General features: G+C 28.4%; 6 protein-coding genes across 23 annotated transcripts in view; 1 reads left to right on the forward strand and 5 right to left on the reverse strand.

Moving 5' to 3' along the window:
* Positions 1-9119, reverse strand: part of LOC149890560 (uncharacterized) — a 19314-nt gene extending 10195 nt beyond the window's left edge. For 6 of the 8 annotated variants that reach the window (XR_016451022.1, XM_090082721.1, XM_090082719.1 and 3 more), the window contains exons 1-2: positions 9042-9119; positions 8908-8968 (exon numbers count right to left, since the gene is read on the reverse strand). Coding sequence is in view for 7 of the 8 variants with exons in the window: in XM_090082721.1 (XP_089938847.1) it covers positions 8908-8959 (52 nt within the window). In the remaining variant the exon portion in view is untranslated. Of the gene's footprint in view, positions 1-2876; positions 3007-3317; positions 4100-4274; positions 4303-8907; positions 8969-9041 lie in introns of those variants that run through there. The other 2 variants (XM_090082724.1, XM_090082722.1) reach the window with 2 other exon arrangements.
* A 6982-nt stretch (positions 9120-16101) lies between these two features.
* Positions 16102-25504, reverse strand: LOC149890561 (polycystin-1-like protein 2). 6 transcript variants are annotated; one of them, XM_090082726.1, is made up of 10 exons: positions 25002-25504; positions 24414-24629; positions 23834-23954; positions 23499-23661; positions 21691-22057; positions 21326-21398; positions 20805-21029; positions 20640-20718; positions 20457-20506; positions 18916-19111 (listed from the first exon to the last, which is right to left on the reverse strand). In XM_090082726.1, the coding sequence occupies exons 1-8, from the start codon at positions 25146-25148 to the stop codon at positions 20663-20665; spliced, it is 1368 nt and encodes a 455-aa protein (XP_089938852.1). In that variant the 5' UTR covers positions 25149-25504; the 3' UTR covers positions 18916-19111; positions 20457-20506; positions 20640-20662. The 6 variants fall into 6 exon arrangements, with proteins under 6 accessions (XP_089938854.1, XP_089938853.1, XP_089938852.1 ...); XM_090082725.1 differs by lacking the exon at positions 18916-19111 and adding an exon at positions 20281-20374; XM_090082728.1 differs by lacking the exons at positions 21326-21398; positions 21691-22057; positions 23499-23661; ... (1 more) ...; positions 24414-24629; positions 25002-25504 and adding exons at positions 16102-16592; positions 16732-16869; positions 17496-17765; positions 18021-18289; positions 19664-19850 and having other exon boundaries at positions 18473-19111; positions 20805-20940.
* Positions 25503-33220, reverse strand: LOC149890562 (uncharacterized). The gene is made up of 7 exons (XM_090082742.1): positions 33098-33220; positions 27342-27575; positions 27128-27253; positions 26757-26922; positions 26202-26251; positions 25820-26083; positions 25503-25692 (listed from the first exon to the last, which is right to left on the reverse strand). Exons 2-7 carry the CDS (start codon positions 27540-27542, stop codon positions 25630-25632), a joined length of 870 nt encoding a protein of 289 aa, XP_089938868.1. The 5' UTR covers positions 27543-27575; positions 33098-33220; the 3' UTR covers positions 25503-25629.
* Positions 33221-33289: 69 nt separating this feature from the next.
* LOC149890563 (uncharacterized) lies at positions 33290-35581 on the reverse strand (the record flags this gene model as incomplete). The annotated part of the gene is made up of 3 exons (XM_090081934.1): positions 33290-33358; positions 35073-35156; positions 35358-35581. Coding segments are annotated over 2 exons (288 nt in total), but the record flags the coding sequence as incomplete, so codon positions are not given.
* On the reverse strand, positions 35447-44525 carry LOC149890564 (uncharacterized). 6 transcript variants are annotated; one of them, XM_090082713.1, is made up of 10 exons: positions 44430-44525; positions 43270-43567; positions 41790-41956; positions 40285-40407; positions 39781-39834; positions 38523-38645; positions 37986-38108; positions 37189-37218; positions 36732-36978; positions 35447-36512 (listed from the first exon to the last, which is right to left on the reverse strand). In XM_090082713.1, exons 3-10 carry the CDS (start codon positions 41851-41853, stop codon positions 35582-35584), a joined length of 1695 nt encoding a protein of 564 aa, XP_089938839.1. In that variant the 5' UTR covers positions 41854-41956; positions 43270-43567; positions 44430-44525; the 3' UTR covers positions 35447-35581. The 6 variants fall into 6 exon arrangements, with proteins under 6 accessions (XP_089938839.1, XP_089938838.1, XP_089938843.1 ...); XM_090082712.1 differs by having other exon boundaries at positions 39781-39882; XM_090082717.1 differs by lacking the exon at positions 39781-39834 and adding an exon at positions 40666-41472.
* A 1591-nt stretch (positions 44526-46116) lies between these two features.
* LOC149890565 (uncharacterized) lies at positions 46117-47292 on the forward strand. Its single transcript, XM_090082738.1, has one exon. It carries the CDS (start codon positions 46176-46178, stop codon positions 47160-47162), a length of 987 nt encoding a protein of 328 aa, XP_089938864.1. The 5' UTR covers positions 46117-46175; the 3' UTR covers positions 47163-47292.
* The last annotated feature ends 11361 nt before the right edge of the window (positions 47293-58653 follow it).

Below are 58653 nucleotides of genomic sequence, written 5' to 3' on the forward strand. Positions count from 1 at the left end.
AACAAGGTTTTTATTACGCAAAAAAAATTTTCGAAAACAGCAATCTTATAAACAAAATTATGCTGAATTTTTGAGTAAATTATGCACAATATCTCACGTAAAAAAATCTAAATTTGGCGTAATTACACAAATTTCAACCAAAAATGATTATGTAGTAGTGCAAAGTTTCGTGCTTTTTTTTTTCAAACCACAGATGTGAACGTTAGTAAACAAAAAGGTTTGTCCTCCAAAATTTTAAGTTACGTAATATTTAAAAATTTCCTTTTATATTAGGTGTTTGAAAAATATTTTTGACATTTTTCTAAATGTAAAAAATGAATTAGAAGTATTGTTTAACTTTATTTAAAATAGTTAAAAAATTCATCAAAACTTGCAGTAGAAACTTTTATCAAAATGGTAAGTTTACATTTGAGCAAACTCACGATTGCATCGGACCCCCATTCAAGCACTGTGAGTACGCGATTTTTATCTATATGTAAACCATATAAAAGGAGCAAATAAGCAAAAGAAAAGTATTATGATATTTCCTACATTAATGGAGAAGAATTCGTTTAAAAATGCTAATAAGAATTAGTCATCAACCGAAGTTCGTTTGTCATCTTCATAAATGAAGGTCAGTTTTAATCAATAAATATTGAATATTATATATTACTGATAATACAAATTTTTCCACCTCTAAATTTAAGAAATGCAGACCATTTTTTTGGCACACAAAGTAACAATATAATATGTTATAATGTAATATAATGTAATATAATGTAACATAATGTAATATAATGTAATATAATGTAATATAATGTAATATAATATAATGTAATGTAATGTAATGCAATGTAATGCAATGCAATGCAATGCAATGCAATGCAATGCAATGCAATGCAATGCAATGCAATGCAATTCAATGCAATGCAATGCAATGCAATGCAATGCAATGCAATGCAATGCAATGCAATGCAATGCAATGCAATGCAATGCAATGCAATGCAATGCAATGCAATGCAATGCAATGCAATGCAATGCAATGCAATGCAATGCAATGCAATGCAATGCAATGCAATGCAATGCAATGCAATGCAATGCAATGCAATGCAATGCAATGCAATGCAATGCAATGCAATGCAATGCAATGCAATGCAATGCAATGCAATGCAATGCAATGCAATGCAATTCAATGCAATGCAATGCAATGCAATGTAATGTAATATGTAACATAATATAATATAAATATAAAACCTTTATTTTCGTACGCAAATCTCTTAAATGATGAAAATTCCGTAATTATGTAAAATTCTAATTCACGCAAAAATTTTCCGTGTTAACGCATAAATAATAATATATTTTTGATTATATAATACAATATAATATAATTTCTGTAATAACCAACTTTACGTCGTGGGCCAAATCCTTTATAGGATTGGGAACAGGGGCCAATCCTATAAAGCTTGTTACGCAAAACGCAAAAAAATAAGCAAATAAGGACAATTTTTGCGAATTAAAATTTTTCGTAATTACGCATTTTTCAAAACAGCAATCCTAAATAAGAAATGCGTACTTACGGATTTTTCTAATTTGCAGTGAAATGGGTAATTTTTGTGTAAAAAGAGAAATTTTAGATTTTTCGGGACACAAGAGCTATACAAGGAATGTACCTTGGAGAAAAGTATTTTTTTTGTCTGTGTTTTGCAAACAAATTTCATACCATTGTTTCAGAGATTTGCGTACGAAAATAAAGGTTTTATATTTACATTATATATAAAATATATTCCTTGCTTACGTTGTGTACCAAAAAATGGTATGCATTTCTTGCATTTAGAGGTAGAAAGGTCGTGTACTCAGTGATTTATAATGCTCAATTTTTATTGAATAAAGCTAAATTTTATTTATGAAGATGACAAACAAGTTTTGGTCAATGACTAATTTGCTCATTAGCTTATTTTATCGTAATGAGATAAAATAAAATTTTACTTTTGAACAGAAGTAAAATGGCATTTACCTTTTCTGACCATTTTTTTTTATATGAACGCATCTTATTTTAACATCCGAAACAAACATTCTTAATTGTTTAAGGGTTCTTAGCAAACTTGATCATTGACAAATTTTTGCCTCAAGGATGCAATTAGCATTGGCATTTTTCACTGACCATACATAGTAAAAATTACATTCAGTAATGGTTGTTATAAAGTGAAACTTAATACTAGTGTTTACTTACAAGTCTTTCAACATTTAAATGTAGCACCTATTTGAATTATTCATTTAATACTAATTTAAATAATTACAAAATAGTTTGAAGGATTTGCTGACGACTGTTCTCATTCTGAGCATTGGAACTGGAGCCTCTTGAACAACATTGGCCTGAACAATTTGATCTTCCTGAAAACCAGCACCATCATCTCCTACAGCAATACACATGTTGTGAAGAACAAATGCACAATGGATAAATTTTGCAGCTAAGTACATATTTTTTAACACAAAGTCCAGTGCTCAATGCATAGAAACGTTGCTTAACAACCCCAAATGCTCGGATTAAAAGGGATTAAAAGCTGAAGTATTTTCAAAGACGAATAAAAATAGTCATTACACTCTAGTTTTCAATCCCATATTTTGTAGAAAAATTGATGCCTATTGGGGCTGAACTATTTCAACGTTGTAAGTAAAATTATTTCCTTTAAAAATGTTTTAATATTTTCAACTCTTAATTAAAAAAATTGAAGTCAACAAAAACTTACATTTTCTATTTTTTACATTTTGTTTACTTCCTTTAAGTGAAGTGGAACAAAATAAATGAAACTGAATAAATGAAATACAGATTATAAATTTTTGTCTAATTGTCAAATCAAAAAAGTTGCTAACTGTATTGTCAACTTCAAAGCTCATACCTTTGCGAATTTTGCAGCTACAGAGGACCAACATACCATTTTGGAAAACTTAAACCCTGCTGATTTCAAATATGTCCGACATTGTACACACTGGGCCCATATTTTGGAGACACATTTGACGCCATAACTCCTAAAGGAAAGCACAACCTATATCATGCTAGGCATATTTGGAATCAGCAAACTTTAAACTTTCCAAAATGGTAAGTTGAACTTCTGTAGCTGCAAAATTGTCAGAGATACGAGCATTCAAAATTATTGTAATTTATAAAAACATACTTTGTTTCAAGGTAAAAAGAGATTATGTTTTATGTGTAATTTTTTGCCAAAACAAATTTATTCTGATTTAACAAATTAAAGCAATTTTTGGACTTTAAAAATGCAGGACATAACAACTTAAGCAAGTAGGCAACACCACATTCATGTAAATAGACCCATACTTACTCTTGAATCATGCCAACGTCCTGGTGCTTTGGATGAAACATAAAAGAGCCGAAGTTTTGGTCCACAAACTGCCATGACATTTAGGCTGTGTGTATGGTGCCTGTTCAAAAAGAGGCTTCATCAGCACTTGTAGGATTTACCAGAACATGAGTGCCATCAACACAACCAAACACGATTGGCATCCTTGCAATCTCAAAACATTTCTGTGCAAGTCCACAATTCTTGTGGACTTGCACAGAAAAATACACATTCACTGTCAGGACAATGAATGTGTATTTTTTTATCAAGTAAATACTGGCTTGTTAATAAGTTATTATCTAATCAAGCCATCATGATGGCTGGGAGTTTTAGCAATAATTTTTAAGTCTTACCCCTCTATTATAAAGGTTATTCAAATCAAACCAAAATGTCTTTTTAAAGATTGAATTTTTAAACAAATTTATTACATAAAATTTAGTATATACTAATAACTAACAAAGACATTTCACCTAAATACAGTGTCAGTACTAATCTTGTGACAGTCTCGGACAACATGATAGAATGCATTGGTCCAAAAAAATGTTGAAAAACTTTGATTTGATCTCTGGCTGACAGGCTCTTGTTTTGACCAGTTTTAGGCTTTAAATGATCATTCAGTTCCTCCTCCAGTAAATTTACAACTTGTTGAGGAACTCAGTAACGTTCACGAAAAGTCTTGTCACCAATATTTTCATCAAATTTTCTTTCATTGAACTGACAAGGCTGTCATTCTTGTAATTCTAGTTCCTCAAACATTCCTATTTCTAAAACTTCATATGGTGAATAAGCTGCCATTTTTAGAATACTAGGTATTTATCGAACTTTATAGAAAATTTCAGATCTGTTACAATAATGAAGATTTAATCAAGTAAGTGCATATAAACATAGACAAAATTTAGTGTATTTGCATTAAAATTTGCCAGTTAATGAAATATTCACCATTTGTGGAGAGGAGACTGTTCTTTTGCTAAATGACAAACTTTACAAATTAGATATTTTTTATGCCAGGTTGAAACATGGTGTATTCTATACTTATGATACTATTAACTTTATTTTTGCTGTTTTTCTCTAATTTGGAAGTAATGCAATTTATTTTTCAACTTTAAAGATTGTAACAAATATTTGTAAGATTATTAAATTGCATAAGTTATCAAAAATGAAGCAATAAAACAATTTTTCCAGTAAATGTTATTTCTTTACGTATTACACCACAATTTAAATTTCCATGCAGTAAACAAAAAAAGTTTGTTATTTAATGAATATTTAACTTCTTCCCACTCATGTTTGAAAAATCATAACACTTTTATTTAGCTCATTTGCTTCTTTTATATAAGTTTACACATAGTTAAAAACCACAAGATCCGAACGTGATTACAAATAATACCGATTGCATGTTATAAATTATACTTTGAAGATCAACACGGTTTACATTTGCTTCTTTTAAATCAATATGTTACTAATAATACTTTTATTCTATTTATACAAGTTAAAGCTATTAAAAATAGAAAAATTAGTTTTTCATAGTCTCCATAAATGTACTGTGTATGGCACATTCACATGTGCTGTATATCGCACACAACCACGCATAATTATAGGATCGGCATGTCCCTTTATATCCAAAATTACAACAAAATAATTTTGAAGTAAATTTTTTTTCGATCACCACATAATCACAAGGTTTGAGTATGGGTTTGTCACTCTACAAAACAAGAAGTTGAATGCTAAAGTGTTTCGTAACAGAAGTTTTTTTATTCGTTTTGTATATAAAACAGCTTTCAACCCTTTGTTTTGTAGAGTAACGGGCGCCTGTTGTTAGGTCTTTCATATCTTATATTGCAATCAATCGTGAGTTTGCTCTACTATAAACTTACCATTCTAATAAAAGTTTCCACTTCAAGTTGATGGACTTTTAAATATTTTAAATTTAAATAATTCTTCTCACCCAATGCTTACTTTTAGAAAAATGTCAAAAATATAGTTGAAACACTTAATATTCAGTGATATTGTGTAACTACATTTTTCGAGGACAACCTTTTTTTTTCAAAAGTAGACATTTGTGGTTTGTAGAAAAAATCACCCACCTTTGCTTACATCTTTGAAGAAAAAATCACGAACCTTTGCACACGTTAGAAATTTTGTGTAACTTACTCAAAAATTCTGCGTAATTTTGTTTATAGGATTGGAGTTTAAGGAAACTTTTTTTGCGTAAGAAAAAAGATGCTTTTTTGCGTAAATAACGCATTTTTCAGCTTTATGGGATATGCTCAGGACGCAAAATTGGTTCGGTTAACATAAAATTTTTTTTACAAAGCAAAATAAACTTAAAAAAAAATTCAGCATATACAAAGACAAATTTAATCACTTAGAACTGATAAAAAGCATTATCAATTCTAATAATGGAAATTTTAGGAACGAATGAACCTGAATTATTCCGACGAAGGAGTACTTATTGCTTCTTACTGATGTGTAAGGTAAAAACTGCTATTTAAACATAAATACTCGTTTCCTAGAAAAATATTCATAAAAATGAAAGAGGTTTTTTGCTTAAAACGCGTAAAAAATTTTGTTTTTAGACTTTTTACAAAAAACTGACCTAATTAATTACGTTTTATAGTGGATTTACGCGGTTTCATAAATTTTTGAAAATTTGATAGAGATTCTTTCCTTAAAATTAGTTAACCTATATTTTTACGGAAGAGAGTGAACGAGAGTAAAAGACCATGAAATTAATTACTTCACAAGCATCAAAGAGAACAACTGTAAAAGAGCTAATGCTGGTAGCACTCTAACAAAACGCTCCAGAAAAATCAAATAGTAAAATCTGTCCTTGGCTTGATACAACTACAATAGAAATGTCATGTGGATTCTTTGGTTATCTCTTCTGACCTTAAGGTTTTAAATATTATTTGTGGTATTCAGTCGCATAACAGCAAGCATCCTACTGTTGGTGTGATGCTGTATCATCTACGTACAAAAGCAAACATAAGGAGGCTGTTCTTAGGGTTGATAAATTCAGGTACAGATATCAGAAAATTGAAGGACTTTAACAACACCATATACTTGTCTAAGTAATGTCTGGGTCTCGATAGGAACCCAACAAGATCTTACCCGAACAGGTATCAGGCACCATAAAAAGCCAAATATAATTTTATCGGACTCCGATTACCTGAACGGGTATTACCCAATAACGCTGATAAAATCGGATATTTGAAATTTTTCATACCTGACCCAACGTTAAAAAATAATTCCCAAACGGTTTTGTCGGGTATTCTGTGAAAAAGGTCCATTTTGTTCAAAAATAATTGATGTTTCTAAAAAAATTACCAAAGCGAAATATAACCTTAATAAACGTAATAATTACACTTTCACTTGGCGTTTTGGAAGCTAAACAAAATTTAATATATTTCCTCATGCTATTTACGCAATCCGGATGGAAAAATTGCTATAACTCACCCTTTGATTGAGATAATCTACTCTGATTCATTGTTACGAAAAATTCAAAGCAAAAACCAGCAAAAGCGATTGTAAAGCATAATTGCGTGTTGTCAAAAATGTTTCCTTTTCCGTTTCTTGAAATGATGTAAGAAAGGTTGTAACTTTAAAATTTTGAAATCAAAATCGGACGTGCGTAAAAGAGAAAAATATTTCAAAAATGTTTGCTAGCCAGTCAAGTGCTTAGTGTGCTTAGTCATCACAAGATCTAGGCGATATTGATACTGAAAACGAAGAATGAAGTGAACGTGAAAAAGAAAATCCAACACTATCTTCAGATCAAGATGACCTGCCCCCTGACGAGAGCGATGACAAAAACCCAGACAATGAATTGTCAATTAGTTTAATTTTTTTTTTTTAGTGACTGTAAATTTTATACAGGATGCTAATTGCCTTAAAACATTGTTTAAAATTGCAAAGAACTCCACACAAGTTGTCTACCTGGTTGCCAACTACTTCAATCTTAATTAAAAATGTGAGTGAAAAGTCATTTAAAAATATTGTTAGTCAAAAGTTGCAATGTAACAGGCTGCAGTCTACTTTTGTGCAAGTTCCCAAACCACCATAAGACGTGCCAATTATCTAAAATTGCTAATATAAATATCGAAATGTGAATAATTAAAAGAAATGTGAGTTATTGAGAATTGGTGTGAATAGTTCCAAAAATGCAAATAGCAATAAATATCAGGACACAAACTCGGTAAAAATTGGTCTGACATCTGCCTTAAAGTCAATTTTTTCGCCCAAAAAACTCAGAATTTTTTATAATTCTCTTTTTTTATTTTTCAGACCAATACACCAAGTTCATGAAAGTCAAGTTCAAAGAAACTATATTTAGTCTCCAGAACTTGGCCAAGGATCCTGAAGAATCAATCAAAGAGTTCTTTTCATGTTTGTTCAGCAAAAGTGGCCGACAAGACTCTGATTCTCTATCAACGACAGCCTTCAGCATTCACAATTTGGAAGCTTCTCTTTAAGCTTTATTCACCCAAATAAAAAGTGCGCGATTGGATTAAAAGGAGAACTTTTTGCCTAGGAAAATGATGTTTGGGCAATTTCTGGATGGCCATTGCAGCTCTAGGTGACAAAATCGAATGTCTATCTAATTCCTTTCAAGGCTGCCTTTGCTATCCTAAGCATTCCTGCAATTTCAGCATCCTAAAAGCGCTTTTCAGTCTGACAGTTACGAAGGGAAGAAATTGCATGGATCCTCCGAAAGGTAAAAAACTTCTCTTTTTCAAACGCAACTACAACTCAGTTGTTGCGTTTGAAAAAGCAGTTTTTTCTTTGGTTTCTAAGCAGAATTTGAACGGCATTTTTCAAATGCCGTTCAAATTCTACTTAGAAACCAAAAGCTCTTCATGAATTCTAAATGAGGAGCCGGATGATGACATTTAGAAAGCCCCTGTTAATGCAATTAACGTTTTGGACATATATAACATTGAAGAAAAAAAAGAATTTTTCAAAATGATTATTTAAACCTTGGTTCAGAATTCTTTCAAACTATTTCATGCTAAAAATATCATAAAAACAAACTGTACATGTCCAAATTTTAAAGGTTTATTTTTATAATCAATATAAAGTAAAAATTCAAAGGAGAAAACGCTATATATGCTGTAAATTTGCCAGTGTTTTATTTCTGTGATGACTAATATGGTTAGAAAGTTAAGCTTCGGTACCATAGCTGCATTTATTTTCACATCTTTTAAGCTGTTTCATTTACTCATGTTTAATTAAATCAGTTTGTTTAATTCAATCTGCTTAATTAAATATTTCTTTAATTTACTTTCAGCTTAAATAAGTTTAATTTGGCACCTTTTTTAAATTTTAATATATACAATTGAAAGACTCCTCCAAAGATAGTAAAATACTGTAAGCAATAACTCGTAGTGAATTTCAGTGACTTTTAGCAATTTTCGCAATTTTTAAAAACTTTTTACTAAGGTTTACCTTTAAACAAAAGATATAATTTTCTGCGTTAAAGAATCAGTTTTGGTGAAGTACATTCGAGGTACTTCATCAGGAATTTAACTACTTAATACTTATGAAATTTGAATTAATTTTTTTAGTTTGAGCATACCACATGTGCCAGAAATATATAGAAGTAGTAATAGTAACATCTTTGCTACCATAGTATGAACCTAAAAATGTATAAAAACTATAGAATAAAAATATTACATTCAAAATGTTTACTCAATAAAACTAACAACAAACCTTGTTCTAAAATCGTTTAAATACGTTCAACCATATTTTCTTCTCTACTTCGAAATTCAATTTGTTGTTACAATTACTTCAAGAGCGTTGATAACTAAATTTATTATTTATGTCGTTTGATACGCATGTCGACTACATCAATGCTTAATTTAGGATCTGTTTTCTGTGATAAAAGATTGCAGAATTTGAAGTTTTATCTAGACGATTGGCTGTTTACAGTTTTTAGCTTAACTAAAACTAATATTTTTTAATAGATTTTGTAAAAGTATCTTGATTACTATTTTACTTCAAAAGTACTTCGAAAAACTTTAAGAGGCCTTTAAAAGAAATGTGATAACGGAATTCAAACATAAAACAAATACCTTAAAAACTCATGAAATAAATACTTTCTTTGTGAAGTATGCTATTTTATTTGTAGTAACTTATCGATAATAAGTGAAATTTATTTTTTCTAATATTAAGTAAGATAAAAAAATCTCATGGAAAATTCATGATTTTATCTCTCACTAGTGAGCTTGCGAGTGCTTCTTTATTTTTATTATAGTTAGATTTTAGGTCGTCATATATAGGTCAATAGGCTTTGAAAATATCTGCCAGGCAAAACTATAATAATTTAGATTTTTTATTATATCTTGTTCAATTCAGAAAAGAGCAAGATTGACTTTTTAATCTTTTGTTCGTTTTTACTTCATGTCTATCAATTTTTAGTGTTTCAAAGAACATGATAATCTTATCCTTCAAGTACGCTTTTAAATTACAATGATAGTATTGCACGAAGTAATCTTCTTTTTCGCAAAAATATTTCATGTCTGACATGCTATTGACTTCTGTCAAGAAACAGAATCTATCTGAAAATATTTACTATTATTTACTTTTTGTCATCACAAGTAAAAGCCTATTAACAATAGCAAGAAAATTTGATAATCAAATTGTTCACTGGTTTACAAAAATGCATTTGTACCACTGACTTAACTTTTATCAAAGAACTTTTTGCTTTTTATCACTTTAGTTTTCCTTTAATCGCTCGAAACAATTTGTTTTTCTAGTTCTACAAGAATCAAGTAGCTGTGAATAATTTCAAGATTAATTGCTAATTAAAGTAAAAGTTTCAAAACCGTACTTACAATATTAATTATTTTTATTTGAAAAAGATTGTCTAGACTATTCAATAAATATATTTTTAAATACTTTTCTGAGCAGCGATACATAAAATGAGTATGATAGAAAGCTTCAGTACAAATTAAGAAGATTATTCTTTTTTGCTTGAAAACATAGATAATGAAATTGAAATAGTTGTGGAGGATTTTATTGAGCTAGATCTTAAAGTGATAGAGGACTTGTTATCAGAGGATTTCGAATTACAGCTCATACCATCAGCAATTTCTACTAAGAATAATTTTATCTTTTCAAGGATTGTGTACAAGGTTTGTGATGCAATCTTTGACTTGAGAAAAATACACATCAAGGATGCCTAGTGTGTGTGGTTGTGTTGATGGCACTCATGTACCGGTAAATCCTACAAGTGCTGATGAACCTCTTTTGTGAACAGGCACCATACACACAGCCTAAACGTCATGGAAGTTTGTGGACCAGAACTTCAGCTCTTTTATGTTTCATCCAAAGCACCAGGACGTTGGCATGATTCAAGAGTATGTATGGGTCTATTTACATGAATGCAAGTACGTATTTCTTATTTTGAAAATTGCGTAATTATGCAAAATTTTAATTTACGCAAAAATTGTCCGCATTTACTTATTTTTTTGCGTTTTGCGTAACAAGCTTTATAGGATAGTCCTCTGGATTCCATTACACGCAAGTTAGTACGGTTAATGGTACTAAAATCACAACAAACTTCTGAACATATTAATGAACAATCTTTATGTCTAATAACTTTAAAGTTTTCAACTGTATTGACTTCTTTCATTTTAATTATTCCAACATCCTCATTTGGTGTCCTTCGGAAATTTTTAAAATCATAAAATTTATTTCTGATAAGAAAAAAAGGTAGTGGAAGTCATTATTACCATTAAATATGTTTATGCATGAAATGTTGGAGAATATAATATTAGCAGATTGAAGATTTAGTTGATCTGGAAGAGATTTGTCATTATTAATGAATAATTAAATTTAAAACAATTAGTCTCCACATGTCATTTGATTGGCGATAGCTATTGATTTTAACTATTACAAAATAATTTTTGTTATTTTTATTGTAACAGTCAAAACCATGTTTTGATGCAAATACTTTTAACTGTTGATGAATACTTATCACATGTACTTTTTTTTTCTTCTAACTCTTGTGAGTGTGTTACATACATAACAGGTTTCTGTGTGTTCAGAAAAAGTGAAGAATTTATCACTCCTTTCAACTTCAAAGCCTTTTTTTTTTTGTTTTTAAATCTAACCTGTATAAGATCATATAAAATGATTTGTAAGTATACCAATTCATCAATTTAACAAGCAGTTTGATTATGTCGTGAAGTATCACATATAAGATCCATCAAAGGTCAAACAGAAGTTTAAAGATAAAAAGTTATAATATATTTATTATAATATTATAATAGTTATAAGTTATAAATAAAAAGTTAAGAGATAAAAAGTTAAAAAAATAATAAAAAAATTTATATAGACCAAATAAATATTTAAGAAAAAAGTTGTGGAAATTTGAAACAACATCACTATTTTTACCAAATTTGGTCCATATCTGGCGAATAAGATTTCACCAACAAATAATTGCAACCGCTATAATGGACTAAAGTTTGACTCATCTTTTGAAGAATTTGCGATTGATTTCAAATCTTTTTCCGAAAAATAAAAGCAATTGGAAAAGATGAAATAAATTGTTTGCTTTGGTTACCTAATAGATAATCTTTTTAAAAACTTTAAAGTATCATTTCATCAGAAATCTTTGCCGCTTGAATAAAATTTGGTAAAACTACTCCGATTTTTAAACAAGGTGACCAAATTAATACAAATAATTATCGCCCTACAGGTGTTTTGTATATATATATATATATATATATATATATATATATATATATATATATATATATATATATATATATATATATATATATATATATATATATATACAGTGTTTTTCATAAATTTAGACGCTATGATTTTTTTTTATATATATGTAAGAAAATACTTAAAATAAAGATAAGATAAAAGTGCTACCACTAGGTTTGATAAATAATTTAATAGAGAAAATGAAACTCTTTTATAGATTACCTTAATTTTTTTTTACAGGATGTTTATTACTCATTCTTTACCAATTAAGACAAAAAATTGATTGATAAGCTTGATTTTATTTTATTTATAAATTTAGACGCACAATTAAAAAAGCCTTATATCTTGTTAATTGATAGTAAATTAGTAGTTTTTTTCCCATATTTCTTATTAATAGACCTAAATTAATTGGTTTTGTCAAAGAACCTTATATAAATATGACTTACCTGGAATTATTTAATCTTTATTTAATAAATAAACAAAAGTTAACTTAGTTTTACTCTAAAAAGACGCGAAAAATGGGCAAAAGGCCTATCACTCAAGGTGAAAGATGGCAAACTATTGCTCACATCAAAGAAGGAACCAAAAGTAATAGAGAAATCGCCACGTTAATTGGAGTTTCTGAGAAATGCTTTCAGACAACGATGCAAAACTTTCTTCACTCTGGTGGTGCCAGCGAGAAAACGAGGCCAGTTAGACCCTTGTCAACCACCAGAAAGGACGATAGTGCGCTCTTTTAGAGCTGTTAATACAACGCGAAATGCATCTACTTCTCAAAGCACAGTCCGCCGAATTTCAACAAGATGGCGCTACTGCACATACTGCATACTATACAAAGGAGTGGTTCAACGATAATAATATCAAGACAATACCGTGACCTCCATACTCACCTGATTTGAACCCTATTGAAAACATTTGGGCTTGGATTGACCGTGAATTGGCAAAGGTTCAAATTTCTACACTTGGCTAGCTGAAGAACGTCCTAAAGGAGACCTGGTATAGGGACCCAGAAGCGATGTGCAATAATCTTGTTTAGTCTATGCCTAGATGAGTTCTTAGTTGTATTAAAGCAAAAGGCGGATACACAAAATATTGATTCGTTCATAAATTACGCCTCCTAATGTATCGTGTGTCTAAATTTATGAATAATTTTTTTATCTTATTTTTTTAATACCTTCTAGTTGTACCTAATTATTACTTAGAATTTGTATTTTTTTGTAAATTTTTTTAAATTTTGTATTCTGTATGTATTTATCTAATATTTTTTATCTAATAAATTTTAAATAAATTTTTTTTATCTAATAAATAGAAAAAAAACTAAACCGAAACCTTTTTTTGTTATCGTTAAAAAACTAAAAATTTCTATTCTCAAATATGAGTGCGTCTAAATTTATGAAAACCACTGTATAAATATATATATAGGTTAGTCTTTAATGTTTTGAATTTCATGTATAGATGGAAAATTGGTTTATCTTTACTATCTTTAAAGAAATCTATATTTTGAAACCAATAGATAAGTATACATTTTAAAATAATATTGTTTTATTTGAATCTTTTCCTGATCAGTTTAACCAATACTTTATGAGCTATTACGCACCATTTATTTGGAACAAAGCTGTTTTGCATACTTTTGGTCAATATAACAGTTTTCAGGCTTTTTAAAAAAATAAAATATTTCATTCTCTCTATGCGTAATATCATCAAAGTATATTAAACAGAGCAACAAAAAATTAAAATCTTTTGTTTTTCATAACGTTTTGACTTATTTTTGTTAGTTCTAGTGAGCTAATTCCAAAAATACTTATGAATTTTCGAGTTATTCTTATATTTCTGATTTAAACAACAATGGCAGGCACCGTATTAAAGAAGACAAAACCATAAATTAAAAAAAACAATCTACATCAACCAAAGGATCAAAGGCTGTAAATAAAGCGTGCCTAAACTTTATGTATGTTGCTTAATATGTGATTAAAATAATACAATTATATGGTTATTAATTTATATGGTTAAAAATCAATCATTTTATTCTTAAACATATAAATTAATAATAAAAACTTATTTAAGACCATGTACGTAATCACAAAGATCCAACCTTCAAAAAAGGTTGTAGCAAAGCTAATTGAAAGCCACAAGAATGTGGGTTGTCACATGTTTTTCAAGCAGCATCTTTTGCATTTCCACCATTGTTTTTTTCGAGATAACTTTGGGTAACGTCAGTTAAGAGCACGGTGAAACGTTTTGTTAGTAAAGACAAAAGTAATCGTAAAAGAAAAGTGCTATTTTCTTTCACTTTTTATTCTTCAAATACTTTTTCAAATGTCTGATTTTCTGATTTTAATTATCATGTTTATTTCAAAAATTTTGATGCATTTACCTCAGATTTTTGGTTTAGGCTTTTATCTCGTTCTGGCGATAAGATCAATAGATCTTTTTTCAGAAACTGTTTGTATTTGTAAAGTCGTCATAATGTATGTATGAATTAAGTAAAAATAGCGAAAATAAGTCTTTATTTATTTAATTGTACTTTTCGTTCCCGACTTTTTTTTATATTTTTAACTAAAATTATATCTTTATTTTGGTATTTTATTTTGAGTTATAAGATTATCTGAAATCTTGTTTGATGCTTCATAACTGAAAGTATGTTAGAAAAACACTTTAACAGAGTTCACTTTTCGCGTAAAGTAGCAAAACCTTAACTAAACCACTTGACTGAATGGATGTTATATGGACTTTGATTGACATTTTGGGATGACTTTAAAACATTTGACTTGAGGCTTCTTTTGTTCATTCCGATTTAACGCTGTGACGTTTCCTTTCACTTACTAGGAATGGAAAAAAAATAGAAAGTGATATAACCAATGAGGAAAATAGTGAACGAAAAACAAATAATAATAAAATTAAAAAAATAAAAAGTTAAACAAAATTGTATCATTTTTCTCATTAAACTAAGATAATAAATGTGGTCATGATTACTAAATTCATAATGATATTCTTTTGATGAATTTTATTGTAAAAAAATTGATTTAGAGTAAAAAAATGATTTACTGTAAAAAAAAAAAAAAGATTACTATAAAAAAAAAATAGAAAAAACAGTCGGTCAGTTTATTTTTCCTTTTTGATTTAAGATAAAATAAGATAAAATAATATAAATAAGATAAAATAATATAAATAAGATAAAATAATAAAAATAAATAAAATAAGATAAATAAGATAAATAAGATAAAATAATTAAATAAGATTAATAAGATAAATAAAATAAAATAATTTTTTTCCTCATGTGAGTACATGTTGACTTGCAGAGCTCAGTTTTTGTTAAGTCAACATGTACTCACAACATAACACTCACAATTCATCAAGAGTTTAACCTTATAACAAAATAGAGAAAGGTAAGAAAAATAATAATTATAATGGTGCATTTTTGGCTCACGGATAGAAAGTTTCGAACGATGCTTTTTTATAAAAACGCATCCACACATTCATGGAGTTATTTAACTCATTTAATTGGTCAGTTTATTGATGTGGAAGTTCTTTAAAAAGCTGCGAAGTTTGTGAAATAATTATGGATTGATTTTAAACTGATTTTGAAATATGAGGATAATTGAAGATGAAATAAAGTTGAAAATTAAATAAATTAGTACATTGCAGTTGGTATTTACAATTTAAAAAAGTAATACTGCTTTTAGCATACATACATACAAACATACACACATAAATACATACATACATGCACACAAACATGCACACATTCCCGGATAAATACATGCAAACATGCATGTGCAGCAATATTTTATTTATAACTTCTTCTTTACCAAAATACTGTTCAGGTTTTAAAAAAAAAAGATACAAAAAAGAAATCTGAACAGTATTTTGGGACAGAGAGAATATATGATAATTCATTTCATTACATAACATTCCGATAAACATTTTATTAAAAGGATTTCTTTCAGAAATATTCCCCTGTAAGTTTCTTTTGATATGCATGAAATTTTTGTTTCCAAATGAAACCCGGTTAATTCAGCGAATACCTTTATCTTGCATATAAAACTCATTTTCATTAAAACTAAACATTTTTATAACTAATTTCATATTTTATAGTGTTTAACATTATTTTATTTTTAAAATTTAAAAATAAAATGATAACACAGAACAACATCTGCGAGTAAGCGTAACGACCCAACGTAACTGGCAACGTAAGCGTAAAAAACACCTTTGCAAATGATTATTTAAGAAACCGTGAAAGCTTATTTTAAAATTTAAGACAATGGCATCTAATTAAGATGCCAAAATATTAATCAAACTCTTTAAAGTTCGAAAAGTATCTCATATTGCAAATCAAATTGTCATTTTATAAATAGCTATTGAGTAATTTTTCAACTTGACATTCGTCCACATCTTTAGAAAGACTTAAATCATGAGAGTGAAGAACATTAATGCAATAGATAACTTTATAGAGCGCTTCGTTTAAAATGTTTTCATCATCTTCTTTTAACAAGCTCTCATTGTTAGAAAACCTCTCAGCGATTTCTTTATTTAAAGGTTCTAAAAGTATATAAAAGTATATAAAAGAATAAAAATATAAAAGTATTTTACATTTTAAGCTCACTTCAGAAACAAGAAGCCATATAATAATTTACTGATAAATTGTAAAAACAGTAAGGTTACTTTAGATAAAACTCGCCTTTTAAAGATTCATTCAATGGACATGTGTTGAAAGGAGCATCAACATCAGAGGATGAAGAGCTCTCTGCATTTAACATTAAGCTTAGATTGGATAACTTTCCTGCTACTTCTTTTTTACTCTCACATTTAAACCAATCTAATAAAAAATGTTAACTAAAATTAATTAAAACGCAAGGTTAAATGTTATGTTATTAACATTTACAAGCGAAATTCGTGTTATTCATCTTGACATAAATGTAAAATACTTTTATTTTTTTCATCGACATAACAGAACTAACATTTAGATAATTATCAACATGATATAATATAGCATTTTTAGCCGTTTAATAAATTATGAGCATTCTTTTTTTTCAAGATAATTTATGCACATATATTGTGTATGTTTAAGTATACATTGGTTGCAAGACTATGCACCCATTTACATCTAGCTTTTTTTCTCTGAACTTAACGTGTATTTAATTAGCTTTAGTCTATAGAAATAAAGATATCTTATGAAGACATTATTTGAGCATTTTTTAAACTTTTTAACGGTTCATTTGGTTAAATATTTAATCCAAATTAAAACAGACAACATCATTTTGGGTAAAATTGTTAATTTATCTTTTTAAAGCTTAACTTATAGATTCGCTGAAACACTAAATTCAAAACCCATGCAGAAAGGAAACGGTTTTTTGTTTTTAACAATTTAAAATAGATTGACCCTAAAAGCAATCTATTTTAAAACGCAGACAAAAAAAATTTTCTGAATAATAAAATGTTTACCTTTCAAATGATTCAAAAAAGAATCAAGGACTTTCAGCTGATTTTCTTGGAGCTCATTGTTAAAACGAACAACTTTAAATGCATCATTTAGGATAGATATAAACATGTTCATAATTATCCAATTCATGAAAATGGTGAATCCAAAGAAAAAAATAGGACCCAGCACACCATTGGCATTTTTAAACTGATAAAAGCTAAACTTTCCTAATAATAAACTAATAACCGATGCAGCTGACTTAAAGAGACTTTGGTAGCCGTCAAGTAATTCGCCTAAAAAGAATTATAGTTATTTTAAAGACAATAAATTAAGCCTCAAATATATCAGAAAAGAAAACAGAGATAAAATTATTAGGCTAAATACAAATATATATATATATATATATATATATATATATATATATATATATATATATATATATATATATATATATATATATATATATATATATATATCGCAAAATATTAAAACATTCGTTTTCAAAAACATACGTACGGTGACGATAAAATCAGTAACAAAGCACTCACCAAATATCATATTTGAACATATAATGATTGGAAGCATAATGAGAATAAATATTATCCCTAACATCGATAAAGGGTGCCACGAAATATTTAGAGCAATTGATAGCATTGAAATATGGCGGTTAAATCGCAGAACTTTATAGTTACAAAGAAAGTAGTTAATGCAATAATATGGGTGTAGATCAAGCTCCAATAAACTGCAAACTGAAAATTTATAAACTTTTGAGGTTCTTTATCAGGAACACGTCTCAAAAGATCATCAACAAGTTTGGCTTTTAAATGAAAAAAGCAGAAAAGCTTCAACAGCAATACATCATCATAAAAAGCACTGCCATGAAAAAAGCATACAAAGTTTTACAAGAGCTTTTTTTTCAATCAAATTATATCCTGTTTTAAAAAAACTGTAGGAATAACAAAATTTTTTAATGATAAAAGGGTCTCAAAACAACAAAAACCTTTGTAAAAGTAGAAAGCCACTTCCAGCAAAGAAAAGAAAATCAATGCACATTCAACAAGATTCCAAAACTCTCTGAAGTAATTGCACCCTCTCTTATATAATACTCTGCATTCACGAACAGTGAAAATAAACATCATGAAAATATATAATATCTGCAATACAATTTGAGCAATCTTGTTATTTGATGTTGAAGTGTATAAATCAAAAGTAGCTGCATCGAAATAAGGTATCATTCCACCAGAAGGTGGGAACTCAAACACAATGGTTACCATGTTAAAATAACTTGTAGCAGCATTAAATAAAGCAAACTCAATGATCACAGCTCTTGTTTGACGATCAATCCATTTTTGATGTTTTAACTGGTCAATAATTTTCTGGTTTTTAAACTTTGGGAAAATTTCAACAACATATCCTCCACCTAAGTATGTTTCTAACTTAGTACTAAAAGGATACCCATCAAGCTCCTTAGAAGATTGGTACCTCCAAGGCTTTGAGAAAAAACTAATCTCTGAATTGAATGTTTTAGGTATAGACCAGTTTAGGGCAAAATCTCTTGTTTCTTCCACAGATGGCTTGTATGCAGAAATACAATCAAGAACTGATAAGTTTGCCACTGATGCAGCTTTTGAACAGGAATCTACAAAGAAAAGTTTAAATGTAGTAACTTTACAAAACAAAATAGAGAAAAAGTATAACAAGGTTAATTTTAGAGTATATGATGTTATTTAATAAGCTGAGCTTATATATGAAGACCTGTAATTCAACAAAGTACTTTAAAAAAATTAGCCACAAATGGAAGATTTATGCTGTCTTCTCATGAGACATACAAAAAGTAAAAACTTTTGAGGCAACTTAAATTAAACTTTAAACTTAAATAAAAATTTAAACTTGTCTTGCAAAACAACATCAAAACCAGAGGCACAAATCACTTGGCTAGATAAAGATGACAATGTTCTTTAAAATAGCAGCAGATATTACATCAGAGGACCAACATAAGTTTATGCTGGTTTTGAAATACAAGTTCAGAGCATTTTTGTGATAATCAACATTCAAATAAATCAAACCAGACTGTTAAAATGTTGAGTGGAAAATTTGCTTGGCTTTGAAACAAAAAACTTTTGAGGCAAAAAAAAAATGAAAACAAAAAATTTAAAACACATGAAATTAATTCATATTCACTACCACTCACATGTTTTCATACGAACTTGTCTTATTCTTATCCCAGTGACAATTTTTGAGCTAAGGTCATTTAAGAAAAGTTGACCAGGAAAATCCTTTTCATAAGCTCTATTTTCATTTTTAAACCAGGGATTAGGATACACTTGAGGAAGAAACTGATCATTAAGCCAAAGCCAAAAGTCCTTTTGTGATAGAAGCTAAAGGAGACATAAAAAATAGTTACACCAAGAGAAACTGAGTAATGAATTTAGAAGTTGAAAAAAGTACAACGTATTTAATTAGATAGTGTGACACAAAATGACTCTAGTCATCTACATGTTGTATTTCAAAAGAACCATCAAGGTATTTTAGGTTGTGTGTAATCAAACTTGTATAATGATGATTTTTGTGTTTTAATAATGATTAAGAAGCATGAATACCTGGATATTGTTCCCACTATCTGATCTAAACTGTGGGTTAAAAAGTCCTTCAATATCAAGAGTTTGAAAGTATTTTGAATTGTCTTGTGACAAGAAAGCAAGACAAAACACCGTTAGAGTAAAGCAACAGTAGAAAAAAATATCATGAATAGTCGCCTGGATCTTTAATTCTTCTAATTTTGTATCTCTCATCTTTTTTAATAGAGTTGCATCAGGTGGCTTCAAAACAGAACCTGTTTTGTCCAAGGCAACTGGTTCATTAGTGGTGTGAAATATTTTGCCATCAGGTGTTACAACTTTACCTGTTGTAAAACAAACTTATTCATTCTATTTTACATGGAACTCAAAGCATCTAAATTGACTAAACCCAAATAAGCAACTTACTTGATAGCTTTGCATATACACTTTGGATAACATAATCCTTTCATCGTCAACTATTGTTTTGTCATAAAAGTAAATAAAAATTATTAGTCCATAATTCCTCTGAGTTTTAATGATAAAGAACTAAATCTCTAAATTTAGTTCTTTATCATTAAAAGTTTAGTTTAGATTGATAATCTTTTTTACCAATTTTTTTAATGGCAAAAGCACTACAAAAAGCCATGAAGAAGATTTTGATTGGTTGAAGTAGAAAAACATCTTGTACCTAAATGAAATTGCAAGCTAATAAATTTAATATTCAGAAATTAATACAGATAATAAAAGCTTTCACTAAACAAACAAAGTCCCCACCAGAGACAGTTATGCTTGCCAACCAATCTAAAGACCTTTTGTTTCCAAAAGAAATTCCATACAAAGAAATCACAAAACTGCAACAAATGATTGTTGCAACACAAATGAACCAAACAATAGACAAAAGCAAATGAGAAAGATTCAGACTCTTAGGGTTTTTTTTTATAGTGAAGATTGCACTAGCTTCTTCTTTAATGTCTGTGAAACTTTGTTGTTGTGTGCTATCTTTAGAATGAAGCAAAAAAAATTTATTTACAAACCAGTGGATAAAAATGAAGCTATAAAATCTAATTAAAATAAAACAATAGAAAACAATATTACATCAAAGTATAACTTTGATATGATACTATGGCTGTACAAAAAAAATTTGCTGAGAAAGTCAAAATAAATGCGCTTAAAAAATGCTCTAAAAACAAGTAAATACTTGATTCTGATTAAAGCAAACTTGACTAAAGCAAACATTTAGCAATTATGAAAAAATAATTAACAAATACAAGCTAAATGTAGAATTTAGTTATTACCTCCATTACGAATAAATAATCTAATACACTTTTTTTCTTGCCTAATCCTAATATCAGCAACCAAGCGAAAGAGCTGAATAAGCAGTAGATTAACTGGAAATTTAATCAACGCACAAACAACTCCAACATAGATTTTAAATACAAATAAACTTTAAATCAACTTATTTACACAAAAAAAAAAAAAATCCTGCTTAATGAAAAAAGTATCAAGCCTTATTCTGAGACCATAAACTGCACCAAATAAAATGACAGTCAGTGAAATACCCAACAGTAAATAAGTTACTAAAAGGTTTTAACATGTGAAGTTAGTGTGATGCAATAAAACAAAGATGATATGGATTTCCATTGCTTAAAAAGCTTCTCACCTGCATCCAAGTAAAAGAAAACATTGCAACTTTGTTTTCTGTTGCAGGATTCCCTGGAGGAACCTTTCCAAAAAACATTGCACTTGCTGTCATTGAAGTCATTGCAAGACAAATAGCAACAGAAAACCGCTGACTTCTGGTAAAGTTACTTAAATGAGAGCAAGTGAATATTGAAAACCATATGTGATCTTCAGTAAGTCCATGGCGTATTTTTGTGGTAAAAAGATAATCAAAGTTTGACAAATCATCAGATCCTGAAGCAGGTATCGCAAAATCTAATGAAAAATCATCCTTGTCAACAGCTACCCAACGATTGGCAATAAATTGAAATTGTTTTTTTGATTGCATATCAGCGATCACAACATTCCTAAATGGATTTTTATCAAAATAATGAATTCAAATAAAAAAATGTAAAAAAAAACAAATGTAGATTTAATAAAAATTTATTTAAAAACTATTGTAATATAATTGTTGTGTCAATATTTTACACAATAAAGTCCTTTTATTTGATTGACATTTGATTTTTGATTGACATTTACTGAAAGTATTTAATTAGTCATTATTGTTTTGATTGGTTATAATTATAGTTAACCTGGTTTTAATTTTCATTTTAACTTAAAATCATTTTTAAACAGCAGAGCTGGAAATATTAAATTACCATGTCATTATTCATGAGAGTAAGTTAATGTGAAACTATTACCAAGGGAAGTGAAGAAGACAAAACTAATGATAGAAATTCGAAATGTTAAATTTAGCACTTTGTACTTCTTTAACAGTTTTCATCAACATCAAAAGTTTTTTTAGGGCAATCTTTCATACTTTAAAGCACAAAATCAGCTATACTTCAGTAACTTTTTGTTACAAAGTGTCAATAGATTTAATCAGTTTTTCTTATGCTGTTGAGCCAATTGTGCTTTTATCACCTTTTTTCTGTTCTGTATTTTCAAGTTAAATAAAATAATTTACAATAGTAACCTTAAATTATTTTGTCAATGATGAATACTGTAGCATTAAAAGTAAAACAAATTTTAGGCTTGTAAAGGGAAAAAAAAACAAACTAACTTTTCAATTAAATAAATTAGTCAATTTTAAGGCACTAAATCCAATTCGATATAAGCATAAAGCAATTGAGTTTATAATTACCTCCAATTAAATGCACCAGTCTCAACATTTTGATGCATTCTATACTTTCCCGTAATTTGGCTTTGAATGAATATAGATGTAATTTGGCTTTGAATGAATATAGATGCTTATTTTGAACTCAACATAGTATTTAATACATGCATGCATGTTTGTCATTAAACAGCAGAAACCCCATAAAGACAAAAAACAAAACAAACTTTACTATCAAAAGCAGTAAGAAAGTCTAATAAAATAGAAGTTTTTATATATATGTTTAAGTTTTATATTTTCCTGGAAAATTGAATTAATTTGTCCAGTGGTATTTTTTCTTACAGTTTTCATACAGAAGGAAAATTCCTCTTTTTTTTTTTGGTATAAAAAACTTCACAGATTCAATGTATATAGGAAAATTACTTTTATATAAAAACTTATGTTTAAGTGGTCAATAATTGTAAAGAACATGTAAAACATCTTAACACATCTACTACTTTGTTTAAAAAAAAGGCATCTAGCTTAAGCCATTATTAAAAATTACAAACCTGGAATAGATTGGTAGCATTCTGATTTCTGAAAAAAGGACCCAATCATTGTGATTTTAAGTGAGCAATAAAAATGTTACATAGGAAAAAAAAATTAAACTCTTAAAAAACCTAAAACTGAAAAGAAAATTAAATACTATTAAATACCTTAAATACCATCCACCTCCAGTATTGTCATGCCATAAGCGAATATAATTCAAATCTCCTAAGCAGCAGGATGTCTTCATAATAAAAACATCCACATTGGATCTTAGGAAACATACCCTTTCTTCATCACTTAACTGGCGAACTCCTGAGTCGTTCAAATCTCCTGTAAATGTTGAGTACCAATACACAAAAACCTTATACGATTTTTTTAAAAAAACCCTAACTATCAGCATTAACAAATCCTTCAGATTTTTACGACTGAATTCTTTTCTGCATATTTAAAAGTACTTTTTCTAATGTAAAACATTAAATAATAAGGGAAAAAGAATTTTTACCGTATAATGTGATAAAAACATTTGAGTTGGTGCCAGCATGTCTGCGACTGCCAGTAGTAACAGTAATTTCATATAAATACCAATCTTCATTCTTGTTATCAACTAATGGCCGAACAGATGGCTGAAAAATGTTTTTGAGTGAGTGCTTTAGATAATAATTTCATCACTACTTTATAGAGATTTGAGTACTTGTGAGCTTTAATAAAACTAAAAAATATTATTGTATTAATATATTTAAGCTTACGCAATGAAGCTTTTATACCAGACTTTATAATAATATTAGTTTTAGAACTCAGTTTCAGTTTTGTATATATCTAAATTGTTTCTTTATCATTTAACCTTTATTTAATGATTTCAATGAAACGTTTTTTAGGAAATTAAATAAAAAGGATAGAAAAAGCAGAAACCTGTTTACATTCTTTCAAAATATCTTTAATTCATTTTTAAATGCAAGAACTTGCCCCTTCTAACTAAATGCTGAAGTTTTGATTATATAAATTAATACTTTAGTATTTTGACAATAATTAAAAACACAAATATAAATACAAACATAAAAATAAATTAAATAATTATTACTAACTTTGGCCTCATCTCTTTTATCCATCCTTTGAGCAATTACTAAACCAAGAACCCACAACAAAATGAAAAAACTTTCTACAGCAAGAAGTAAATAGCCTTCTTTCAACAATGCCAATGAAGGTGTAGAAAGTACATTTGGTGCCACATAAAAACTACCAAATGCAGTCAAATGATTGCACTTACATTTTCTCATAGTAAAAGATGAATCATGTTCAAGCTACACAAAAAAAGGTTGAAGAAAATATCTAGACATGCAATTAAACTGACTAAAAAGATAAAGCAATTTAACTTAAAACTTTCAAATAAAACAACAAAAAATTACTTTACAAAATGAATTTAATTTATTGACATTTAAAAAAAATTAAAAAAGATTTAAAAGTTATAAGGAAAGTGTTTATATCAACCACATAAAAAACATACTTGTTTAAAACCGCCTGATAGAAAATCAGCCATTGTTTTTATACTGTTTAAAGCCTTGGTCAGCAATCAATAAAAATATTACACTGCCAGACATTAATATTTTTAAGCAGTTTGAATATTATTCTATTAAAGCAGGTTAAATATTTTTTTATAAAATACAATATTATACCTCGCACCCATCTGACATCCATTTGTTTTCAAATTCACTCCAATAATTACACTCTATGTAAAACAATTTCATCTCATAATCAAATGATCCACTGAGTTCTACCTCACTAAAGGTGTAAGGATTGGACTCAACTTTTGCTTTAGGCATTGGACCAGTGTAGCAAAATGAGAGATAAAGAATTGTTTTGTTAACATTGCTATATGTTGACTTTTGGAAATCCCATAAAAATACTGATCCATCTATCAACAGCTGTGCATTCTAATTTCGACTTTGATTATTTTGTAATAAAAGAGGTTTCAAATTCTTGGTTAGTGTAGTTCCCTCCTTATTTGATAAATTGATTTTTAAATCATAGTCATTTTGAGCTGGGACTTTCCCATACTGAACGTAAACAACAAGCGTTGTTAGATTACTTGGATCATTTAACGGTGTGAACTTTAACAGCATGTTGCAATGAGCTGATGGCAGTTTCAGTGATTTTATTTGTACTTGGTTTGGCAATGATAATGAAATGTTTTGACCTAAAACCTTCTCTGGTATATTTCTTATGGCAACTTTAATTGGCTGTGAAGAATTCTTTACTTCGATAGTTTGCCTATCTAATGTTGTAAAATAAAGAATTTGCACTTCAGACAATGCTGCTAGATCTCTCAAAATCCCATGTAAATGGTTGCTTTTTCATTCTAACACTCTAAAAAATTGTTTAAAAAAAGCTGCTTTTATAACATCTATATTGGCAATGACAAATTGTAAAATATAATTTAACAATTCTAAAATTATAAAACATTTCAAACTCAATAAAGTATATCCAAACATACATTTATGGTTATCACTGAGCCCAGTATTGATTTATTGAAAATATTAGCTGATTCTGGGAGAGCGAAACCTTCCTCTACATCATTTTCTGTAGACTTAATAACGGTGTTGCTTAAATTACTGCCAAAATTTTTCATCAGAAAAAAGCTAAAAGCAGGGGTGTCACCAATTGTAGCCATTTCACCAGGAAGTTTGTAATCTTGTATGGCACAAAAATAAGCACCCAAAGATTTGAAAAGATTTCTCACAAGTTCAGAATCATCGTTCTAAATTTAATCAAAAATTTTTTTTTAATATATATGAAAAAGTTATTATTTTTTGGTGCCTAAATAAAGATTTGTCTAATAGCATTACAAAAAAAGTTAATTGACTTTTAAAACTTACTACAGATGGACGTGATGTAAAACTATTTGAACTGATCAAATTCTCTGTACCTTTTTTTTAAAGAAAAAAAAGAACAGCTCTTAACTTATACAGAATCACAAAGTATGCTTATTACAAACATGCATTAACTGAACATGCATTAGCTTACTTATTTGTAAAAACTATATAAATTATATTAAATGAACTTTGAGAAAAACTACATAAAAATTAGTTATTATAAAAAAATTGTATAAATTTTTAAATATCAGAAAACCATTTCTTAAGTTAAAGTTTTATTTAAGATTTAATGTGATACATAAGATTTATCTTTATACATTCAATATATATATAGATATATATAGAATGTATATAAATATATTTTAGTGATATTTTACACATAGGGTCACAACATCATTCACATCAAGAAAAGGGTAAAAAATGAAACACCATTCTTTTACATTAACATAATATTGAATTTTTACATGAGTTTTCCAGTTAATCATTATAAAATATGTTAAGTAAATTTTATAAAGATCTTCAAAAAAAGCTTCAAATAAAAAAGACACATTAACTTACTATTTGAATCTGGCAACCCGGAAGGGCTCAACAGAGAAAGGAATAAACTAGAAATTGACAGAAGAAAAGGCTGAGAAACTATTATAAATTCCTCAAAACCAACACTTTTTAGATTTTCCTTGGATAGCAAACCAGACATTTTATTTATTATATCAACTGCATTACTCTAGAGTGATTAAAAAACCAAAAGGTAAACTTTACAAATTATTTTCTCAGAATGCAGCATAAATAAAATTTTTTTCATATATTGAATTAGAAAGAACTTTTTACAACAAACATGATTATGGTGATAACAGCATTAAACACAATTATTTAAAAACTGATTTTAACTGGATTCTAAAATACTAACTATAATTAAAAATCTTAAGCACCTGGGCCTGTGGAACTATCTCAGCAGGTGTAATCAACAATAAAGACAAAGCATCAGCTGCAGACTTAAAATCGTTTAAATCATTTAGAGGTGCCATTGAAAGCAAATCAATTGCTTTTGTTTGAACCTTATAATTAAAAAAAAAAGACTCAATCACTTGGCTGCTATTTTCAAAATGATATACTAAATAAACTAAGTTAACATAAAATGCTTACCTTTTGAAGGTTTGTCAATTTAGTTTGCTTCTGAAGATTAAGTTCTTCATCAATAGTATTAAGCCCTTTCAAATTATCAACACTTTGGACAACTAATTGATCCACAATCTGTGACTCATCATTTGCAACATTGGTAATTGCTTGCAAAGAGTTTGAAAAACTAAAACTATCTTTGAAATCTAAGTTAGATAGAGCCAACATAGAAAAATCAGCAAATGGTTCATTTGGCAGCACCTGAAAATTTAGCGTTTAAATAAATGTAATAACATATTATAAAAATTCAGTGTGAATACATAACATTTATATAAAAAAATATGCACTCAGTTTAAAGATATGAAATTTAGAAGTCTATTATTATTAGATCTATATTTTATTTTTCAAAAATGACCATTAATATAGTATATAGTATTATTTTAAATAAAAAAAATTGCCTATATATGTTAGATCACTGTTAATATAAATAATAGTTAGACTCGAAGACGAATTGCAACAGTATAATTATTAGATATCTTTCCAGCTCCTAGTGGAAAATCAATCAGACTTGACTGATTGGTTGTTTTAGCATTTAACATTAAGTAGCAACTAATCTTGTTAGTGCCAAATTTTGCAACTTGTGATCGGCCACTGTCATAATAAATTTGATAGTTAAATGTGTTGGTTTCTCTATCGGTCCAATTCTGGCAAACTATGCTGAACTTGGTTGTAAAAGCATATCCAACTTGAGGACTAAAGTGGATTTAAAAGTATGCAATTAAGCATGTATGTATGTATGAGTGTGTCTATATATATATATATATATATATATATATATATATATATATATATATATATATATATATATATATATATATATATATATATTAGGGTATTTCTTATTTTTGAAGATTCGATTTTTGCCATTTGCATAAAAAAGTAATACCTTTTTCTTTTTTTTTTTAAGAATGATTTTTAGGGGTCGCTACTGACCCTACAGTATTGCGCAAATGTACCCTAAAAATGTTTATGTTGTGTATGATGTTATGCAGCAAAAGTGGTTGGTGCTTAGCGTACAAACCTATTTTAACTAGTAACTTTTAGTGTGCAGAATTGTGTTTATGATGCTTAATTGTTCCTTTTGCAGGTTAAACTAGTGTAACTACTGTACAATGATGGCTTTATCAACCAGTGCAATGATAGCTACCAGAAAGAAAACGGAGATATGGTCTCTTTGACAGATGTACTCTTCTTTAGATACTGTTATGCTTCCATCAAAAAGAGAAGTGTTAGCCCTTTTCCTCCATTACAAGCAGATTGCCAAGCAAAGCATTAGGGAAGCATTAAATGCAAATGATGTTTTTGAAGTTTGGTCAAAGGCCTGAATACCAGTGCAATTAAAGAAGCATATTGTCCCTAAAATCGAAAACATTTACAAGGAATGGGAAAAATTGAAGAAAAATAAAGAGCTAAGCTAAGCTATCAGATTATTTGAAACAAAAGGAAGACCAATGGAATGAAGGGTTAGAAGAACTATTCGATAATGCCCATGCCAACGCATTGGAAATAATCACCATTCAGGAGGTTAAGGACTTCCTATTATGCCAAAGAGAGAAAATTCGGAAAGTCAAAATAGGTCCAGTTGATAAGAAATTGGCAAAGCAAGAAGAAGTATGAAGAAAAAGAGACTGAGAGGAGATGGCAAGAAAGTCTCGAGAAGAAACAGTTGTTCTTTCATCATCATCTGAAGGTGAAGAAAACCCTAAAGAAGTTAGCATAACTCAAAAAGATGCCTTGCCTGGTAACCAAGATGACCCTGAGCCATCAACTTCAGGTACTCCTGCTCCAAAGCATCCTAGACGTGGCAGGAAAAATATACTGAATGAGAAGTTGGCAGCTAAGTTAGATGTGGCTAAATTGAGTGATCGTGGGGCAGCACTTGTGTTAACACTGGCATGGAATGGGGGTTGCATTCTTCTAGAGCAGAAGTTTGGAAAAGATATGTTGTGGTTGGCATGTCGTCACCACGTTCTGGAAATTATTTTGGAAGCAGTAGTTTTGCTGTGTCTCGCCCTTCAAGTGGACCTGACATACCACTCTTTAAAAGATTTCAGAAAAGTTGGGTCTCATTTGATTCTACAAAGTACCACACTGCACAGTCTGATTAGAAAGCCTCAAATGCTTTTACCAATATCACTGATGAAAGAATCGTCTTTTGCAAAGATCAACTACAAATATTTCTACCTCGTGACGAATACCGAGAACTTTTGGAGTTGTCTATTGTTTTTTTGGGAGGAGTACCTTTGAGGGGCATTTCATTTAGAGCTCCTGCCAATCTTCACCGTGCTTGCTGTATGGTGAAAGCTATTTATGCGTTGAAGATTTGGATGTTTAGAGACCGATTCAGGTTGACAAAAAAAGAGGAGAAGAGAATAAGGGATATTTGCCTTTTCACAGTACATTACATTACGACTGTACATTACAGCCTGGTACAGATTTCTTGAAGCAACCTCAGCTCCTAGACTTGATCTGCAGCTCTTGAAAGACTTGAATGCCTACACGACCCAGCATCCTGAGATCTCGAAAATTGCTGTGAAGAAGTTGCAAGGGCATCTCTGGTATCTATCAGAGGAACTTGTTGCTTTAGCTTTTTTTGATGATGAGGTTTACCCTGAGACAAAGATCAAGATGGTCCAAGCCTTGAACAATGTTTCAGATCAGATACCTATGAAACAGGCTACTGTGGACTGCTCTGTTATCCAAGAAAAGAAACTGGAGGACTTTGTCATGTTTAATACACAAAGATTTTTCAGCATCACAGGACTTCCATCACACTTTCTTTAAAATAGTGTGATCGAATGGGAACATGATGATGAGTTCAAGACTGTAAAGTCCACTGTTCGAAGCATGAAGATTGTCAACGATATTGCAGAACCTGGCGTAGCACTAATGGACAAATATAAAAGACTACATACAAAGAGCAAAAGCAGTTCCTGTTGTTGGTAAATATAGACAGAAATATCCTGACAGAAAAAAGACAACTCTCATGAGCGATTAATCTTAGTACAGTAACTATTGTCTTAAATAAACCTACAATCAAATTAAAAAAGCATGTTTATTGCTGTCTTTTAATAAATAAGTAGAAATCCAATGACAGAAAATGGATGTTTTTAATGCATGTAATTAGTAAATAAACATGTACCAAGTAAATGAGTTTATGATTTTTTCCTACGTTAATGACTAAGAGTGCATAGTAAAATATGCCTTAAATTTCAATGACTGGTAGCGCCTAGTAAAAATGTTTTTTCCCCTTGATATTTTTATACATTTATTTTCTCAACAAAATGAACCATTTCAGTGGGTGGCCCACTGAAAAACAAAACAAAAAACTTTTAACCCCAAATAAGAAACACCCTAATATATATATATATATATATATATATATATATATATATATATATATATATATATATATATATATATATATATATATATATATATATATATATATATATATATATATACAGTATTGGTCATAAGTTTAGAGCCACCTGTTTTTTTCATCATTTTGCGGCATATGTATGGTGAGGTTAACATTATAAGCATAACATTGCATATAGTAATTTGACAAGGTACGAATCTATTGATATTCATGAATAATTGTGTATTAAACCAAATATAAATATTGATTTTCATGAGTTCTTTAATATTATAGCCAATTTTTGAACATTTTAACATACTTTGGTAATTTTATGATGTATTGGTATCAATGTTTTGGTTAATTCAGTTGTTATTTATGCTACTTTTTGGAATGTGTACACTAGTGAGATAATGTATCTAATGTTATTTTCGTTTTTATTTTAGAGTTTAAGTGAAAATATTTTCTGAAATGGGCAAAGCTAAAAGCCTTGATTCAACTGTTCGGGCCCTAACAAATCGTCGCCTTTCTTCCAAAATTTTGTCTCGACAGTGGCATGATGTTGGTGGACCTTTAATATCTCCAAAATCTGTTTGTCGTTGTTTGAATAAACAAGGTTTGAATGGTTGTGTTGCTATTAAAAAGCGTTTTATCTCCAAAATTAATCAGCAGAAGCGTCTCAAATTTGCACACGAATTTTTGCATTTTAGTGTTACTGATTGGCAAACAGTGTTGTGGTCTGATGAGTCCAAATTTAATTTAGCTGGTAATGATTCTCAGCGTATTTTCGTTTGGCGTCGTCAAAATGAATCATATAAACCGGAATGTTTGCAGGGAACTGTAAAGCATGGTGGTGGTAGCATCATGGCGTGGAGTTTTTTGTCATCTTTTAGGCCGGGCCAGTTGCATCAGGTGGAAGGAATCATGAATGGTGCCATGTATAGAGATATTTTGCGAAAGTATTTGCTACCTTCAGCAACAGCATTGTTTCCTGCAACTTTTCCATGGACCTTTCAGCAAGGCAATGATCCTAAGCACACGTCCAAAGTGGCTAAAGACTTTCTAGCTGCTAATGGTGTTCAAGTCTTGCACAGGCCACCCCAGTCACCAGATTTGAACCCTATAGAAAATTTGCGGGATGAAATTGATCGCCGCTGTGCAGGCAAACGTGCTAGCAATAAACATGAACTTTGGGACTTTATTTCTGCCGTTTGGACTTGTATTACTGCTGTTGATTGCAAGAAGCTTGTTGACACTATGCCAGCCCGGTTGGCTGAAGTAATTAAAAATAAAGGTGGACCTACTCATTATTAATATTTTAATACTCATTTTGGTACTAAAATGTTATAACAATATATTTGGCATGTTTCAGTAATATATTATTTTGCTGCACTGGGGTTATGGCTTTATAATCTGCAAAAAACTAAAAAAAATGGGGTGGCTCTTAACTTATGACCAGTACTGTATATATATATATACATATAGATAGAAAGATAGATAGTTAGATAGTTAGATAGATAGATAGATATTCTTTTGATAAAAAAATTTTTTAAATTTTACATTTTCAATGGATAGAAATGTTTAAACATCTAAACATTTTCCAGTTAATCCAGTTCAAGATAAATGAAGATGATTATTGATGATAATTTTAATAATTACAGCAATTACCCAACTTTATAAATCCTTAGATGGACTTTCAGTGAATATACAAGTACAGTTCTCATATTATTTTCAATCTTGAACTTGTGTAGAAATCCTTTTGTATAAATATTTTTATTTTAAAAGTTTATGTGTAAATATTTTTTGTTTAATCTATTATTATGGTGTTAATTCATTAGTGGCTCATTTTATTAGAGTGTTATTTTAATAATGAATACTCTTAAGCTAAAGGATTCGGAAAGCATACTGGTACTTTAAAAATCATTTTTTCTCAAACCATTATTGAAAGGCAGATATACATAAAACATATTTGAAACAAATTTTAGATGATAAAACGTTATGTAAAAGGGAAAACCACTATTGCTCTGGCTTTTATGGTGGTTGCATAGAAAACACAAAATCATCAAATATTAGCCATAAAAAAAAATCATCTTAAACTATCAGGAAGGGAATTTAATTTAAAATCTTACCTACTTTTGCTACCTGATGTAAAAATTATAATGGTTTTTTATTTAAATTTGAGCTTCATATCAATTTTAAATGATCTCTACTTTCTTTTGTTGCAATTAACAAAATGTTGCAATAATCTGCAATTACTACTTATGCAACTAACTTCATGTTGAAGTTCTTTACATTTTTTTAACTGAACTTGTATACAAAAGTATATACAAGGTCAACAAATCATAAGTACTTCATAAAAAACTACCTTATTGAGCAATTTCCAGGTACTGGAAAGGAGGAAGTTGATTTTTGCATTTTATTAAAAGACTTGCTCGAAGAACTAGCATAGCCTACACTTAAAATAAAAGTGTAATTTTTTCCGCCTTTTAGAACATCAGCATTGATAGCAAGAATAGTGCTACTAAAACCAGGTTCTGTAGAATTTTGATAAAGCAGTTCTTCAGGCCATAAACCTTGGTCGTCTAATACTTCCCAAATGATGGACAACGACAAACTGGACAGCAGACTGTTAAACAAAAAACAATACTAAATAAATTACTGTAGTGGAAAAACTTCATAAAACTTTACGTAAACAAGAAAATAACACTTTTTCATTAACTTTTAATTTTATGATCTTTTTTTTTGAATCATGAATGAAATAAAATTATGAAGGTAAATGATCTTCAGCTGAACTAAAAAAATATTAAGCTTTGATCACTTTGCTTTTATTGAGCAAAAAACATGTAAACTTGACTAAAAACATACTTATTTGACTAAAATTTAATTTATTAAACAAATTTAAGTAAAGTGTTGGCCGAAACTTCAATCACCATCTTAATTGAAATCTTAATCAAAATTTTAGGGTGATGTAATTTTACTACAAAAAAAACTTTTTTCTTTCCTCTCATTATAAACAAAACTCCATTTTTGTTTAAAAATTTGTTCTTTAATAAAATGAAAGCCATAAACTTATTCTAAATACCAAATGACGTTATTTGTTGTTCAATAAACATAAGGTAAGTTCTGAATAGATATAATAAATTATTAATCACATCATTTATGTAAAAATTTATTGAGTATGTTAAAATAAAAATGCCTTTGTTTATTTTAACCACAATTTGTTACTTTAAAGGTAAAATGTCATTTTTTATTAATTTACAGTTACAGTTAAACTTAAATTAATACAATTAATAAACAATTTATTCTCCATATAAATGTAATAGGAGTTAAATCTAACTCGTGCAAAATTAATAGTTATGTCAACAAAAAAAATAGTCATTACTGATCATTCCGTTTTGTTAAAATCTTAATACAAGACAAAAGGATTATCTTGACTTCAGTCAAGATATTCCAATTTTATGATTCCACTGTTTTATCTAAAAGGAGTCATCTGTCAGGCAAACATACATAAAAAACTGATTTTAAAATTAATGAAAAACTATTTCTGATTTTTAAACATTATAAAGCATTATAAAGCATTATAAAGAATAATGATAAGAATTGCCTTTGTGTTGAAAAAAACATATCTTCACGAGTTAGCTCTAACAATATAGATGGCTATATTAAAATCTGAAAAAAAAACAGTGATTATGCCATCAATTTCGCTAAGAAATTTGTATGTCAATAATAGAGTAATAAATTGAAAAAATCTTGAACCTCCATGATTTCATAAATTATAAATGTATGAAGAGTTTGAGTTTCCATATATTTAACTTTACCTCAGAGTCTAGTTATTTACAAAAACTAGACTCTGAGGTAAAGTTGTATATATGGAAAACAAGAAAAGCATTTAACAAGAAATACTTAGGATATATGATATATTAGGACAATGAAGTGTTAGATCTCAATTTATATCACTACTTGTTTTCATACCAAGTTATTGACAAACAATTTTTTTTTTTTTCAAATACAATATTGGTGGGCTGGTGAAACAGTTAATTTTTAACATATAAACTCTAACTTTTTTGTTGTTGTTGTGCATATTATTCTTTGTTGTATATGTAAGTTGTTGTTTTTTTTACCTGTAGTTTTAACACCTCTTTTGAGATTTAATACAAAACTTTTAATATTGTATGAATTGTTATTATATTTCCCTATATATAATATGCAATGATTTTTTTTATCATTTTTAAAAGAAAAATAATTTCAGAACATTGTCTATAGGTAAATTTAGTAAAATGTGTGACCAAATACCATGAAAACAATAAATAATACTAAGTTAAACACAATTTTTCACTGACATTTTTCTTTCACAATTTTCTCAGGAAAAGGAAAAAACAGTACGTTCCTTAAAGTTTAACTTCTGCCCACAGTTTGAAAAACAGCTAAAATAAAATATTTAAATCTAAAAAATTAATATCATTTATAAATATTTATTTCTAATAAAGAAATCTTTATAAAAATATCTTTTACATATTTACAATCATTTCCTAACCAAAACATGGAAATTATCTTTTTAAAGAAAAAGCTTCTCTTAGAAAAAAACAAAAAGAAAAATAAAAAAAACAAATATTTTCCTTTCTTACTTTAAAGTGATATTTGGTAGCTCAGCACCACTGAAAGCTATTTCTTGCACAAAAGATGCTGACCGAAAATCAACTCCAGTACCTTTTGTTCCAGTCACTTCAAACTTATAGTTCAGTCCTTCTAAAAACCTTTCTGTGTTAAGTACAAGCTCTGGACCTTCTAAAAAGTCTTGCCATAGTTCTGTTAAACATGCATTTGATTCATATGTTGCATTAACAGTTTTCTAAGCCTCTAATAGCTTTAGAGCAAAAGTTAGACTACTCACAACCCGGCACCTCCACCTAAATCTAATTCCTTCATATCTTAGATTAGGATCATTAGGATCATAGCTACTTTTTGCACTGACACTAAAATTGTAATGCATGTTTTCACCACCTAATTGCTGTGTGTATGCAATTGAGCGGAAAGCTCCATTTTCAATTTCCACAAACAATGGCAATTTAACAACTGTGAAAAAGCCATTATAGACAGCAGTAAAAAGCCCATAAGTAAACAACAATGAAAGAGTGTAAACACCAACTTCTAACTGATACTTTTTCAAAGAATAAATCATTTGCTGGTTTGATATTACTGCATTTTTTTTACTTTCTGATAATCCATTTCTTAAAATCCACACAGCAGTTGCATTTTCTTTTTTGCAAACATTGTCTTCACTAAAGTTGGCAAAAAACTCATAATCAGAGCTTCGAAATAAACTTATAGGTTGGGTTACAGCGCCATAATCGAAGCTTACTTCTGGGAATGAGCAACTTTGCACAAAAACAACAACTGTTTTAACTAAAACCTGTACTTCATTTTTTGCTTCGATGCGTATTGTATACTTTCCTGAACTTTTATAAGAATGTTTGGATATAAAAGGCACAGGTACCAAATTGTTTGCTTGAGAAACGGTTTCATTTACTCCATCGTCCCAACAAACTGTGTAGTTAATGTATGAACCAGATTCTTGCACTACCTCTATTGTAACTTCCTTGCCTAGAGGTATGCCGGGAAGCAAAGTTGAAAGAGGATCTATTGTAATCCCAATAGGTGATAAATCACAAAACACTGAAACATTTTTGGAACTGGAAATGAGATCTAAATTTGGAAGGAGCTGCTCTATGGTGGAAAACTTGATTTTGATGTTTATCTCATACTTTCCACATTCAGAATATCTTAAAATCAAAAATAATGAACAATATTAGCATTTGGATCATTTAAACAAACATTAAACTTAATTGTAGTTAAATAATAAATAATTGTAAAATGTTAATAAAGTAAAAGCATAAAAAAAAAAACATCAATACATTAGAAAATAAAATGCAAAGAGCACCAACATGTGGTCATCTTTTTTTACATATGAGAAAATATTACAAAGTAATTAGAACACATACACATGAGAAAATGTGTAATTGATGGCTGAAGGAAAACTTTTCCAATATATTGTTTTTGTCAAGGGTGGTTCACTATCACCAAAGTCAAAATCAAGTTGGCCTACACTTTTATTTGCTATTTCCAAACTATCAGGAGAAATTGTTGTATTTTCAAAGCTGATTACCAGGTTAACTCCCAAGGTTTCACCTTTAAAGATCGTTTTTGCTGCACTGAGTTGATGCTGGACTTTTGAAAAAAAATCCAGCTCTAATAAAAACAACAATAAGATCCTTAAAATAATAAAAAGACTAATAAAAATTAATAGCACCAGTTATATTAATCATTATTATCATTTTAAAAACAGCAATAGCAATAAAAACAAAAATTGTAAATAGTAAAAACAATAAAACTGCTTTTTCAAAAACAATAAAAAAATCAGTTATGCGCTAAAACACAAACACAAACTTCTGAATTAACCTTTGATTTGAAGAGGAGTTTTGATGATTTCTAAATGGAAAAAAAAAGAAAAAAAAAACAGTTTCTAAAAGTAGACTTTAAAGTTAATCTTTTTTCAGATGGGAGAGATAATACGAATAACATTACCCTTAGCAAAGCTCACATTTTTTTTAGGGAGTAAAGCTCAATTAAAAGCTCTGTAACATGAATATCCACACCTATTTACACCTTTTCACACCTTCCAATGAAAGCATTTTAAATTATTACTAGACTTTTTTAAACTTATCTAAAATTTTTACTTTACACAGTAATAGTATGAAATTCTAATGTTTGAGAAAAAAAACTGTTGAATATTTATTCAAATCATTCCATAATGTTTTAATTACACTTATAGTTTATTATTTGATGAATACTTTCTAAAAATAAAAATTATGTATTTTTTTTTATAAATTTGGTTTTCATTATAGTTTGACCTAGAAAATCAAGTTAACAAATTTACATAAAAAGGCTGTCAGTTTTCAGAAATACTAAAGATCAATGACGATTCTAAGATTTGTTTCTTCAACATTCCAGCAAAATTATTAAAGCAGAAATAAATTTCAATTAGCAGACTTATTTTGATAATCAATTTATGAAAAATTTACACTAATTTTTTTCCTTAAAGTCATTGTGAATTATGCAAGTATTGTTTTACACTAATATTATCTCTGCAAATTAACAGACAAAAACAGATTTTCATACAAATCAACTCTTTACAAGTTCTTTTAAAAAGCTGATAGTCACTTAAAAAATACTAAAACACATAACAAAAAATGAACCTTCACAGAGCTGAGAAGTAGTGTTGAAAAACAATCCAATGGAGCACAAGCATTGATAAGACCCCAAAAGATTAATGCAGGTAGCATTTGGTATTTTGCAATGATCTAAGCATTCATCCACATCTGCATAAAAAAATGGCAGTGATTAATCCTCTAATTTGAAAAGTGATGTAGAAACAAGTGTTTTAATTTTACCCAAAAACATTCAGCGCTACTTTAAGTTTTATTGAAGAGATTTCAGCCAAGAGATTTTCACTCTTTCTACATTAAACTCCTTTTACATTGAACTCTTTTTACATATGAACATGATACTTTTTAGTTATTTAAAGCTCATTAACCTAAGGCTTTAAGTAAAAAATTAGTATTCAAGAGACTTTAGGATTATCAATTTTCATGTGCCCTAGATTTATTGAAAAATTGCAAAGGAGCTTTAAACAAAAAATTATCAGAGACTGTTTCTTAGTATATATCCTAAACAACTAATCATAAACAGATGCTTTTGAAGAGATTTTAAAAAGGCATATCAAAAATATAAACCTTCACAGAGCTGAGAAGTAGTGTTAAAAAACAATCCAACGGAGCACAAGCATTGATATGACCCCAAAAGATTAATGCAGGTAGAACCCTGTTTTTTACAATGGTCTAAGCATTCATTCACATCTATATAAAAAATGACAGTGTTTTAACATGTAACTCAATACTTTCCTAATTGTTCTCACTATTAAAAGAAAGAAAACTAGTACATACTTACGTGCCATTAGTTTTGTAACTGATGATTCAAAAATTTGTAACATCAACTTTCTACTAATAATTGAAGTTGTGCAAGTGTGTGTGTACAATGAAACTTTTTAAAATTTTCTGAATTTATCATTTATCTAAGTACTTAAAACAGGTAAGATAAATGTTTTGCTAAATTTTTACTAAAACCAGTTTTTTTCTAGATTTTAAGAAACAATTTATGAACTGTGCATTTTAACAAAAATCACCTATAAATCTAATAAGCATTCTTTATTTATAGATATGAGCAGGAATGATTTATCAGTATAAAAAAAATTGTTTATGTTTTATTGTCTCTGATAATACTAGTTATTCTCAGAGAGCTATTGTTAAAAGATGTGATGTTTTTTGAGTGTTTGTTCAAATATTTAAAAAAAAATCAGCTTATTTATAGAGCTTAACACCAAAGAAAATTTTAGGCAAAAACATAAAACTTTTCTTTTTTAGTTCTTTGACCAGCACACAGTCAAGGAAAACTAAGTATTATAATCCTTGAAAACCACCAAGCATTCAATGATTCTTTTACCTAAAAAATTGAACAGTCTGGAATCACTGTCTAAGCAAGCTGTTCAATATTATCCAGCAAAAATTTAAAATCTATAGAAAAGGTTAGAATGTTATGAACCTAAAAAAAATTGCAAGAGTATATCACAAATAAAGTTGTTTTGAAAAAACTGGAATCATAACAAAAATCTCCAAAAAATGACTGAAAATTTATGAAAAAAGTGAAAAAGCTTTTATATAGGCAAAAGGAAGAGTAATGTTAGACTTATCAAAGTAAAGAATGCTTTGGTTTTTGCTAAAAATCCCATTTTTATAACTTTTATAATTTTTAAAGTTCAAACATTCCAACAGTTTTTAATAAGAGCTTAGGGTGGCCATAATATTGTAATATTAACTTGACAGAAAAATAAACACCTACCTAAAGAAATGCCACAACTTTTTAATGAACCAGCAACTTAAATAGCTTAACTGTTTAATTTAACTTAATGAGATTGTGAAACAAGAGAAATTATACCTTCACAAAGACGTGATACTTTGTTCAAAGAAAATCCATTTGGGCATAAACATTCTAGAGAGTTATTCCCATTAAGACTTGCAAGAGCTTCTTGTTTTTGAACTTAGTGAGATATATATATATATATATATATATATATATATATATATATATATATATATATATATATATATATACATATATATATATATATACATATATATATATATATATATACATATATATATATATATATATATATATATATATATATATATATATATATATATATATATATATATATATATATATATATATATATATATATATATATATATATCTTGACTAGACTTTTATAATAAAAAAGACTTATCACCCTGATAATATAAACCTCATCATATAGTTCCCATCTATATAATGTAAACCTCATCATAAATATATTGGAAAACTATTAGTTTTAAGTTAAGATTAAGATTTAAAACTATAAAAATATAAAAATTCATTATTTGTTTAAAATTAAAAAACCTTTGCATGTAAAGTTCCCATCTATATACTGGCCTTCTAAGCAAGTACAAACAAAATACATCTTAGCTTTGTTGATGCAGTATTCATTTTGATTGTTGCTACAATTTCCAGAAACACAAATTCCTGAAATTAATATTTAACTACTATCAAACATCAGATTAATATGTATCGTATATTCATTTATTAGGATAAAAGATAAAAAATTTTAGCCATTTAGAAAACTGCTAATAAGGCATGCTATCGGAAAAATCTGCCCACCTTTCTTGATCAAAAAAGGATGTAAGAAAGCTTAAATGTATTTAAATCAATATATTTCTGAAAAATTAAGACTGTAAAGATTACATATTAATAGGGAAAAAACAAAAAAAAATTAAGTTTTACAGAAAATTCTGACTTTCTTTTTGATGCCTCCCATAAGTTTCTGGACAGAGTGATTTTTGTAAGTTTTAGCAGCGTAATCCCATTTTTTCTTCAAATCTGTAGCTGATTTTACTGCTTTTCCAATAAATTTCAATTTCTTTTTTATGATGGCCCAATATTTTTCAATAGGACGTAATTCGGGGCAGTTTGGAGGATTCATCTTTTTCAGAACCAATATTACTCCAAATCATCAATTTTTTCGAAAATTTATCAGTCATTACATACTTGTATTTATCACTCACATTTCCTTTTATTTTAGAAGCATAGTAGCACTGCCCAAGAATTTGTTAAAAATCCATTTTAACATAAGTTTCGTCATCCATCAAAATGCATCCATTACGTTTTGTTAACAAGTTGTCATACAACTTTCAAGCTCGACTATTTGCGGTTAAATTTTGTTTATCGTTTCGATTTGGCATTTTAACTACTTTAAAATATTGATATCCAAGTCTCTGTCGCCATTTGTGTACAAAAAAATCGGAAACCTTCAGTTTTTTCACTCGATATCTATCAGACCGATCAGGATGTTCTTCCAATGAAGTCTCCAACCGTTCGAGAATTCTAGGATTTGCTGTGCATTTTTTTTGACCACTTCCTTGTTTTCTCTGATTAGTTTTCTGTTCTGTAAACCGTTTAAGAACAGTATCTACAGTTCTTCTTGATAATTTTAATGATTTCGCCAACTTTCTATTCAATAAAGTTGGATTTTTTAAGTGTTTGTCCACAATCAAAAATCTTTGTTTAGTTTGCTCGGTTGACATTTTGAAACTAAATAATATTTTTAATTATTTTTTTCTGCCAAAATGTTCTATTATACAAACACTACCACACACAAAAAAATAATTTCAAAAAACAACCGTTAACTAGCTTTACCACACCGCAAAAGGTGGGCAGATTTTTCCGATAGCATGCCTTAGTTATCAAATTGTTATTAGTTTATTGTTAATGTTTATCTTTATCTTCTTTGAGTCTTTATCTTGTTAGACTTAGTGCTTTTAATAAATCAACATTCATTTACCAATATACCATTAATTTACCAATATAATCTTATTCACAAACTGAAATTAAATAACTTTTAAAATTACCTAATCTAATTGAATTGAACCAATTTTGAGAAGATAGTGATGACAAAATATTTAAAAGATCCATCACACCAACAGAAAGGACAGATAGACCATTTACAACAGTAAGAACTTCTATGTAATAATTCTGAGTTGATCTCAAACTGATGCTTGAAGAGGTTTGCAAAGTCCTATCAGTAAAAAAATGTAACTAGAAATAAGAAGTTATAAAATGATCTATATATTGATGGTGCAGAGGTTATACCATATAAAAGAATGATATTTAATGGGTCAGTATTTTTAATGAGTGGGTCAGTATTTTTTATTTTTATATTTCAGTACTTTATTGAGATGGTCAGAATTATAGGGAGCTATCAGTTAATTAATTTAGTTATCAGTTTTTATTTAAATGGTCAGTAAACTAACCAAGTGGTCAGTTATTTAACTAAAATGATTTGTAATTTGAATAAAATGATTTACATTTTAAATTAATATATAATGATTTACAACTTAAGTAAAATGTTCTTTAATTTAATTAATGTATTATTTACTTTGACTCAAACAAGTAAAATTTACAAATAAGACTGCCATTTCTATCAAAGCACTGAACAAAGAAAGTTTGAAAAATTTGTAACAGAAAACAAATTTTCTAGTGAAAAAGAAAATGACAAAATAGGAGAGCAAGCCTCATTGATATCAAACAGAAACAAAACGTGAGTGGATAAGATGTGAAATAAGGAAGATGCAAATGAAGTTAAACTCCTTTTAAGTCATCAGATAGCTAGGTCTCTTACAGTTAGATCAAGAAATTTTTAGGTCAAGGGCCATTGAGAGAGAATGAGATGCTACTGATTCAATTCAAAATGCATTCTCTAATGCTTTTGGCAAAAATGATACAGAGATGTGTTGAGTACAATTGTCAGAATGTGGATACAAAGGCTAAGGCTATGGTAAACTAAAGTCTAAAATATAAAAAGATAAAATTATTGTTGATATAGAATCATCGCAGAAAAGTCAGAATAAACAGATTTTTAAGATATGCTTTTCAGGTTTTGTTTTTGGAAAAAATGGAAAACACTAAAACCAGAATTTTCTGGGAACAGCACTATGGTTAAATTCTCATTACAATTGGTATGAAGGACTTAGACATTTCACACCAAGAACTAATAATACTCACTAATCTTTGAAAGTGAAAAATAAAAACACTTTAAGGAAGAGGCACCCATTTTCAATATTTAAAATGGTTGCATTAAAGATGGTTGCAAAATGGTCAAATGATTATACAACATTATAAAAAAATACAACAAACAATTACATTTAAATAGTGAACAAAAGGTTATCAGTGGGCCAAGAGTTTTGATCAATTTAAATAAAAAACTTTTAAGGTGGATCTTAACTATGATGAACAATGAAAAAAAATTTAATTTCTTCTTTCTAAAAAAGATATCCTACAAAAAAGAAAAAAATTTACCATCAGATAAAAATGCCAACAATAAAAAATTACCCTAATGCAGAGCTACTTGAAATTAATGTCTTGTTGCCAGGAGAACTGTCAGTACTTAAATAAAGCTCACATTGTAGACTGCATGAAATAGAGAACTTGTAACTTTTTGATTCTTTAGGCTGAAATCATCCGCGGATTCTTTAACCATAATTAGAATTTATATTTAATGATGTCTCAATCCCATTAACAAATCCATAAGAGTCAGGAGATGATGGAAACTTTGGATTCGATTTGAGTCCATTTAACCCTGTATACTTGTAATTGCCATAGTAGAGTTCAAAAAACAAGCCAACTGTGTCTGTATGGAAAAACAAAGTTGGATTAGTGTAAAAATGCATTCCATAAAAATGGTTTTCAGAGAAAACTAACTTAATACTTCATAGTTCTAATCTAATATTTAAACTAATTAATCTTTCCTAAAGTATATGCAATAGCATGCATATAAGCACAACTTTAAAAGCATTTTTTTTAAATCTTCTCAGAAAAAAAAGAAACTAAATAAAAAGTGGAAACCCACATAAGAAGATCAACTCAACATTCGTCATTAAAATTCTTCATAAATAATTTAAGTGTTTAAAAAAAAGAACTGATTCTTTAGGCATAAAGCAAAAATTCTTAAATAAATAAAAACTTGAAATGAGTTAGTAGAGCAAATAAGAAATGGAGTTTACAGAAGTAGTTTCAAATTCAACTATTATCTTCTCAAAGTGAAGTTTAGTAAGGAATCTGCCAATATTTATCAATGACACCAGTAATATTATATATTAGTATCTAACAGCAATTTACTTGATACTTTGAATTAGACTGCAAGTTAAGTTTAAGTTGTCTTATTGAAATTGCTCAATAACTTTACTTTTTATCTTTTTAACTTTTGGGAGGTGAGATCTTTAGATGAGATTAATTAAGTGGAAGAGTCTGCCTGATTGACCACAGAGCCAATAACTTCATTAAAAAATACATATGTTTGTGTCACAAATAAATTTATAATGACTGCTAAATTAACTATTACTGCACTATTGTATATTAAAATGTATGTAATGACATTCATATACAATTACACATAATAAAAATACATCTTATATACAACAGAAGAAAAATGCATATTATACATAACCTAAGAATTAGTGAAAGTAATAACTGATTAACAACCATTAACTTACACTAGTCTTGTTTTGTAAGATTGTTGTTTGAGTCAATAACTCCTTGAAACAAAACATTTGTTACAAAATTTAATGCAGCCGCTAAAATTATCTGAAAAAAATTATATAAGTAGCTTACTTAAACTTAATAATTGAAAAAAAAATCAATAAAAGCAGTCTTTAAAAAATTTATATACAAATTTCAGCCTCAAAGTAAATTTTTTTTTTGTATTCGAAATAAATATAAAAACAAAAAAAATTAAAAAAATTAAAACGTTATTGAGCGCGTTCCTGAAGCATGTTTTGATATTTTAAACTATGACATTTAGATGTTTGTTATAATTTAAAATATCAAAACAAGCTTGAAGCAAAGCGTTTTAACTAAAGTGTTTTAACAAAAATGTTTTATTTACGTGTCGAAAACCTGATAAATTTCTGTGTAATACCAACTTAATTTTGAAATATTTTTTTGAAAAGTGCTACTTCAAAAGTATGCATAGCTATATTCAAAACTAATTTGAATATCAGTTAATATCTAGACCCTCCTACATTTAAAGAAAATTTCACAGGGCGATGAAAACCTTTTGAGTTAAAAAATTGAGCAGTAAGTGGTTGGAACTTTAACTGTTTTATAAAACAAAAAAAAAGATGGTGAACCAGTGTATGCCCGATAAATTTATTTAAAATATGTACTTATTTAGTAAGTTTTATAGAATCAAAATATATGTATTTTATGAGATGAGAACGAAGTAATAAATAAAGATAGCGACGTTAAAGTCCTGAAGATAATACAAACCCGGACTTTCAGACGAAACGAAAAACATAAATGCTCGGTTAAAATTGTGTTGTAAAATTTGCTTTGAAGAAACCAGGAAGGAATCTTTATATGATAGAAAAAATAAAGGTGTGGATTGCGATCTTCAGTGGCGGACTGGGCCGGCGGGTCACCGGGACATTTCCCGGTGGGCCGGTCGAGCAACGTTTAAAAAATACATCTTATAAATTCATTAAAATTGTTAAAATTACAAAATTTTAAATTTTTTAGATTGCATTTTAAAAATAAAAAATCTTAAGAACGTTGTTGGCAGATCTTATTCTCATTTTTTTTTCTTAGTTCTAATATTTTATAAGGTTATTTTTATATATTATATATATATATATACATATGTATGTATGTATGTATATTTGTTTTATAATGTTATATTTATATGGTATAAAAATACCAAATACTGGTATTGCAATCACATAAAGAGAAAATATGTTTTTATACATTTATTTCATTTTATTTTTTCACCTTGCACTTTCGTCCGGTGATATTTAAAATTAACTCTTAACAGGTTGTCTAATTAACTATTTTTTCCCCAATGTTTTACTATCCATCAATTAATTTAGTCCAATAACGCAGGCTCGTAGAATTTATATATAGAAACAATTTAAACAAAGTTGTTAACTTATATTGCATCCAACTGGAAGTGCTCATTTTATTTTAATTATATAATATTATTATTACTATTTTATAAACTATATATATGTAAGATGATTTATTGTTCTTTTCATACATTTTTGATAAATCTTTCTTAAAGCGTATACTATCAAAGCAAACTTTAAGAATAAATTATCGATTAATTTTTGTTTAGGCGTTAATGAGTTAAATAAATACTTATTGTATTATATTGTTAAATTATTTACGTTTATTATTTAGAAAAAATGGAAAAAAGAAAATTTAAAGAAGGCGCTCAAAAAGAGAGAGAAAAGCGACAAAAAATCATGCAAGAAGCTGCTAAAAATACTCTTAAATTAAGTGATATGTTTGCTTCAACTTCTAAGATCAATGCATTTGATATTAAAAATTTGAATAAGGATTTGGATTTAAGTTCATCAGTTTCGAGGAATGATGATACTATTATGTGTCACATTGGCGCAGATAAAGTTGAAACATCAATTCTCGAAGAAATAACTTCAGTTTTAACTTCCACCCAGGCCAATAATGAAATGATAACACCGCCAAACAAAATGTTTAATTTCTTATCAGATAATTATTTCATAAGGCCAGGAAATCAAAATTATGAAAAGTTTTTTAAAAAACATCCATACCAACCAACCATTGATGACATTACTAATTTACCTTTTAAACCAAATTTAATATTTTATAGAGAAGATAAAGTAAATAGGCGTTGGCTATCATATAGTTTGGAAAAAAATGCTCTATTTTGTACCATGTGTTTGGCTTACAGTGATATTACAAATGAGAGTTCGTTTGTAAATCGTGGAATGACGGACTGGAGGCACACTTTGCAACGTGTTAAAGATCATGAAAATAGTAAAACTCATGAAAATTGTGTAAATTGTCATATGCTCAAATCTAAAGGCAAAGATATTTATAATTTAATGTTCACAAATGAAGGAAGCATACGTCAGAAAAATATTATTGAACGAAAGCAAGTATTGGAAAGAATTATAGATGTTGTAAAATTAGTTGGAAAAAGAGGATTAGCTTTTCGCCCTCACCGATCTGAATCTGTTTCTTCACTTTCACTTGAAAATAATCAAGAAGACCATGGTAACTTTTTAGAAATAAAATTGCTACTCTCTAAATATGACGCTGTTTTAAAATTACATTTATCAAGAGTCATCAAAGGAAAGAAGACAAATAATGAAACATCTGCGGGAACTAAAAGAAGAGGCAGTTTCATTTCATTAATTTCAAAATCTACTATTAACCAGGTAATTTTGGCCAGTGGAAAAATAATTTAAGATAGCATTTTGTTAGATATACAGGAAGCAGGTATTTTTTCTTTGCAAATTGACACCACACAGGACATAACACAAAAGGATCAGTGCTCAATTGTTGTCCGATATGTAAAGGGAAATATTTATAAACGTGTAGTAGCTGTTTTAAATTGCAAATCGTCTTTAGGGAAAGATATGTGCAATTTAATTAGTACTTTTATTAAAAACAGTGGATTACATATTAAAAATTGTATCGGTAATTCGACAGACGGAGCAGCAAACATGCGTGGACAGTATAATGGCTTCACCAGTTGGTTAAGTAAAGAATCGCCTGGTCAAATTCACGTTTGGTGTTATGCCCACGTATTGAATTTAGTTGTCACAGATGCTACTAGTTCGGTAATTGAAGGTACTTCTTTCAATTACTCAACTCGTGTGCCGTATTTCTAAGAGAATCTTATCAACGTATGGATGTTTGGGAAAACACCAGTGTAAAAATAAGGTATCAGAGGCTTAACGTTATAGGTGAAAAAAAAATGGTCAGCAAAAGAAACAAACTTAAAAAAATTTATGGGCATTATGATAACAAAGAAACCTCATTATATGTAGGCTTATTGATAACTTTGAATTATTTTCTGTCTAATGTATCTTTCAATGCTCAAATTAGACACACTGCATCAACACTAATGGAGTCTTTATTAAAATTTAAAGTTATACTTAGAGCGCATATTTATTTAAAAATTTTTCATTATATTGGACCGTTATCTAAATATTTACAAACCAGCAATTTAAATTATTTAACAGCTTATAACATGGTAACTTCCGCATTAAACTCGTTAAAAAAATTTTCACGTGATTTTAGTAATGTAAAAGAAAAGTCAAATTCATTTGCTAAACATGCGAATACACTACTTGAAGAGGAAAGTTGTGAAATAATTGTCGAAGAAGATATACCAGAAGAGAGATTTAGACGACGAAAGAGAATGCCTGACAAAATAACCGAAGATCATGAATTTCAAAACCAAATCGAAAAATATAAAATAATCACGTTTAACGTAATTATGGATACCATAATAAATACTATAGAAAACTGTTTTAAAAATCATGGAAAATTATATGCAGACATGGCAATATTTGACCCTAAAAATTTTACCGACAATAAATGTTCAGAAAACAGTTTAGAAAAGCTCAGTAAATTACTAGTAAAGTATTATAAAACAGCTACAGCGTCAAATTTAAGGGAGGAATTAACTGATTTAATGACAAAATGGGACGACTTTAAAATATCTATGCAAGATATATATAACACCGATGATTTAACTGATTCAGATTCAGAAATAATAAGTGAAGTATGCTTCAAAAACAAAAAGAGTTGCAAAAATTGTATTTATTGCTGTTTTAATTTCTTGGCTAAATAAAATTTATATAGCAAAGTATACAGCAATGTTTATTTTGAATATAAGTTTATTTTAAATTTATCTTCGATGCAAATAGCTTGTGAACGTAGTTTTTCCAAATTAAAAATTATAAAAAATAGACTCAGATCTTCCTTGTCACAAAAAAGTTTCCAGTTTTTGATGCTTATGGCGATAGAGAAGGATATTTTGGTTAATTTAAATAATTATACAATAATAGATAAAATAAGAGAAAATGCTCCTGGTATTAGTAAATATTTAAATAGTTAAGAATCTTTTGTTTATTTATTTTTTTATTAAGTATGTATTTATATGTAATATTATATTAAAATGTTATTTTATATTATATTGTTTTTTTTTTTAAGGCCGGTCCACTTGGGGTTTCCCGGGCCGCTCAAATTTGCCAGCCCGCTACTGGCGATCTTTGATAGAATAGATGATTCAATAGCCAATTCTTATCTTCTTTCTAATTTTCTCATCCAGTTTTTTTAGGAGGAAGAAATAATTGATTAAATCTGATTTGTTGATTAAATCGTTTATAATGGCGAAGTTACAAAAGATTTATGTGTAACTATTGATATTATGTGTTCTAAAATAAAACACTTCATCATATCGTGTTTCTCTTTTAAGAAGAGTTGCTAGACGTGGAGTTGACATAAATAGTACTTTAGTAAAATCAATTAATTTTATTTTTAAAAAGATTTTTTTGAATTTTTTTTTACGAAAATATATTGAAATTAGTAGTGGGATAGATGCAGCGTCTAACCTTTTAAAGTCTATCCACTGATTGAAATTTTATTTTTCTGACACCGTGATGAAATTTGAATTTATTTGAGATCATTAAGTAAAATTATTTATTTGTTACTAATTTCTTGAGAGTAAAGTAAATAAAACAACTAGCTGCTTTACAAAGGTAGATATTGGATTTTAGCCTCACCCTTACCGCACTTAGAGATAATTACAGTAACGCAAGAAAAAAAAATTTGATATTTTTCCAGAAATTTAAAACCAGCATTCACTTAGGATTTCGTAGCTGCTGAAAAATAGTTATATGGGTTGTACGACAAAACAATAACAACAACTGAACTACTGTTTCTTTGTGCGGATAATACGAGGAAGGAGAATTTTTGAGTGTGAAAGTGGAAAAAATACTGTTATGTATTGGGGGAATGAGTTTGGTTTAAGTGTGGTGTGGGTGTGGTCTGTGCATAGCTCGTCAATGGTTTCTATAACGGTAGACCCTTAGGCTTCCAACACTTTAGGCTTACGTAAGGTAAAAAACAAAACTTAATACAATTAATACAATATAATAATTCCTCAATCAAATTATAAGTGAAATGCTAATGATACTTACTTACAGATATTTTCGCTTTATGTAATAGATACTCTCAAATATTCAACTCGCATATGTATCCTTTTGATATTTTTAAATACAGATAATAATATGCAATTATTTAAAAACTTTTTTATACACTTTTGGATTCAGGCCAAAGTATCTTTCAATATTAAAACTATTCCCACTTTAAAGTCTTCTCTTTCTCTTTAAAAAATATGCTTTACATCTTTACCTCTTTTTTCACAAAAATTTCTTTTGCCTTTTTTACCAAATATCTCATTAATAAACTTTTCCTAAATAATTCTTTTTAATTTTCTCATAAAATCTTTTCATAAAAAATTTCCTAAAAAAATCTCCTTTTTCTATGAATTTGCAGATTTTTCTTAAAGCAGTTGTTGTCCTAACATAGGAAATAAACTTTATCTTCAAGTTCGTTTAGTGTTTTTGTTTCGACCGCTAAGTCATGGTTCTCTAAAACAGGTTTTACCGATCATCTTTTGATTACTGTTTGTCTCTAGTCTCGACTTGTTTGTAAAAATCATAAAAGAGTTGCAGAATTTTCGCAAACCTTGCTAATTGAGCTATAATTTTCTCATTGTAGTTGCAATTACATTTTCTTATCATTTTTGCAAAAGCTGTAATAAACTTTAGTGGTGCTACTGACTTATTTTTTCATGCATTTGTACATTAGTGTCTATTTAGTGTTTCGGCTGTCTCCAGCTTTTCTTCAATCGATTATCATATTTGTTTGACTCAGGTATACTTAAAGATTATGTTTACGATTTCTTTTATTTCCCCTCCTCAAAATATTCATTTTTGTTGAATGCATAAAGAGAGGACGTGGAGTTGCACACACTTTTGTTAACCGAACGAGTATTTTCTTATCAGTGTTCTCAATCACACACCCATTTATGATATTATAGTAATATAAGTTAGCCATTACTAATATTTGTTGTGCTCGCATTTCTGTCCAGTTCCCTTCTAATATTATCAAAATAAACAACTAATCGCTACTAGTTTATACTTAAAAATGACTTCAAGATTCTCATTTTATATGGGATTCCACTATAAAGCAAAAGTTTTCCACATTTAAAATTCCCATGTAAACTTCCAACTTAACTAACTGAACTCTCTTTGAATAGTTTATGGTTTATGAAGTTCTTGATATTAAACCCCGAGAATCAGATTAGGACAATTATATAAGAAATTCCCACAAGCTTTTAAGTATTTACCGCAAGTTTTTGAGTGTTCAAAAAAGGTGCAGAGACATTCTCAGATAAATGAAATAAGCATGACTATTAGCTCTTGAGATTTTTTGGACGAAAACAAGAATTTCATAAAAAACACTTTCCACAAATTTGCAATAACATCATCTGTTCTTGGCAAAAATGTTTTAAGATACTAAAAATGTAGTAGGTGGTGAATTGAAATCGTTGTACTTATTTTGTTGATAAGATTTTTTTTTCCGGGTGAATTTTTTTCTAGGGATTATTTTTCCTTGCAGTATTTATTTCCCGGGGAGGGGTGGGGGGGAGTTACTGGTGCAGTAATCAAATATCAAGATTAACTTGTAAGAAAATGATAAAGTTATGGAACATTGAGTTCCTAAATTAAGTGCTGTTTTTAGTTAACCTATTCAAAGTTTAATTTAATAGTTAGTAATTTAAAATTTTTTATTACCAGTATTTCAAAAGCTAGTTTCATCTTTAAGTAGGTCTTTACCAAAATGAACAGCAATGAGTTTCACACACAACTTAACAATTAAAACCCTTTTATATGTAGGTGTAAAATAACACCCCGGCACACATTATTTATGGCGATTTATGCTTTGTAACTGACTATTGGTAATATTTTACATTACTGAATATGTGGTACTTTTTTTAGATGCAAAACACCTCTTCTAAACCACATCTCAATATTTTCTCATTTAATTTATTGAACGGCCTGCGTACGGGTTATTATTTACTCACTTTTGAATCAAAAAATGAAAAAAGAAACTTAATTATTCAAGCATCAATTTTTTATTAGAGCAATAAATTGTTTATTAGATTGTGGGAGCTTCTCAAGATGTGGTTGTGATAAGAATCAAACATATATAAATACTCTCACAGTAATAAACTTGAAGGCCTATGCATTATGGTGTTTAGTTTAAAAAAAAATTGCCGTAAAGCGAGTTTGATAAGAGCTAAGGAGAAGAAACCTCTCATTAACTTGAAAGCCTATGTACTATGGTGTTTAGTTTAAAAAATCTTTCCTGTAACAATAATTAAATAAGAGTTTAGGACAAGAAATCTTTCTGTAATCTCGGTACATTTTGTCCGAGCTCATCAAACATGCCATAAAATCAGTATAAAGTTCTAGCGCACTTAATAGTGACATTAATTCTGATTAGGAATGTACTTCGTAAATATTCCTTATTTAAAATCTAGTCTCTGATAAAGTTCTTAAATACTTGGTATAGCCTCTACATCAACATTGGATGTTAAATCCAACTGATTTCTTTCAATTGAATGAATTTAATGCATTATAGTATAAATGTAAAAAACGGCAATGAAAATTATTTTCATTTATTTTCTTATCTATTTTCAATGAAATTGAAATTAACAAAATTTAATTAGGGAACAAAAGTGGGTCACAAAGTATACAAATCTGCAGTAATGGTATGGTATCTTTTCATTGCAGCGCGACAACGAAGGTTTGGTAACCGGTAATAATATGAATCCAACAAATATGAAACAGACAAATTTGATGACTCGCGAATTGAAGAATTCATCGTAAATTCTTTACATATACATTTACATAATTGGTTTTTTTTCATTTACGAAACTTTTTTACGTTTTGCCATTTATTTGATTGGTGATCTCAGTAGATCATTCGATGGGAATCAGCACTAACAATGTGAAGTAGCACTTAAAAGAAAAGAAGGTGCCTTATATAATTAGTCATTGAATTCAAAACTTACTTTGAGCTTACTTTTTGTCCGGAACTATGAGTATATGAGCATTGAATTAGGAGAAAAAATATAGTTAAAAATAATTGAGTTAAGTCAAGTAGTTAAGTGAGAATAGTTTAGGATTCCGGGTATTAAAAAGTTTTCTTAATGAAAGCCAAATATGTTACATGACGAATTTTATTGTAATATAAAGCAAGTCTTAGAGAGAACAGAGTTTTGTTCCTTAAAATGTAAAATTTTTCACAAACGACTTTATTGACGTAATTCCTTCAACATTTTTGCACTCTAATCTTAAGGTTGTTATTTTAATTTTTCATCAAGAATTGTGTTAAGATAAAAATTAATTTTTTAAATATTAAAGGTGACCAAACTTTTTTTAAAGGTGATGATCGACAAAATGGCGACAAATTGACGATTGAAAAGATTTATTAAAAAAAAAATTTTCGGATGTAACGTTTTTTTTTTTATTTACCAAATCGAATTTGTGAAAAAAAAATACTTGCTCCTTCTTCAACTTTAAGTAGTTGAATAATAAATAACTATTAGTTATTATTTTTCTTAATTTTTAAAATATTTGCAAATCCTACAGCATATAATAAATCCATGTACTTAGTAAAATCTAACTAAAGCTATTTAAACACTTTTTCTTAAAAATTGGGAAGCGCCTCTTCAGACTTTTATTTAAAATGTTTCTTGCCTTTCATAGAATGAGTTTTTGTTATTTTTCAAACCTTTTAATTATTGAGTCGGAAAAATTCGGATGTGTTTTTCAATATGAACCCAACTTGCTTTGCAAAGTCAAACTGTCGAAGTCAAATGATTTCAGTTTCAGGCTGCAGAACGATTGTGGGGCAGTTGTCGATATTTATAATCTCTATATCTTTTGTTTAGTTTTTAAACCATACCTTTTACAGGTTATTTTTACGGGGTATTATTTACTCACATTTGAATCAAATAATGAAAAATGAAACTTAATTATTAGAGCATAAATTTTTTATTTAAACCGTAAATTATTTATGAGATTGTGGGAGCTTCTCACGATGTGGTTGGGATGAGTGCTAGACAAATTTAGTTCCACTCACAGCAATGAGAATACCTCAGATTCTAGCATCTGAAGTACGAAGTCAGATAAACTTCAGCTCTGAAAAAAATGTCTTAAAGTGATTATTTGTATACAAGAATGAGCATCTGTGTCATTTGACTTTAGCTTGTGTATTTAGTCGTTAAATTGTTTAAATTGCAATTATGTATTACTATGTTAATGTTAAATTAAAATTATACTTTGACGCGTAGCATCATGTCAAAATTTACTTTATCATGTTCTTTGCCATCATTCTCTTTATTTCTCAACCTTGAGTTCTCTTTATTTTTAACAGCATCTTGGTAATTTCATGGAAAGGTAGTGCATAATCTACCTTCGTTATTTTTATAAAAATAATTTCTTTTGCATTTTTTTAATGAAAATATGTAATATTTTGAATATTTTTATAGTTGAGCTTTAATTTGCAATATTATGACAAAGTTGTAAATAATATTACTTATTATAATATAAAGAACATTTGCAGTTTTAGAAGAATTTTCGACGAGGACAACATCAAACTTGTTGTGACTAGATGTCTTAAAATAAATAGAGCTATATTTGCGGTTTTTAAAGTTAACCATTAACTTTGGTAAAATTAAATATAACATTGATAAAAATAAACCAAGTCTCACTCAAATTTATTAAAAAACTAAAAAATTTATTATGTACAACAATATTATTTAATGGACCGATGAGATGTTTAACGTTAACCCTTAAATCGCATAAAGATTTCTCGAATAAAATGTCAAACTTAAAATAATGTCGATCCAAAAAAAAAAATGAAACCAAAAGAAGTTGAAGTTCTGAATCTGGATTTTACATTTAATTTCGAAATTTTGATATTGATTATGTATTCGACTTTTGATATTGATTATGTATTCGACTCTATGACACTGTAAAATTATCCTTCTAAACACCGATAACAAAATCTGAAACTGTTTTTGTAAGAATTCAGTTCGTAGCCCAGCTTTTTTGAATTACCTTCTGGACATCAAGAAAATGTTCATATGAATGAAAGAGTGGTAAAAGTGGCCTTCTCCCTTCTCACCAACCCTCTTTGTTTGGCTGCCCTTGACAATAATTTATTTGATATTTTTCTAGGATAATTCTTTATTTACGTTGAGCTTTCCCTTTTCTGTTGTAGTTTTATGTTTTCCTTTTTTTTTAATGTGGCTTATTTTTATTTTTATCTTTTGATTTCGAAGCTCAGTTCTCAAATCTTTGAAAAACATTTTGGTTGTAATAATATTTAAGCATTCAGTTTTTTATGATTACAAATTATTTATCATTTACAGCAACTTTTCAAAAGTATCGATTTCAGAAAAACAAGCCGACTTTTATTTAGCTAATTTATTTAATTCACCGTTAAATAACATTTACAAGGTAATACATCTAAACTAAAAACCATAATGGCCAGAGCGAGAAGAATGCTTATTTTAGCACTTTTTTTTGATAAAGTATAAATGGAGTTGTTTCAAAATATAAAAATCTTTAAAAATATATCAAGCATGTTTTAAGTTCAAATAGGTAACATTGGTTAAAAAAAATTATTTTTATGAGTATATACAATTTGAAAAATAAAATATTATACCGACTAAATAGTAAAAAAAAGCCACAGAAAATAAATTTTTAACATCGCTTCTGATTTGGACATGGATTTCGGATAGTAATTTTGAAATTTAGGTATTTATAGTAACTTATGACTACGTATGTAGTTTGTGTAAAACTAAACTTGCTTTCTAAACAATGTTTACAAAAAAAATTTTTCAAAATAATTTTAAATTGTTTACAAACTATCCAAAGCATTCTGTTGAAGAACATTAAAAAAAAGTTAAAAAGCGATATGGGACAATAAAGTGCCCGTAATGGAGTAATCGAGTTAATCTCTTGACATGAGTCTTACTAATCTAAAACGTTAGGGTAAATGTAAAAATAAAAAATAGGCAGACTTAATTAACCAACGCAGATAAAGATTTATGTTAGTCAAGATTAAGTTGATTTCATTTCTAAAAAAAAGGGGTGCTCAACCATAATTATAAAAAAAGGTATTTTAATAAATGATAATGAAATATTTTCTTTCGAGTATTTGTGATGAAATAAATGAAATATTTTGGTGATGTGAAAATTTTTTGTTTTCTTAAATTATTTTAATAACTTAAATAAGTTTTTTTTGCACATTGAAACAAATTTAGGGACGTCATTAAGAAATATTTAAGTACGATCTACTGCATTTAAAATCATGCCATATGTTTTAAGTAAACATATTTCAGCTGTGAACCCCCTTGTATTAAAAACATTATTCATTACTTTGCACACCGCTGCAGCTATTTGGTGATTACAAGAGCTCAAATGAAAAGATTTATCCACATTATCCGACGATGTAATTTGACGGATATTATAATCTAAATGACCAGCTTTTTTTTTAGCATGTGGTAGCCAACGCTGCTAGTTTCACAAGAAAGATACACAAGAAAGAGTTGCTTATACTATTAACAAAGTTTTTCTATTCCTAATATAAAAGACATGCATTATTTTTTTCATAATACATGTTGTATATGTAATATATACAACTTATAATATATATATACAACATATGTTATTCAATCTAATTTACTTAATTAAATTTACGGAATAAGTAATTAGAAGGACTCAGAGTAATTTTACATTAAATATTCATTTAATGTTGCTCTAAGTTAGCAAATTTAATGTTGCTAACTTAGAGCAACATTAAATGAATGCATGGAACTTACAGAAAAATAGTGTTTTACTATTCTTAAAAAAACGGTTTTAACTAAACCCTGATATTTAGTCTCGGCAGAAATCCTGGTATTTAGCATCGGAGAGTTTTGGATTGGCACCTTTTACATAAAGTAAAACTCAACTTTTCTTCTTCTTGCTTAATTTTTCATAAAAGAAAGAGAAATTACACTACTAAAATGGATAAAAACTTTAATCTTTTAAGTGAACGGCACACACGATGAGGATTACGTAAGAATGGTTAATAGTTCATAAAAGAAAGTTAATAGTTCATAAAAGAAAGTTAATAGTTCATAAAAGAAAGAGAAATTACACTACTAAAATGGATAAGAACTTTAATCTTTTAAGTGAACGGCACACACGATGAGGATTACGTAAGAATGGTTAATAGTTCATAAAAGAAAGTTAATAGTTCATAAAAGAAAGTTAATAGTTCATAAAAGAAAGAGAAATTACACTACTAAAATGGATCAAAACTTTAATCTTTTAAGTGAACGGCACACACGATGAGGATTACGTAAGAATGACAGTTCAAAAAATTTCTTTTTTTTTTTTGTGAAAACAAACTCATGAGAATTGTATTTGTCTTTTTTGATAATCTAATTGATATTTCGTTTTCTCTAGAATCAAGAATACTATAAGAAATGCTTCAACAATCCTAAATTCTTTTAAGATTCTTTTCGAAATGAAATCATGTTTTCATTTGAATATTATTTGATTAGTAGTAGTTCTAACAAAAAAACTGAAATTCTATTTGGAAACAAAAAATGTAGGAGTTGTCTTATTGTTTTGCTAAATATGTTCCCTAATGTTGCTCAATACGTTTATAACAAGTTGATTGATTTGAATGTTTCCATTTTTGATAAATTAATTGGTATTCTAAATTAAACTAAGAAAAAGTGGTTTTGGGATGGCAAAAAAAGCTACAAGCGACATTTGAAAGGTGAATAACGAGAAAAAAAAAGTGAAATTGGTTGGTGTGAAGTTACATTAAAATGCAACGAATTAGTATTTAAATGTTGATTTCTCAGAATCCTTGATCTCCCTCAATCAAATTACACGCCGAGCGTTGAAGCTATGAAAGGTGCTATAGATTTTCTTGAAAAGATTTGCATCGATTGATGAATCATGAGCAAGTGAAAACGGGGCCATATAAACAAACCTCAATTTCAAAGAGTAGACAGCGAATATTTTACAATCTATCGGGAAAAAGAAATTTTAATAATTTTTAAGAGAGTAGTACGAACATAGAGCTTTTAGAGAAATAAGAATCTGAAAAACTTCGTTTTTTCAAACGGTCTAACAAAGATACCATTTCCCCTTTTCTTGCATCCATTTAAGTTGACTTTACTTTTTTCAGATTTACGCACAAAAATATTTAACAAATACTGTTCATAAAATAGTGGTTAGAAAGTTAACTTAAAGAATGTACTTGATAAAAGAGAAATCCTTAATTAACTCAAAATCTGGTTAAAAAAGTACAATTTAAATTGGCTTTTGCTTTATTAGTCTAATGATTAGTAGGTTTTTTCATTAAGCTGATCAAAGATAAATTTGCGTGAAATATTGAGGCTGAAGACCCTTTTTTTTTTTGTAAAAAATGCAAAATGACAAGTTAATTATTTAGATGTAAGAATAAATTAATCTATGCAAATGAAAACAAGGTAAAGTAAAAAATAGTCTTGAGTTATAAAGACAAATACATTCAATTGCTAAATTCCTATGTCATAAAAGATTATTAGCAAGAGTTAAACTAAATAAGTACTGTTAGCAAAGTAAAAATCTGGAAGATAACTTTCACCGAAAGGAAATAATATTTGTTGTCTGAAGTGGTGCTTTTGCATCGATTTACAACTGCATTGTGAAAGGAAAGTATGGTGTTACATTTTTGTATTAATTTTTGTATGAGTTTTTATTTATCACCGTTAATTTAAGTCTAAGTTGACTTTCTGTAAATAAAAAAAATATTTTTT

This window comes from Hydra viridissima, unplaced genomic scaffold, assembly GCF_058129835.1.
Source record: "Hydra viridissima isolate aposymbiotic clone 2 unplaced genomic scaffold, HvirCarnegie_v1 scaffold_3, whole genome shotgun sequence".
NCBI lineage: Eukaryota > Metazoa > Cnidaria > Hydrozoa > Anthoathecata > Hydridae > Hydra > Hydra viridissima.

Excerpts from the sequence above, each read along its gene's own strand:
- LOC149890561 (XM_090082726.1), bottom strand. The coding sequence starts at position 25,148 with ATGCCTAAAGCAAAAGTTGAGTCCAATCCTTACACCTTTAGTGAGGTA. Across the intron at positions 24,630-25,001 it reads GGATGTCAGATGGGTGCGAG|CTTGAACATGATTCATCTTT; the intron begins GTATAATATTGT and ends TTTTTTGTGTAG. Across the intron at positions 21,399-21,690 it reads TTTCTTTTACTTGGATGCAG|CTCTTTCGCTTGGTTGCTGA; the intron begins GTGAGAAGCTTT and ends CTGCTTATTCAG.
- LOC149890562 (XM_090082742.1), bottom strand. The coding sequence starts at position 27,542 with ATGTTGGCTCTATCTAACTTAGATTTCAAAGATAGTTTTAGTTTTTCA. Across the intron at positions 27,254-27,341 it reads AATTGACAAACCTTCAAAAG|GTTCAAACAAAAGCAATTGA; the intron begins GTAAGCATTTTA and ends TTTAATTATAAG. Across the intron at positions 26,923-27,127 it reads AGATAGTTCCACAGGCCCAG|AGTAATGCAGTTGATATAAT; the intron begins GTGCTTAAGATT and ends TAATCACTCTAG.
- LOC149890564 (XM_090082712.1), bottom strand. The coding sequence starts at position 41,853 with ATGGATCTTTTAAATATTTTGTCATCACTATCTTCTCAAAATTGGTTC. Across the intron at positions 40,408-41,789 it reads GTTCAATTCAATTAGATTAG|GAATTTGTGTTTCTGGAAAT; the intron begins GTAATTTTAAAA and ends TATTAATTTCAG. Across the intron at positions 38,109-38,522 it reads TACTTCTCAGCTCTGTGAAG|ATGTGGATGAATGCTTAGAT; the intron begins GTTTATATTTTT and ends TTTTTTATGCAG.
- LOC149890565 (XM_090082738.1), top strand. The coding sequence starts at position 46,176 with ATGCAAGAAGCTGCTAAAAATACTCTTAAATTAAGTGATATGTTTGCT.